Source organism: Theropithecus gelada, chromosome 2, assembly GCF_003255815.1.
Source record: "Theropithecus gelada isolate Dixy chromosome 2, Tgel_1.0, whole genome shotgun sequence".
Lineage (NCBI taxonomy): Eukaryota > Metazoa > Chordata > Mammalia > Primates > Cercopithecidae > Theropithecus > Theropithecus gelada.
In genome coordinates this window covers 191,986,973-192,058,029 of record NC_037669.1, presented here as the reverse complement: position 1 = coordinate 192,058,029, position 71,057 = coordinate 191,986,973, and the positions used below count along the sequence as shown (strand labels likewise).

The 71,057-nt window shown below is 51.1% G+C and overlaps 1 protein-coding gene and 1 pseudogene across 1 annotated transcript; one reads left to right on the top strand and one right to left on the bottom strand.

Moving 5' to 3' along the window:
• Positions 1-20,477: 20,477 nt before the first annotated feature.
• On the bottom strand, positions 20,478-67,843 carry BDH1 (3-hydroxybutyrate dehydrogenase 1). Its single transcript, XM_025375718.1, has 7 exons — positions 67,662-67,843; positions 57,508-57,630; positions 45,413-45,485; positions 44,330-44,440; positions 32,658-32,799; positions 23,150-23,302; positions 20,478-21,259 (listed from the first exon to the last, which is right to left on the bottom strand). Exons 2-7 carry the CDS (start codon positions 57,585-57,587, stop codon positions 20,790-20,792), a joined length of 1,029 nt encoding a protein of 342 aa, XP_025231503.1. The 5' UTR covers positions 57,588-57,630; positions 67,662-67,843; the 3' UTR covers positions 20,478-20,789.
• On the top strand, positions 67,369-68,121 carry LOC112619731 (annotated as a pseudogene).
• Positions 68,122-71,057: the final 2,936 nt, after the last annotated feature.

The following is a 71,057-nucleotide window of genomic DNA, read 5'->3' as shown; positions in this document are numbered from 1 at the left end:
GACCATGCCTGCTGGAATGGGGAGGGAGTCCGTGTGTGCCCTCTCTGCTTCCGATGCAGAACTACAGGGGATACCATATTTCATAATGGCATTACTTTCCAAAGCAAATGGGGACAGTGTGGCGGCCACAGCGAGGTGATGTCACGAGCAGCTCCAGAAGCATTCTGTTTTGCACTCTGGGCAGAGGCTGCATTGCACAGCTAATGTGAGGGCCCCAGGCAGAATCCCAGCTAAGTCCATTTCAGGCTGGCCTTCCTGCCGGCCTGCTAACCTCTTCCAGATGATTCTGGCTGGATTTGAGAGGCTTTACCAGACAGGTTGTCTCCGTGTTAGATGAGTGGAGGAGGATGTCTGCAAAGTGCCTGAAGAGAGGGAAGAAGAGAACTCTGAGATCAGGTGGCTGCTGCGAAGTCTCACAGGACACACGCGGATTGGGGAGAGGAACAAAGAGACGAATAGGGCTAGTGGGTCCTAAGAATCTCTCAGCCAAGAGCACAAAACACAAGTGTGCTGGTGGGGCATGATGGCACGCACCTTATCCCAGCTACTCAGTAGGCTGAGGTGGGGAGGACCGCTATGCTGCCAGCCTGGGCAACACAGGGAAATTCCATCTATAAAAAAAAAAAAAAAAAGCTAAAAAGGCCACAATTGTGCTTCTTACTTTTCACACAAGCGGTCAAAAATCTTCCAGCACATCCTCTCTTTCAGCATAGCATTTAAGAGCAAGAGCTCTGGAATCCTAGATTCGCCTCTCATTAGCTGAGGTCATTTAACTTCTCTGGGCCTTGCTGAGGTCATTTAACCTCTCTGGGCCTCAGTTTCTCCATCTGAAAAGTAGGAATAATAAAAGTGTCTCTCGTAGGGTACTGCAAAGATTACACGTGATCATCTTAGCACAGTACGGGGCGTGTGTTAAGTGCCCGATGATGGTAGTTATTACTGTTAGTATCCCCGAGGATGCAGCCAGGTCACTGACTCTCTGAGGAGACTCCATCTGGCTTGGATTTGTAAGTCCAGGCTGACCTACCAAAGCAAAATTTTAGAAAATTCTTACTTTGATTAGTTAATGCCCCTTTTAATTTTTTAAAAAACGTGTACATGGGCAAATATACTGATTTCATGGGATATTTAAGTCAAAGTTAAGATATCAAAGTGGCCAGAAAAGGCTTCCAAAGTTGAATTCATGGTTATTCTCTCTCAAAGCCTGCTTTTCCTCCCGTGTTCCCTGCCTTAGTAAATAACTCCTCTAGGTGCTGGGAGGGTCTAGAGAAAATGACGCCTTCTTTTCTGTTTCCAGGTCCCGATCAGACTGGCTATGCCACCCTTCGCTGACACTGCCTCCCACATTGCAGGCTTCTCAGGGGGATGGGGTGGATACAGCCGGCCCCACCAAGCTCACTGTGTGGTCCAGAGAGCAGAGAGATCACATCTGTCTGTGGCAAACAGGGGTGATTCGAAAACCCAGAAGGCGCTGAGCCGCCCCAGCCCAGATCCTCCTCCCTAACACACCATCATGTAAGGAGCAAGGGGCTGTTACTCCAACAGAAGACCCTCCATCAGGAAATATGAGGAGCGGGGAATGAGTGTTCCTCTAACACCATCCACCACAAACCTCAGAGTCACCTTGGACACAGTCTCCTTCACCCCTACCTCACTCCATATTCTGCTTATCATCAAGTTCTGTCAATTTCACTTCCGAACTATGTCTTGACTCTGCTCTCTTGGCCCTATTATATAGCCACTAGTCCAAGACAGTATTTATTATCTCTCACCTGGACTCCTCACAGGCCCCCTAATCCACTTTTGCTGTCTCCAATCTGTCCACACTGCAGGCCCCAACTCCTCCTGACATTATTTTTAACAAAGTTCTTTGTTGCTCTTTGGTAAAAACTAAAATCCATCATGTGTGTGCAAGCCTGGACCTCAGGCTTCCTGACACTCACTTTCCTAGGTTGGCCAGGGCTTGGCTGGGGCATGGAGAGTGTCAGTTGCATGATTTTTGTCCGCTCACAGGGCCCCCTCCCTTTCCTTTCTTTTTTTTTATTTTTGAGATGGAGTCTCGCTCTGTCACCCAGGCTGGAGTGCAATGCCCGATGCCCTGCTGGTCTAGCCCCTGCCTACCTCCCCAGCCTGGGGCAGCACCACCATCCCTCTCACCCACAGTGTGAGCTCCAGCCACCCTGCTTTCTTTGATTTCGCAGAGAAGACAGGTCTACTCAGAACCCTTTCCCATACTTTCCCTCTGTGTAGAATGCCCACCCTTCCTTTCTTCCAGCCTTCCTTCCTCCCTTTCCCTTCCTCCCACCGACTCTCATTCATCCTCCACATCTTAACTCAAATGTCACCTTCCCAAGGAAACTTCCCACCGACTCTCATTCATCCTCCACATCTTAACTCAAATGTCACCTTCCCAAGGAAACTTCCCAGACCAGATCAGATCTCCCTACTAAAGATTCAAGGTTTTCGTGATCATTTCTTTCATAGTATTGAGAGTTGATAATAAGATAATTGATTCTTTGATCAATCTCTGTGTCCTCATGATACTCTAAGCTCCATGAAGATAGCGTTTTTTTTCACCCCTCAGCCCTGGCATAGTAACTGGCACATAGCAGGTGCCTGGTAAATATTTGTTGATTGATGGAATTAGAGAGAAAAATTATTATAGAAAAAAAAGTGATCCCAGTGAATGGTTCTGGAGATCAAATGTCCCTTTTCCAGGAAAGTGGGATGGGCTAGGGAGACACGGGATAGGATGTTTGTGTGTGAGTGGTGGAGGCTGCAGCGGAAAAGGGTTTGTCTGGGATCAGAGGCCAGGAGCTGGCAGCTCCACCGGCTGCATGGGAAACATGATTATAGTGTCAGGAGGGATTAATGGAGTGGAGCAAAGGAGGTGGTTCCTGGCAGAGCCCTTCCCAGATCAGATGCATATGGAATTTGAAACCTGGAGGGAGGAACAGGAAAACGCAGTTGTTGGCAACAGCCACAGCAAAAATCACCAACATTTCTCTGGGGTGTAGGCTCCTCCAGGTTGCTGCACCCACATGTGAGAGGCCTTTGCCATTTCATGGGACACACAGCACCTTTTCAGTTTTAGGGAAATTCCCACACCATGTGTCTTTCTGGGAGGCGGCCAGATTTGTCTTTCAAACCTGGTTCTCCAGCCTTCGTGGTGGGTCTCAATGCTACCCAATATCCTTAAATAAATTCCTTTTCCGTTAAGTCAGCCAAAATGAGTTTTTCTTGTTTGCAGCCAAGAACCATAACTGGTTTAGTCTGGGGCCAGCAGGGAAGTGACGTTTGGCTTCTCCACATAGCCAAGCACGTGGGCGCCACGCATGCAGACACTCCAAGAGTGGACAGGGCCGCCTTGGCAGCCTGAAAGTTAGGGGCTCCTTAGGAATGGGGCAGGGGGAAGGTGACCATTGGGAGCCAGGAAGAGTCTTTAGAGGGACTTGGGTGGAGGCCACACCAGAGAAATCATTCTATTGTTGAGACATGTCCGTGGGCGGGACACCTGGTACACCCCAGACTGGGACCTGGGAAGCACCTTTCACTCGGAAGCCCAAGAACCCACAGCTGGCTCACCGCCTTGTGGGAATGTAAACCCCAGCCCTCCCGGGTCTTCTGGTACTTGTCGTGCTTTTCCTGAACAGACTGCACTCTAGTATCTGTTCAAGGTATTTTTCCACTTCCATGACCCTGAGTCCACTACAAAGACGAAAACACGGGAGGAAATCATCAGAGCCAGAGTGCACTCGCCACACTTCCCACACCTCAAACAATCGGACGTCAGAGCAGGGAAGGCCCCTGGGACCATCGGGTCTTGTGGTCTCAGATGTCAGTGGACCTCAGAGTCACCCAGGAAACTACTTCACACCGTGGGTTCCCACGGATTTCCCCAAGCCCAGAGCTGATCCTCTCGGCCTGCTGTGTAACCCCAGGATCTGGGTTTTGTACAAACTTTTCAAGCGATTCTCATGTGAGTTGTTTAAATATAGTGATTTTCATCCTTCATCTCATCTTACAGAAGAAGAAACAGACTCAAAAAGAAATTTCCTCCTGACCAAAGCCCCCCAGAGAATTGATTGCTGAGCTGAACACTGACCTCAGGCTTCCCGACACCCACTTTCCTAGGTTGGCCAGGGCTCGGCTGGGGCACGGAGAGTGTCAGTTGCATGATTTTTGTCCGCTTACAGGGCCCCCTCCCTTTCCTTTTTTTTTTTTTTTTCTGAGACAGAGTCTCGCTCTGTCACCAGGCTGGAGTGCAATGGCACGATCTCAGCTCACTGCAACCTCTGCTTCCCAAGTTCCAATGATTGTCCTGCCTCAGGCTCCTGAGTAGCTGGGAATACAGGTGTGTGCCACCACGTCCGTCTAATTTTTTGACTTTTAGTAGAGACAGGGTTTCACCATGTTGGCCAAGCTGGTCTCAAACTCCTGACCTCATGATCCGCCCGCCCCGGCCTCCCAAAGTGCCGGGATTACAGGTGTGAGCCACCCCCTCCCTTTTCTAAGAGAGGCTGCTTGTCATGGGAAAATGCTGAAAATAGGGATAGATACCCGCTGCTTATCTTGGCCAGAAAGGCTGCTGTGGCCTTAGTGGAGCTGGAAACCCCATAGACAAAGCTAGAAATGGCAACAGCAGGGCCCTCAGCCCAGGTTCCAGTTCTGGGTCTCCAGTGACGTGCTGTGACCTTGGACAAGCTGCCCCTGAGTTTGTTTTGTCCAGTTTATGAGATGGGGATAACCCTGCTCTCTGATGTCTGTCCTGCCTACCTTGCCGGCCTCTGATGTGAATGTACTTTGAAAACTCCCAAGTACTGCCCAAGCAGAAGGGATTGCTGACACTGGAGGTGTGATTAGAATACTAATTTCCACCCAGGGTCCCTTGAGGACATGCTGGGCCCATCTTGGAAACAGTAGAGGAAGCTAAGAAGCTGCCAGCAAAGCTTGGGGGAGACTGTCAGAGCCTTATGGGCTGGCTGGCAGGGAGAGCACTTCTGCTCACACAGCCTGTTTTCTTCATGCTCCTGTGTCCAGGAAGGTGCCAAGGACGAGGACCCTCACAGTGGTGTGTGTGTGTGTGTGTGTCTGTGTGTGTGTACTGGATGAGGGCGGGGTATGAGGAGTCACTGGATCAGGGCCCTCCTGCATCTGGCCTGGTACTGCCAGGACCCTCTACCCATCTCTTACAGTGTCCTGACTCAGGATCCCTGGGAAGTACTCAGAGGACCCCAGGGAACCCCAGGAAGTCACCTCCCACCCTTTCGTGCCTGTTTTGGCTGTTGCAGCAGGTTTGAGAGGGTGGATTAGCTCAGTCACCCTCTTTCCTTCCTACCACATCAGATCCATTTTCCCAGCTGGTGGGAGTCCCTATTCTCCTTACGTTATCAGGATGCCAGGATGCTCACACGATGCTGCCAAACACTTGCTTTGTCACCTGGTCCAAGTCCCTTTATCTCTCTGAGCCTTTTTCTCATCTGTAAAAGAGGGGAGGCCGGGCGCGGTGGCTCATGCCTGCAATCCCAGCACTTAAGGAGGCCGAGGAGGGCAGATCACAAGGTCAGGAATCGAGACCATCCTGGCTAACACAGTGAAACCCCACCTCTACTAAAAATACAAAAAAATTAGCCAGGCGTGGCTACTCAGGAGGCTGAGGCAGGAGAATTGCTTGAACCCAGGAGACGGAGGTTGCAGTGAGCCGAGATTGCGCCACTGCACTCCAGCCTGGTGACAGAGTGAGACTCTGTCTCCAAAAAGAAGGGGTGGGGGGAAGCAATTCCACTATGGGGTTGCTGGGTCAGATGAGAGCAGGTGCAGGTGGGCATTGTTACGCTGGAAGGATTTCCATTCTTCTCTAGAAGTCAGGACAGAGGAGGCCTGGACAGGGGACCTGCGAGAGGGGATGGTAACGGAAAAGTCCTCCACTCCAGGAGGCAGGAAAACTCTGCAGAGTGATTTCACTCTCATCTCTATCTGGGCTGTCCCGGGGCGGCAGGTCCTCTGCCTCATGATGCACCCGGTTCCGCCGTGCTGGGCTCAGCCTAGCGGCTCTGAGAGAAGACGTGTCAGATTCAGCGGCATCACAGTGATGAAACCAGGAGAAAAGTTTTCGGAGCCCTAAGCAGACACATTCTTGGCCCAGGCGTGAAGTCGTCTAGGCCAGTGGGCCTCAAACTTAAACATTTTTAGCAGAACTCTTCTTTGTCAGATACTTTTTCTTTCTTTCTTTCTTCTTTTTTTTTTTTGAGACAAGGTTTCTCTCTGCGGTCCAGGCAGGGTTTCTCTCTGCGGTCCAGGCTGGAGTGCAGTGTGAGATCACAGTTTACTACAGCCTCAAACTCCTGGGCCCACCGCAGCCTCCTCACTAGCTGGACTACAGGTGCCACCATGCCCAGGCTAGATGGCTAGATACCACTGAAGAAACACTGGGATTTTAGGAAGTACCGCTGACACATTACACAGATGGGGAAATGAAGCTCAAAGAGGGGATGGAATGTGACCAAAGGCATGCAAGAAACCAGTGGTTAAAACAAATAAGCAAACCCACTTCAAATGCAGGCCTAACCCTCAGCACCCATGCGGCTTCAGAGAAAAATGGAAAGGTTCCTTCACGGAGGGGTTTCACACAGCCAGAGGATGGAGGCTCACATAGGGTCTGGCGGGTAGGTAAACAGGGACAATTCACTGACACAGTTGCAATAAACAAATCTTTTTTTTTTTTTTTTTTTTTTTTTGAGACGGAGTCTTGCGCTGTGTCACCCAGGCTGGAGTGCAGTGGCGCGATCTCGGCTCACTGCAAGCTCCGCCTCCCAGGTTCAGGCCATTCTCCTGCCTCAGCCTCCGAGTAGCTGGGACTACAGGCGCCCGCCACCACGCCCGGCTAGTTTTTTGTATTTTTAGTAGAGACGGGGTTTCACCATGTTAGCCAGGATGGTCTCGATCTCCTGACCTCGTGATCCGCCCGCCTCGGCCTCCCAAAGTGCTGGGATTACAGGCTTGAGCCACCGCGCCCGGCAATAAACAAATCTTACTGGGCAAGCAGGAAACTCATGGTCTCCTTTGAAAATGGAGGCGTTTGGCAGAGTGTGTCTGAGGCACTGAGCCCCTTTCTGAAATAAAGCGGAAGCAGGTCAAGCAGAACAGGACAAACGGACATTCCTTCCAGCTGCGCCAGCCCTGGCCCCCCTCCAGTCTGCCCAGAGCACTGGTGGCCAGGCTTTGCCAGGGGCCAGCGGAGCGGGAGACTAACCCATCCACACAAAGGGCCCCAGGTGCCTCAGCGGCGGCCACAGGACACCTGAATGAGCCACGAGCCAGAGAGAGTGACTGTTTGGCGTGGCTCTTCTTTCCGCCCACAGCTGAGGGCTGGGCGTCAGACCCCCAGATGCCTCCACCGCGTTCACTCGGGGCAGGTGCATAAACGCAGGCACGATCCGCACAGGCGAGGGAACGACCGATGGGGGCGGCCGGCCGGACGCTGGGGCCACCACTGACCCTCGGCGACCAGGGCCCAGGTCCCTAAGCGCGGAGCTGCGGGAGGGTCGGCCAGCTGCACGGCCGCGGGGGCCGGGAAGGGACAGGGCTGGAGAGAGCCGGGAGGAGGCCCGGGCGGCCGGGGCTTCCAGGGAGCGGCTGAGTGGCGGAGCCGCGCGGAGCGTCTGGGCCTGGGGCGGGTGCCCGGGGAGGGCGGGGTGTGGCCGAGGGGGCCGCACGACCCGCCCGCGATGAGCGCAAGGCCCCAGCTCTCCTGGGTGGGGATTTTCCTCACTTGGAAAACACACAGCTTATGGAGGGGGCGGTGGTTAATCGTTGCGCAGGGAAACTGGCAGACGGGTTCTGATCAAGCCCTTTACCCCAGTCACAGGTGGCAGGTGCCGGGCACCACGACCTCGCTGCGCAGGGCGCACGCTCTCTCCCCGCCCTCCCACACCTCAGCGGCCCCAGGCCCTGAGGATTCTCGGAATGTTCCACGTGGAGCAGCGCTTGGAGAGCCCCTCCCCTAAGGGCGGGTTGGGGGAGGAAGGGCAGGGTTTAGACCCCCACCCCCATTCCACCCAAGCACCCCCACTTTGTCTTTACTGCATTGAGACTTTGCCTGAGAGGTCATTTAACCCAGGGATGTTACTAAACATAGCTGCCACGTCCTCTTTCAAGTCTTATTTTGACTTCATGGTGCACACCTGACCTTGGGCCACTTAGCAACCTCCCTGTCTCAGGTTCCCTACCCCTAATAGTAACAGTACTTCCCTCATAGGGTCCTCGTAAGGATGGGGGAATAAACGCTTGTGAAGTGTTTAGAACACAGTGAGTCTGGATGGCTCAACAGGTTGTTTGCTGGATGAGCTGGGTGTGGTGGCCTAGGCCTGTAGTCCCAGCTACCTTGGGAAGCTGAGGTGGGAGGATCGCTGGAGCCCAGGAGTTCAAGGCCAGTCTAGGCAACATAGCCAGACTCTGTCTGTGAGGAAAAAAAAAAAAATAGCTATTGCTGTTATTGTTATTACTGTTGTTTTCCGATGAGGAGAGTGAGGCCCAGAAAGGATAAGGCATTTGCTGCCTAGACGACGTGACCAGTGGGTAGTAGAAGAGGGAGTAGTAACAAGGTTTCCTGGCTGCCCAGATGGAATCCATTATTTCTTGGACATTTAGAGATTGCTGCTTCATGGATATTTTTGAAGCTAAACAGATTAACAAAAGCCCATTTGGTGGCAGGCCATGCTATGTGAGGGGCCTCTGGTACAACCTCCACGATCCTCAAGAGCAGGAAGAGTGAGGGGAGGAGGAAGAGGAAGAGAGAAAGGAAGGTGGGGATAGAAGGAGGAGGTGGAAGAAAAGGAGTTTTGAGTCTTCTTAGCTCAGCCACTAAACAGGAGGTGGTCTCACTGGGGATGCTTCCGAGAAGACACTTTCATTAAGAAGAACTAAGCCAGGCATGGTGGCTCACACCTGTAATCCCAGCACTTTGGGAGGCCAAGGCAGGTGGATCACCTGAGGTAAGGAGTTCGAGACCAACCTGGCCAACATGGTGAAACACCGTCTCTACTAAAAATACAATAACAACAACAACAACAACAATTAGCCAAGTATGGTGGCACGTGCCTGTAATGCCAGCTGCTCAGGAGGCTGAGGCAGGCGAGTCTCTTGAACCCCGGAGGCAGAGTTTACAGTGAGCTGAGATTGGGCCACTGCACTCTGCCCTGGGTGACAGCGCAAGGCTCCACCTCAAAAATAAAAGAGGAAGGAGAAGGAGGAGAAATCGCCCTCTAAAACATTTCACATTTAAGGATTTTGTTCAGAGAATAAGGATGAGAGTCTGGTTGCCTATTGTCTCGGCCTGTTTTGTGTTCAATTTTGGCTCAGTCCCAACCTCATGAATCTCTCCTTTTAATCGAAGAGGGTTAGGGTAGCCCAGGTGAGGTCAGGGGGGCTGTGGCCAGCACGGCAGGAGCCCTCTTCATTGCCTGAGGAACAGTTAGTGCTTGCACCCAGCAGTTAGAGACAGTCTGGTTCTGAATCCTGTCACTTTCTAACTAGGAAAGACATTTAAAGCTCAGCTTCATTTTAATCATCTATAAAATTGGGATTATAAATCTTGCCTTATAGTATCCCTGGGAGAATCAAATGGGATAATGCATATAACGTGCTTAACCCAAGGCCTGGCGTGTAGGAAGCACTTAATAAATGCTTATTACTTAGGATCAGATGAGGCTTCCTGCCCCCATGTGTATGCGATGGCTTCCTCATCTCCTGTCCAGCTGGGCTAGAGGTTTAGTTAGGATTTGGTTTGCATACGAGGGAAGAATTCCAAAACTGTAATAATGCAGAAGAGATAGAAGTTTGGCCGGGCGCGGTGGCTCACGCCTGTAATCCCAGCACTTTGGGAGGCCGAGACGGGCGGATCACGAGATCAGGAGATCGAGACCATCCTGGCTAACATGGTGAAACCCCGTCTCTACTAAAAAATACAAAAAACTAGCCAGGCAAGGCGGCGGGCGCCTGTAGTCCCAGCTACTCGGGAGGCTGAGGCAGGAGAATGGTGTGAACCTGGGAGGCGGAGCTTGCAGTGAGCTGAGATCCGGCCACTGCACTCCAGCCTGGGCGACAGAGTGAGACTCCGTCTCAAAAAAAAAAAAAAAAAAAAGATAGAAGTTTATTTCTTCTCACATAAAATCTGAATGAGGGGTCAAAGGTGGAATGTGGTTCCTCAGTGTCTGGGATCCAAACACTATCTTGTTGCAATGTCATAAATGTCTTCACTTTATGGCCCAAGAGGGCAGCATCCCAAGTTCCAGGCTGCAAGACGAAGTGCCCAAGGAGCCAAAGGAGATGCATGTAAGCTCCCCTTAACGAAGGTTCCTGGAAGCAGTTGTACCACCATTTCTGCTTACATCCCATTGGCCAGAACCTAGTCACATGACTACCCCCTAGCTGCAAGGGAATCTGGGGAAATGTAGTCTTTATTATGGCAGCCATGTGCTCAGCTGAACATGGGTGGATCTATCCCTATAGAAGGGGAAAATGAGTATCAGGAACATGCAGCAATCTCTGCCCTCAGGTCCCAGCTTGTCTAGGCTAGCTAGGCACCTGGAAGCCACATACCTGAGCACTAGAAAGCAGGGAATGGGGGCATGCTGCTTCTCCTCAGCCACCCCCAGTGGCTCAGTCTGCAACTGAGAACATGGAACTGGAACTGAAACTTAGGCCTCTTGCCATGAGTCTGAGAAAACTCTGCCCTGTTTAACCACCTCCCTGATGCGTCCCAGCCTCAACACCAAAGGCAGGAAGGATACTAGAGAGGCAGCTGACTGCCCCCTCCTGGCCAAGGAGAGGACAGTGAGCAAAGCTGCAGCTCCGAGGGGCAGAGGGCACAGCAATCTAGCAGGTTTGGCACAGCCTGGTGTAGTTGCCCACTGCAGGACACACAACTACAAATTGTGTGGAGGCCAGGCCACCAGCCAGTGCCACAATCCAAGTGCTTAACTGGAAGGATACATCTGCTCTAGGGTCTCCGCCCTTCTTCATCCTGTTAATGAGAACACTCGAGCAGGCCATCTGGCCTTTGCCAGGCTCCCAGCACACCTGACTCCCCTCCCTCCTGGGCTTTCTTTTATCCCAAAAAGGCCTCTGAGAAGGGGAGGAAAACTTGCCTGCATCTCTCCACACTGGCACTTCTGAAACAAGCCCTCAGGCCCTTTCTGCTCCCAGAGTTTCAGTACTAGTAGCCACCAGGGGACAGGCAAAACCACAGCCACGGGTGCTCCAGCTCTCCCTCTCCCAGGCCTAGCCCCAGATCTGTCACTAACTCGGGACGCAGCATCCCCTGTTCTCTGACCGTCCTTTTCCTTGCTGTGCCTTGGAGTCACTTCTTAGATATAAGGTTCCTGGGCTCCACTCAGGACTTACTCGTTCTGTTTTTGAACCAGTTTCCCAGGAGATTCATGTGCGGTGCATTTAGGATCCAAGGGGCTGGATGACTTTTGCTGTCCAACTTAGAGTGATCTGGTTCTGACAGAGTCAGAGCTGTCTGAGCAGCGCCCCATGGGATGGGGACACCTTTTGCCAGCCCTTTCTTCCCAGGGGCTGGAGTTCTTCAAACCTCCCCAAATTATTCACTTTCCTTTCAGAGTCTGTCCTCCTGAGATGCTAAGCCATTCTCATCCTGCTCTGTTGACTGTGAAATGTCCCGTCGGGTGCCCCACCTCCTGTTTCTATCTGTCAGAACCCTCTTCACTTGTGAGGTCTCAGCTGAAACACAACCTCCTTTAGGGAGCATCTGCAACCCACCCAGTGAGAATTTCCTGCTCCCTTCCTGGGCTGCCATGAACTTTGCTCGTACACCCGCTATAGCCCAGGCTGTCCTGAGTGACAGTGAGTTCTCCAGGTTGGTGCATCCTATCTGTTCCACCCCCTCACACCCTCAGCCCCACAAGACTGGGAACTCCTTGAGGCTGGGAATCAAATCTTACCATAGACATCCTGAGCCTGATGATAGATCACTCTTAACCCTTAAAGAGAAAACATAGGAAGCCAGGGCCTGGGCAGGACAAACTGAGTGCTAACAGAAAGAGTCCAGGCCGGGCGCGGTGGCTCACACCTGTAATGCTGGCATTTTGGGAGGCTGAGGTGGGTGGTTCACAAGGCCAGGAGTTCAAGACCAGCCTGACCAAGATGGTGAAACTTCATCTCTACTAAAAACACAAAAAATTAGCCAGGCATGGTGGTGGGTACCTGTAATCCCAGCTACTTGGGAGGCTGAGACAGAGAATTGCTTGAACCCAGGAGGTGGAGGCTGCGGTGAGCCGAGATTGCACCATTGCACTCCAGCCTGGGCAACAAGAGCGAGACTCCGTCTCAAATAAATAAATAAATAGTCCAAACACAGGTAGCCAGGGCAGGAAGAACTGGTCCATTCCCCTCCCCTAAGCTGAATGAATGAATGGGCTGATCCCCCAGATGATTTTGAGGGTTTGTATTCCAGAAAAAAGAAAAACAGAAAACCCCTTCTTTGTCTGGGACAGAGTCTTGTCTAGGCTTTTAGGCTTAAGGCCTTCTGGCTAATCATTTCTTAATCCACTCAGGAAATCTTCAGGGATTTCCCGTGAGGTGGTGTTGCAGGGTTGTGGAGTCTGTTCTGCATTTAGCAGTCAGGAAGGGGGCCTGCAGAAGGCAGTGGCCTCCTCTGCCCTAGGCCTCTAGGATGAGCCGGAAAGTGGGCTCTGGCCACTGTGGTTCAACCTGGAATGTGTCCCCATTTCTGTCTGTGCCTCTAGAACACCCTTGGGCTACAGTGTCTGCATTTCTCAGAAAGGCTGGGGTGGGGACGGGAAAGGATTTTTCAGGCTGTGACTGCACCAGCCGGGGCACCTACTGTGTCCCCCGCTGTGCCAGGCGTTGTGCTGGAGAATTTACCCACTCGCCTGTCTACACAACAACTCTGCAAGGTACAGATGGCTATCCCCATCATAGACATAAAGAAATCGAGGCTTGCAATGCTTGCCGGCTGCAGCCCTAGTGTTAGTGATAGTGACCCTCCTCACCCCGCCCCCAAAAAATAAACGAAGGCTCAGAGAAAGTAGATAACTTGGCAGCATTATGCAGGAAGTTGCAGAGCAGGATCAAAGTTAGGTGCGTCTGGCTCCAAAACTTCTGCTCTTTCTACCTGACCTCACCAGAACACAGTTGCCAGCAAGGCCTGTTTGTCCCATTCCTCTGGCTGCCGGGTCTCTGAGGTCCCTTTCTTCTCTAACAGGGCATCGCCTGTGGGGTCTCTTTCCCAGGGACCACCTAGGTACAATCCACACAGGCAAGGAGAGGACCAGCAGGCACTAAAGCCAGACACACAGCTCTGTCACTAACCCTCAGTGACCAGAGCCCCACTGTCACTAAGCACACAGCAGCAGGAGGCCTTTGCCAGCTGCAAGGCCCGGGGAGGCCAGGAAGGGGAGGGAATTGGAGGGCCTCAGGGGGTGAGGGGAGGAGAAGCACAGACCCTCCAGATGTGCCCCATCTTTCTCTGCTGCAGAAAACCAAGAGTCTATCTATCTCTTTTTAATGCTCTGCTGTTTTCTTTTGTTGTACACTTAACCGCACGGAAAATAAGTCCTAAGGCTGAAAACTCCCATTTGTCGTGGGGCCGGCAGTGCTGTGCGTTTTTCCACATCTGGGTGCCGCCTGAGCCTCTTGTCTGATTCTGCCCTCAGCCTCCACACCACGTGCCCAGTCCCACATATCCAGAGCCCCCCGCCTGGTTACTCTCCAAGCAGTCCCAGCACTGTTTGCTTGGCAGCCTCAGGTTGTTGGCGTCTGGGTTTCCAGGGGCCCTCATAGTTTATTATTCCTTTGACAAAGTCATGGGACTCTGTAAGTAAGCAGAGATCCCTGCCCACGCACGCCTCTCGCATCAGCTGTCCATGAAGGGCTCCTCGGCTGTGCGGGGAAGAAGACAGACTGTGTGTAGATTGAAAACCACTATTTGTATTTACATGTGACAGAATCGAGCCTCTCACTTCCTGGCCCAAGTCATGGCCACGGTTCCCCTGGGTCACCCTGGGCTAGACTGTGAGCTCTGAGAGGGCAGTCAGCTGCCTGCTGTTGGACGCCTGTGCCTAGACAGGGCCTGGCACAAAGAGATGCAAGTAATAAAGGGGCAGAGGGAGAGGTAGCAGCTGCTGTCCAACACAGGGCCACACCTCAGAATGTGACACTAATCCGGCACTGGGACCAACGGCAGCTCCTCCACCCTGCCCATCACAGCCCCGGGAGTCCCACTGTACCTCCATTGGAACGACAGCCTGTCAGTCCCGCCGGCCTGCAGGGAAGAGTCTGATGCCCCTCGTGATGCCCCCGAGCTCTCCCCACTCCCTAGTGGCCTGCTGTTCTTGGTCCCCCTTCCTGAGGGTGCCCCGAGCCTCCATAAAGCACAGGTTTCTCACCCCGCGCCACGCTCCCTCTGTTTCTTACGGCAGGTCCCACGCCGCTTTGTCCACCTCTGGTCGGACACTGTGACCCAAAACTTTTGTCCAGAACACAATGTAGGCAGGAGAAAAAGAGGCTGCAGCAGAGTAAATGACCCAGTCACAGAACACGTGGCCAGATGGCCCCGCAGAGTACTCACTGGCTGAGAGTGGCCGGAGGGTGGTGGCCGGTACAGCAGTGTACCCAGTGCAGCCCACCACACCCACTCTTGTCTGGCAGCAGAGCTGAGTGGCACTCCCAGGCCCCAGGAACCCGGGCACTTCCTCCTGACACTGGGGTGGCTACAGCTGAAGCTGAGAAGAGCAGCCCCGCCTGCCGCCATTTCTGAAGGAGCCCAGTGTGGTTACTCAGTGCACTGTAATTAAACTCATCTGTAATTTGATAAGTGGGAGTAGCCTCACATTTTATAGAGTAATTAAGTCTCACCAAAGGAGCAGCACATGGCGCTTCTGGGACCCAGCGTCTCCCGAGGTTGGCCCCATTCACTCTCCCCGTCTACACATCTCCACAGCTGCTGAGGCCAGGGTGGGCCGCAGCCACAGCCCCGGAAATGCTTCGCACCCCTGCTCTCTCCACTCTCAGGCCTTCCATCGACGTCCAGGCCCCTAGGAGACGGCACAGACACTGCAGACGCACGTGCAACAAGACAGGGAAGCCTGGGCCTCCCTTTCCAGGCTGTTATGCAAAACTGTGGACTAGGAGGAAGCTGGCGGTACTCCTCCCCACCTGCCGGCCGCTCCTTCACCACACACAGGGCCAGGTTCTGACTGTGCTCAGTCCGGCCCAGCTCTGGGCCCCAATGTGAGACTGAGGCAGCCTGAGGGTAAAGGAAGGGGCTGCGGGTATAGAAGTCAGATGGGGCCAGGCGCAGTGGCTCATGCCTGTAATCCCAGCACTCTGAGAGGTCGAGGCGGGTGGATCACCTGAGATCAGGAGTTCGAGACCAGCCTGGCCAACATGGAGAAATCCCATCTCTACTAAAAATACAACAACAAAAAAAAATTAGCCAGTCATGGTGGTGCACACCTGTGATCCCAGCTACTCGAGCGGCTGAGGCAGGAGAATCATTTGAACTTGGGAGGCAGAGGTTGCAGTGAGCTGAGATCGCACCACTGCGCTCCAGCCTGAGTGACAGATCAAGACTCTATCTCAAAAAAAAAAAAAAAAAAAAAAAAAAGAGAGAGAAGCCAGATGGCCGGGGTCTGGATCTTGTGGGGTCTGGATCTTGCAGGGTCTGAATCTTGGCTCCCTCGTTTCCTGGCTCTGTGATTTTGGGCAAATTGCTTCACCTCCCTGAGGCTCAGTTTCCTTATTTGTAAAATGCAGACAACGGTACTGCCTTACATATAAGCTGTTTATGAGGACCAGGTGAGAGATTTGCCGTGAACTCACTTGGGTAGTTGGGAGGGGCACGTGCATGTGAGGAGCGTCAGCATCTCACCAAAGGTAGTAAACCTGTTTCAAAGCGCTTGGCTGCTTGAGGAGGACTCTAATGACCATTCAGCCCGGTGTGTGTCATCAAGAATGAGGGATTAGATAACCACAGCTGAAACCTTCTGTTCTGATAGCGAGGAGATGGAAATCTTGTCAAATGGGAGACCTGCGCTCTTAAACCTGACTTGGCCTTTCCAAATATCTGAAAGTCTATATCAGAAGGGTTAAATTATTCTGTGCAGGTCTGGGTCATAACCAGGTGCCAAAAATGTTAAGTGAGGTGGTAGATTTCAGCTCAGTCTTCGGATAAATGATTCTGAACCAAGGAAATGGCCTCTTAGGAAGTAATGCACTCCCTGTCACTGGAGGGCTTCAAGCCCTGGCTAGCAGGTGCCTCATGCGGGAGCCTGGGAGTCAGGCACGATGATGGCTGAGTGGCCTTTCTCCCCTGGGGTTGTGGGGGTCCTGGCAGCCTGTCCCAGCCCTGGCCCCTTGCCCAACAGCTGCCCACCCTGTGCCTCTGAACGCGCCACTCACAGGTCACCCTTCCTTAGTGCCCGCAAACACCACAGAGACCTCATGCTGTGGGATTGCTTCATCTCCCCCAGAGCACCAGAGCCCTCAGCCCTCTTGCTCTGTCTCTTTGAGCAGAAATCATCACTCACTTCTCAAGCGCTGCGCTCATATAACCTTCGAGCCCTTTGAGGGCAGCTCCAGAATCCGGCTCTGCCTGCTTGGTCTCTGCATTTCTAGAGCCTGCCCTCGGCCTTGGGCCTTGATGGAGCAGACTTCCCGCCGGAAGGATACTGGGGCTCCTCCAGCACATTCTCTTGCAGGGGGCAGTGCTCAGAGCCCAAAAAGGAAGGGAAGGAGGGGCTGGCTCGAGTGGCAGGACCCTGTGGCTGCCGCTGTGCGTAGGCTGAGAGTCTCCTCGCTGTTACGTAACTGAGGTCTTTTTCCCTCCCTATTTTAGATCCTGGTGCCATCTGCCCTGATTTTCCACATCACCAGCTCTGGGCTGGAGGTTAGATCTGGCTTGACACCCAGCTCTCCCCGTTACTTGGTGACAGACTTGGGGAAGCCTGTTTCCGTAAAATAAGATAACCCCACCCTGCCCGCCTGCCAGGGTTGCTGTGAGAATCAGGTGAGAGGCAGCAGCAGTGCTGGGTAGCAGGACCTGCACTGGGTACCCGTGCCTGGCTGCTGTCTGACCAACCCTGCCTGGGGCTGCCTGAGCCAGGGGAGCCTCTGCTCACTCATGTCGGCTCCTGTATCAAAATGGTTCGCACAGGTTTGCAGAGCCAGGCCCTGTTCGAAATACAGGCAGTGAACAGACCTCACAAGTGGGGAGTCTTTGTCAGACCTCCTGTCATGGGTGGCAAGGGGGCAGCCCTAGCAGCTTGTGACAGGCGGGGCCAGCCACCTGTGTGGGGACAGCCTGTGTGGCTGTCACCTGCTCACACAGCCTCTTGGCCCCAGGTGGAATGCTAGGCACAGCAGGTGCTCTGTAACAACACGACATTGTCAGGAGCATCTCACAAAAGCCCTTGCCCAGGCTCCAACCATCAAGGGAAGGGTTTGTGCTGGCTGGAGTCACCAGACCATGGTCCACACAGGCAAAGGCCTCCTCCCTACCCCTTACTCTGACGAGAAGGAGCGGCTCTTTGCCAGCAGACAAACAGTGAGGGTCTAGGTGCCTGGTGACCCCAACTGGCTTCGCTTCCAGGGCTGTTGCGAGCCACAGTGTAACGTGATAGTGAAGAGTGCCATTCAGGAGACTTTTGTTCTGCCCTGGATTTACTGTGACACTGAGTGAGTCACTTCCCCTCTTTGGGCCTCAGTTATGTCATCTATAAAATGGGAATATGCACCTCTGTTTTGTCCTCCTATCTTTTTTTTTCTTTTTTTTTTTTTTTTTTGAGACAGTCTCACTCTGTCGCCCAGGCTGGAGTGCAGTGGCATGATCTTGGCTCACTGCAACCTCCACCTCCGGGTTCAGTCGATTCTCCTGCCTCAGCCTCCCGAGTAGCTGGGATTACAGGCGCACACCACCACACCTGGCTAATTTTTGTACTTTTAGTAGAGACAGGGTTTCACCATGTTGGCCAGCCTGGTCTTGAACTCCTGCCCTCAGGCGATCCACTCGCCTCGGCCTCCCAAAGTGCTGGGATTACAGGCGTGAGCCACCGCGCCCGGCCACCCACTCTGGTAAAGATGAAAACTAGGTCCTGTGCCCCAGCAGGTTCTAAGCTGCCAGGAAGCGAATGGTAAATATGAGGTTTGAGTTAGCGCTGCAGTTATTTGGAGGGATAGTAGTCTGGGCTTTTCAATCTCTGGAAATGATTAAAAACCAGAACAGCCTATATAGGCTGGCTCAGCAGTTCTGGCTTACTCAGAAGATTCCAATAGACACATATGCATATGCAGCTTCTCTGACGTTCGGGTCTGTTGATCTGGACCCAGAGTATGTGGCCCCCCTTCCTCTAGTTCCCAGGCAGGGATGCACACGTGCAACTCCAAGGCTCCATCTGTTTTCCTTCAATCAACTTCAGCACGAAAACAAATTCGCCCAACATGTAAAAATGCAATTCCGAAAGGGTCCTGCTAGAACAAGGTCCACGGTACAAAAGCATCCCATTGTTATGTAAACGCAATGGCCACCAAGCGTCCCCCTCCGGGCTCTGGATCCCTGCCTGCCTCCCCTCCCTCCTCCTAGGGGAGCTGGGACAGGGGACCCCTGTCTGAAGACAGCGGGGACAAAGGCCCAAGAGGCAAGCTGAATTTGCCCATTGTGTGAGCGCCTGAACCCCACAGCCCACTCCAGCTGCCCGGGTTCTTCTGCCTTCTCCTGGCACCAGACCCCAGGTTCGGGCCAGGCAGCTGCTGGAAGAGCGAGAACACTGTTTCTAAAGGGGTGCTGCTTGCTGCTTTGTTCCCAGTTTCCGAGGTGAGAATCCCGAACGCCGTGAGAAACCTCAGGCTCGGGGGCCGCTCGGGAGTCTGGGGCGTTGGAGGCCGGCGCCGGCTGCGGAGGACGCGGGCGCCCTCTACCGGCAGGCCCAGCCCGCCCGGGGAGAGGCGGAAATGTCAGTCATGGTCGGATTTGTAAGGCTGGCGCTTGGGACCCTGCCCTAGGCCTAAAGCCACCTGGAGGACAGTGGTGTTTGGTTTTGGTCCAAACATACAGGCCCTGGGCAGTTGCAGGGATGGCAGCTTTCAAACTCAAACCGCAGAAGTGATCATGCAGACTCTGCCTAAAGTGGCATCACTTCTTAACTGAAAATAAGGCCGAGGCGGGAATGAAGGCCAGGCTGAAGCCCTGCAGACCTGTGTGTGTGTGTGTGTGTGTGTGTGTGTGTGTGTGTGTGTGTGTGTACGGGCACATATGTGTAAGCACCGTGTGTGTGTGTGTGTGTGTGTGTACGGGCGCATATGTGTAAGCACCGTGTGTGTGTGTGTGTGTGTGCGCACACACCCGCGCATATGTGTAAGCACCATGTGAGGCAAGCAGGGACCCCAAATCCACTGCTAGGGGAGAAGATGCCACAGTGCCCTGCCATGGCACCACTGCTCCTGCCAAGCCTGCCCCATTGACACTGGCCCCAGCCAAGGCAAAACCAAGCAGACCCAAACCAGTAACAACCTATCCTGTCAGCCAGAGAGCACCTCCACACAACCTATCCTGTCAGCCAGAGAGCACCTCCACACAAGTCTATCCTGTCAGCCAGCGAGCACCTCCACACAACCTATCCTGTCAGCCAGAGAGCACCTCCACACAAGTCTATCCTGAGTCCTAAAAGAGGATGTTAAAATCTCAAGTAAAAATCTCCAGGGCCAGAAGTGGTGGCTCACACCTGTAATCCCAGCACTTTGGGAGGCCAAGGCAGGCGGATCACTTGAAGTCAGGAGTTCAACACCAGCCTACCCAACATGGTGAAACCCCGTTTCTACTAAAAATATAAAAATTAGACAGGTGTGGTGGTGGGTGCCTATAACCACAGCTACTCGGGAGGCTGAGGCAGGAGAATTGCTTGAACTGGGGAGGCGGAGGCTGCAGTGAGCCGAGATGGTGCCATTGCACTCCAGCCTGGGAGACTAAGCAAGAGTCTGAAAAAAAAAAATAATAATAATAATAAACAAATAAAAAATCTCCATAAACATTCCCACCCCCTCCATACAGCCAGCTCTGAGTCACTGGCTGCTGGCTGGCCAGTCACACAGCACCATGGACATGCAGAGGTACCAGTGGGCACTTGGTATGTGTGGCTCAGATGAGGACACAGAGTTAGTCAGAAGATTCTTGGGCAAATGTATCCAAAACAGTCCTGGAATGCAAAATGTGAAGTGTTTCCACAGCAGTGGCAGGAACACATGACTGGCACTATTTATAAGCGATAAAAGGGTTATTTCATGCATCCTCTTTAAGCTGCAAATGCTTCATGTACAAAAGAAAAAAATCTGTCCTTTTTATTCATGAGACTGGCTTAAGGATCAAATGAGATAGTTTTTTAAAGTGATAATTTGGCTTGACGATATAAAGGAGTTTTGATTCCATTCTATAATAAATCTGTTTTTAATATAAAGATCTTTTCTCAAAATCGCTGTATGAAATGATCTCCAGAGAGACAGATTCACCGTGTTTGCCCTGAGATTGAGAGGCCCCTGCCTGCCACTCCACACCCTGCTTGTGAAGGCCCAAGTCACTCACTATGCAAACAAGTCAGGTTGGGTTATTCCCTTTGGTTAATGTTAAAACCAGTCATGGGTCTTCCTGGAATGGTGGATAATCCACACGTAGATAATCAAGAGTTGACTATATGGGTTCCTCCCTCCCCTCCCCTTCCACCAGGGATCCCCGACAGAGGCCACAGAGAGACCCTTCAGCGGATGTAGATCATGTCGGAGATGGCTCCAGGCAAGTGGGTAATGATCTGCATTCGCAGCCACCAGTAGTAGTCCATGGGGTGGTAGCGGGTGTAGGGGGTGGTGGCGGTCAGGGCGTGTGTGACAGCATCGATGACAGGGGACGTGTCTGTGGAGCCACTGCTGCAGTAGGTCTCCATCTTGGCGATCTTTTCATCAAAGTACTTCTTGCCGTAGTCCTTGCGCACAACCTCAGGCAGCTCGTCCCACATCTTCTTGGCGATGGCCTGAATGCTCTCGGGGCTGTAGAGGCTGGTGGCAGCGATGAAGTTGCCGGGCTCCACCACACTGACCTTCACGCCCAGGGAGTGCATCTCATAGCGCAGGCAGTCTGAGAAAGCCTCTACCCCAAACTTGGTGATGCAGTACGGCGAGCGGGCCGGGTTGGCCATGCGGCCCAGCATGCTGCTGATATTGACCACGCGGCCTACAGAGGGAGACAGAGATACCTGCTAAGGCGGCACTGCCCTATGACATGGAGGGCAGGAGTCAGGCGTGTCTCCAGAGGCTTGGCTGGAACCACTTCTGACCCACCCAGGAGCCTTCTCATTCAGGAGGCAAGGCCAGCTCAGACCCACGCATCAGCATCGGCACCTCTGATCTTCCCTGGGAACCTGGCTGTGCCAGGCCGGACAGGGGAGGACAAGTGAGTGAGAAGCAGGAGGGCACTCCTGTGATGGGCAACACATAACTGTGTACCAGGAGGGCACAGTGTGATGGGCAACACACAACTGACTCAAAAACCAGATCAAGCCCAATGTGGCGATAATTTGGGTTGAAAACACAAGGGGAGAAGTGGGAAGCGAGACAGCTGTCTGTGTGGATCTGAGCTTTCACTATAGGCAAGGTCTGGTGCTGGTTAGGGAGAAATACAGCCTAAAAGCTTCCCCTTCCCCTTATGGAGCTTAAAATCCAGCTCCAGTAGTATGATGTGCCAAGTGTCTATCCACTGATCGCAACACTGGCGATAGGGGTTGGAGCGCAGAGGAGGAAGTACCTGGGGCTGCAGCTGGGAGGGAGCCCTCAGATGGCCCTGAAAGAGGACAGGGCCTGTGCTGTTAGAATCAACTCCCAACTCCATTCCACCCAGGTAGGGTGGAGCCTGGGTGGAGCCCAGGACAGCCTGGAAAACAGAGCAGCAGGCAGGGGCAGGGGCAGGGTTTCTGAACCTGACTTCAGGGCTAGGACATGAGGAGAGAGTCCTGGGCATTGGGAGAGTGTGGTGACCCCCCTACTCCTCTTCCTCCAAAGACCCTCAGCCACAGGCCCAACCTGGGGACATCAGGGGCCTCCTGCAGCTCCTCCTGGCCCTGGGAACAGAGGGGTTGGAAGTGGATAGCATTTGGCCCAGCTGGGGAAGCCCAGGCAGATCTGGGACCAGTTTTCCCTATAGGTGTGTACCCGGGAAGGAACTCGGCCCATCTAGGTGTGTACCGGGAAGGAACTCACCCCATCCAGGTGTGTACCCGGGAAGGAACTCGGCCCACCTAGGTGTGTACCCGGGAAGGAACTCGGCCCATCCAGGTGTGTACCGGGAAGGAACTCGGCCCACCTAGGTGTGTACCTGGGAAGGAACTTGGCCCATCCAGGTGTGTACCCGGGAAGGAACTCAGCCCATCTTGGGTGGAGGCACGTTTCAGAAAACTCTTTGAAGTCACTGAAGGGTTGGGGTTTTCATCTAAAATCCTATAGCTGCCCTCCATGTTCATGCCGGCTGTTGCTAGGACTTCACCATAGATATATGGATCTTACCCTTTTTGCCACAGTTGTTTGCCATGTCAGGGAAAAAATCCAAGTCAATGACTTCTGAAGAGGTTTTTGCTCACATTTGGCCACCCACATGGTTTGGGTGTTTTCTTGGTTTTCCAAATTTCTAATCTTGATTATTACTATTGTTTCCTAATAGCACAATGATCTCATTTTTTTAACTACAGTATAAATAACCATAGAATGAATATGCCAAATTTTACTTAACCACACCCGATTGATACAAAGATGTATACACACAGCTTTGTGCAAAGGGTGATTTTCTCTATAGATTAGGTTCCCAGAGTGGGTGGCTGCTAAAATCTTGAAGCTTTTGCTGCATAGACCACTGACCTCTTACCTGCTCTACTTCCTGAAAGCCACACACCTCTCTCCCCCTACCTGGCCACAGCCCCTCTGCCCACCACCACCCCAGGCCCAGCACAGCCCCTGGGGCCACCCTTGCTGTGTTGTGGACGTTGGAGCTGCTGGGACAGGTATGTCCATTCTGAGCAAAGATGAACATGTGGGGCCGATTCAGGGGCAGGAGGGAGCTCCCTTTCCCACTCACCTTTGGCCCTTCGGATGAGGGGGAGAAAGGACTTCGTCGTCCGCACTGTGCCCCAAAGGTTCACTTCTGCCACCTCCTTGTAGGTCTCCATGCTGGTGAACTCCACCTCCCCGAACGTGGAGATGCCGGCGTTGTTAACGAGGCCCCACATCCCTGGACAGGGGAGGGATAGGTGTGCGGTGACCACAGGGGCTTGGCCCCAGGCATTGCCCATCAGCCTGCAGGCCAGCCTCCTTTCCACTCCTTTCCTGTGACTTCCCAGCCTCTTGCTCAGTGCTCTCCAGAAGCTTTCTAGAGTCACTCAGGAGTGACAGGAGGTAAAGAGGCCTAACGTGCTAACTGCCACCCTCCCTTACGTCTAGAATGTCCAGTGCTCATGTCACATCTGCCTGGCTCGATTCTCTGGGCCCACCATGACCCAGCCTGCCATGTCCCCCAGCCTTGAATCTCACCTCACCTCAAATTCCCACTGCCACTCCACTCCACCCCATCCTATCCCCACAGCCTGAGTTTCACACCCCATTCCTGTTTACTCATCTCTGCCTCTGAGCTTTCGCTCACATCTTCTCTTCTCTTGCCAGAAGCCAGGGAAATCACAGGGGAGGCGGGCACGCGGAGGCAGCTGTGTTTTGCAGGGACCTCTCTGAGTTCAGTTTTTTGGGGGGCAAAGGCTGAATGGGTCAGAGCCTCAGGACAGAGCTGGGCCCTGCCTCTTTGTTGTGGAAACCCTCAGGGTTCAGTCTCCCGTGGCCAAAGCCCCGTGCTCCTTCCCAAGGCGCAGCCTCAGAGCAGAGCTCCTGTCCTGGGACCATCCCTGCTTGTGGGAACTCGGTGCTGCTTCATTTTCCAAGTTAATCATGGAAATGAGTTTGTGTAAATGACAGAGTAATTGGTCTCTAGCTGCTTTCCTTCCGTGTTACCCAAATTAAAGCTTCATTCACTGCCCTCTGGTGCCTTCTCCTTCAATTACGGAGAATTAAGGGCATTTATTAGAGAAAGGAAATTGCTGGTTAACACAGTGTCCATGAAGAGCTCACACTCCCACTCTCCACCAAACCCTGTGGGTGTCTCCCTGCTCTAGGTCTCACCTGTGACCTCACTCAGATGCTAATGACAGGATCAGCGTCATCCACAACGACCCCAGAGCTCCCACTGTCTCCCTGCAGACGTGCCCTGAGTCTTCACCCTCTTCTCTTCCCAGGAGGAGCAGCTGGCCGCTCCCCACCTCTCATGGCTGACACTTCCACATCGTCTTCGAGACCACAGACACCGATCCTTCCCTCTCTTTTACGCAGCTTCAGCTTTTCCACTGCCCATGACTCCAGCCCTTCAGTTCGATACACACAAATGTGTGTTAGATTAGTGTCTACAAATGCCACATTTCCATATCCCGAAGATCCTTCTGTCACTGTGCCACCTGCTCTCCCTCCCTCCACGCCAGGCTTCCAAGAACACACTCTATCCTGTAATACAAAGATTAGCCGGGCATGGTGGCGGGCGCCTGTAATCCCAGCTACTCTGGAGGCTGAGGCAGGAGAATCGCTTGAACCAGGGAGACAGAGGTTGCAACGAGCCGGGATCATGCCACGGCACTCCAGCCTGGGTGACAGAGCAAGACTCCATCACACACACACACACACACACACACACACACACACACACACTATCCTCTCCATCTCCCTTCCATACCACACTGGGTCCCAGCCCTCAGCTGTCCTCACTCTGTACTCTCCACAGTCTCCAGGGTGGCACACCAAGACCTCACCCCCAGTCTTCACTCTCCTCAGGCTCGCTACAGTATCAGTACTGCCAGGACTCCTCGAGGCTCACTTCCCCCTCGGCATTAGTGATCCCCAGGCATCTCCTGCATCCGCCCTGACACCTTTCTTTCACCTGCCCCCAGATACAAGTGGCTCCCAATGTCCTGGCCTAATCCTGTTCCTCTCAAAGTTGACGCAACTCTTAGGTGTCCTCATCTTCTTCATGTTTGTGAATTTTCCAGCTGTTTCATGTTTGATTCATAAGGGACAATATCCCATGACTTAAAATGCAGACAGCCCTTTTTCTACCTAAAAATAAAACAATGCCATTTGACACTACTATCCAAAAAAGTTTAATGAAACATGACCCGTGAAGGCACACAGTCCCTGAATTACAGCTTTGATGAGTGTTGAGAGGTGGTGGACCTAGGTGCCACCTGGAGTCCTCAGCCAGTGTTCTGAATAAACTCACGGAGGCATTCCCGCTGGTTGGGCAACAGCAATTTTCCTGCAACAACCCCAAGATGGCCTCCACACCAGTGGCCTCCCAGTTCTCCTCGGGAGTCACAGCTCTCTCCTCGTCCCATCTCCTGTCTCACTTCCACCTGAATGTCCCACAGGTCCCTGACTCACCCTAACCACCACCCTCACATCAAGTTTCCAAGCTGCCCAAGCCTGCTCCTCCTCTTCGTTAATGATTTTACTTTCGTCTGAGTCCTCCAGCTCCTCCACCCCTCCCCCATCGAATGAGTCATCAGGTACTGCTAATATTACAGATCAAAATCAACATGACAGCTGGCAGGCCCCTAATTAAGCCCTTTACATTCATTAACTTCCCTGATCCTCACCACCAGCCTGTAAAATAGATCCTAAATTGTCTCATATCCAGTCGAGGCAAGTGAAGCTCAGAGCGGTTAAGTACTTTGGTCAGTGTCACCCAGCTAACAGGTGGGGAGGGTGGGATTTGGACCCAGATCTCTCTGAGGACAAAGCCCCCACGCCCCAGGCTGTTGCTGGTTTCCTCTGCTGGGTCGGTTATTCCTTCCTGTTTCCACTGGCATTCGCTTGGGTCCTCTCTCCTGCGCTGCTTGAGAAGCCTCCTCCTGGGTCTCCTTGTCTCACTCACTCCTCCACCTCCATCTTCACCCCACCCCTCAGGCAGACCCCACCATCAGTCACTTCCTGCTCTATGGTCTCCATCCCCCCTCAGGCCAACCCCCTCATCAGTCACTTCCTGCTCTATGGTCTCCATCCCCCCTCAGGCCAACCCCCTCATCAGTCACTTCCTGCTCTATGGTCTCCATCCCCTCCTCAGGCCAACCCCCCATCAGTCACTTCCTGCTCTATGGTCTCCATCCCCTCCTCAGGCCGACCTCCCCCATCAGTCACTTCCTGCTCTATGGTCTCCATCCCCCCTCAGGCCGACCCCCTCATCAGTCACTTCCTGCTCTATGGTCTCCATCCCCTCCTCAGGCCAACCCCCCATCAGTCACTTCCTGCTCTATGGTCTCCATCCCCTCCTCAGGCCGACCTCCCCCATCAGTCACTTCCTGCTCTATGGTCTCCATCCCCCCTCAGGCCGACCCCCTCATCAGTCACTTCCTGCTCTATGGTCTCCATCCCCCCTCAGGCCGACCCCCTCATCAGTCACTTCCTGCTCTATGGTCTCCATCCCCCCTCAGGCCGACCCCCTCATCAGTCACTTCCTGCTCTATGGTCTCCATCCCCCCTCAGGCCGACCCCCTCATCAGTCACTTCCTGCTCTATGGTCTCCATCCCCCCTCAGGCCGACCCCCTCATCAGTCACTTCCTGCTCTATGGTCTCCATCCCCCCTCAGGCCGACCCCCTCATCAGTCACTTCCTGCTCTATGGTCTCCATCCCCCCTCAGGCCGACCCCCTCATCAGTCACTTCCTGCTCTATGGTCTCCATCCCCCCTCAGGCCGACCCCCTCATCAGTCACTTCCTGCTCTATGGTCTCCATCCCCCCTCAGGCCGACCCCCTCATCAGTCACTTCCTGCTCTATGGTCTCCATCCCCCCTCAGGCCGACCCCCCCACCAGTCACTTCCTGCTCTATGGTCTCCATCCCCTCCTCAGGCCGACCCCCTCATCAGTCACTTCCTGCTCTATGGTCTCCATCCCCCCTCAGGCCGACCCCCCCATCAGTCACTTCCTGCTCTATGGTCTCCACCCCCTCCTCAGGCCGACCCCCTCATCAGTCACTTCCTGCTCTATGGTCTCCATCCCCCCTCAGGCCGACCCCCCCATCAGTCACTTCCTGCTCTATGGTCTCCATCCCCTCTCAGGCCGACCTCCCCCATCAGTCACTTCCTGCTCTATGGTCTCCATTCCCCCTCAGGCCGACCCCCTCATCAGTCACTTCCTGCTCTATGGTCTCCATCCCCCCTCAGGCCGACCCCCCCATCAGTCACTTCCTGCTCTATGGTCTCCATCCCCCCTCAGGCCGACCCCCTCATCAGTCACTTCCTGCTCTATGGTCTCCATCCCCCCTCAGGCCGACCCCCCCATCAGTCACTTCCTGCTCTATGGTCTCCATCCCCCCTCAGGCCGACCCCCTCATCAGTCACTTCCTGCTCTATGGTCTCCATCCCCCCTCAGGCCGACCCCCCCCATCAGTCACTTCCTGCTCTATGGTCTCCATTCCCCCTCAGGCCGACCCCCTCATCAGTCACTTCCTGCTCTATGGTCTCCATCCCCCCTCAGGCCGACCCCCCCATCAGTCACTTCCTGCTCTATGGTCTCCATCCCCTCTCAGGCCGACCTCCCCCATCAGTCACTTCCTGCTCTATGGTCTCCATTCCCCCTCAGGCCGACCCCCTCATCAGTCACTTCCTGCTCTATGGTCTCCATCCCCCCTCAGGCCGACCCCCCCATCAGTCACTTCCTGCTCTATGGTCTCCATCCCCCCTCAGGCCGACCCCCTCATCAGTCACTTCCTGCTCTATGGTCTCCATCCCCCCTCAGGCCGACCCCCTCATCAGTCACTTCCTGCTCTATGGTCTCCATCCCCCCTCAGGCCGACCCCCTCATCAGTCACTTCCTGCTCTATGGTCTCCATCCCCCCTCAGGCCGACCCCCTCATCAGTCACTTCCTGCTCTATGGTCTCCATCCCCCCTCAGGCCGACCCCCTCATCAGTCACTTCCTGCTCTATGGTCTCCATCCCCCCTCAGGCCGACCCCCTCATCAGTCACTTCCTGCTCTATGGTCTCCATCCCCCCTCAGGCCGACCCCCTCATCAGTCACTTCCTGCTCTATGGTCTCCATCCCCCCTCAGGCCGACCCCCTCATCAGTCACTTCCTGCTCTATGGTCTCCATCCCCCCTCAGGCCGACCCCCTCATCAGTCACTTCCTGCTCTATGGTCTCCATCCCCCCTCAGGCCGACCCCCTCATCAGTCACTTCCTGCTCTATGGTCTCCATCCCCCCTCAGGCCGACCCCCTCATCAGTCACTTCCTGCTCTATGGTCTCCATCCCCCCTCAGGCCGACCCCCTCATCAGTCACTTCCTGCTCTATGGTCTCCATCCCCCCTCAGGCCGACCCCCTCATCAGTCACTTCCTGCTCTATGGTCTCCATCCCCCCTCAGGCCGACCCCCTCATCAGTCACTTCCTGCTCTATGGTCTCCATCCCCCCTCAGGCCGACCCCCTCATCAGTCACTTCCTGCTCTATGGTCTCCATCCCCCCTCAGGCCGACCCCCTCATCAGTCACTTCCTGCTCTATGGTCTCCATCCCCCCTCAGGCCGCCCTCCCCCATCAGTCACTTCCTGCTCTATGGTCTCCATCCCCCCTCAGGCCAACCCCCCATCAGTCACTTCCTGCTCTATGGTCTCCATCCCCCCTCAGGCTGACCCCCTCATCAGTCACTTCCTGCTCTATGGTCTCTATCCCGAAGCATGGTAGGCCAGGCCTTTCCCAGGCTTCTCCCTTACTCCCCTGCGTGTGTTTTGCTGCCCCGTCAGCCTGACAGCAACTTGTGTTGAAATTCTTCCCATGTTCTTATAGTGGTCTGATCCAGGCATGAGTGCTGGACAGCTCTCAGATCACTCTCCCACTTCACAGATGAGCAAGCTGAGGCCCACACAGGGGGCAGGTGCAAGCCCAAGGTCACATTTCTAATAAGAAGTGAAGCCCAGGTCTGGCATGGTGGCTCACGCCTGTAATCCCAGCACTTTGGGAGGCCAAGGCAGGTGGATCACCTGAGGTCAGGAGTTTGAGACCAGCCTGGCCAACCTCGTGAAACCCCTTCTCTACTTAAAAAAAAAAAAAAAGTAGCTGTGTGTGGTGACAGGCGCCTGTAATCCCAGCTCCTTGAGAGGCTGAGGCAGGAGAATCGCTTGAACCTGGGATGCAGAAGTTGCAGTGAGCCGAGATCGCGCCATTGCACTCCAGCCTGGGCGGCAGAGCAAGACTCTGTCTCAAAAACATAAACTAATTAATTAACTAAACAAATGTTGACTGACTGGTAAGTGATGTGCTAAGATCAGGCCGTGCCCACAGCCAGCTCTCGGGCCCACTGGCTCGGTGTCCCCTGGGGTGGGGACAGGGAGGGCTGGTCCCAGGCTCCAGATGTCCCGTCCCTCAGCGTCCTGCGGGCATGGGGACCGGTGGCAGATGGCTCTGCGGCTCTCACCAGACAATCTTCTTCATCTCGCCCCCCACCGTGGCCGGCTCCCTGGGCTTTGGCAGCAACTGTTCCACAGAGCCAGGCTGCAGGGCATCAAACTCGCCATTCAAATGTGCCCCCTCGGCGGGGCAAGGGGGAGAGGGTCCTTCTGACATGTCCTGCGTGGGGTGTGGGTCGGTGGCGGCCACAGCGGGTGGGAACGCTCCGGGAGGGCGCCACCTGGAGTTCACAGCCGGCATTGCCTGAGGGGGGATTGCAGAGGCGAGGCCAGGAAACAGCAGAGTGCAGAGGGGAAGCAGGGAGAGGGAGGAGAGGGAGAGGGAGGAGAGGGAGACGGGGAAGAAAGAGAGAGCGGGAGATGGGGGACACACCACCGCATATCTGACAGATGTGCTGTTTTTTCAGACCTAAACGTCTTCAAATCATTTTCCCAAAAAAATGCAGTATTGGTTAAGGAAGTTCATGGTGAGTGGTTTACTCACCCTCCGGAATGCACCGCGTGGAGAAAGCAGCAGGGGAAGGTCTGTGCATCAGGCTGGGGCTGGGGCTTGAGCTCAGATCCCCGGGCAGGGGGTGAACGCCTCCCCTCTGTGTGGGCCGGGCCCGCCCTGCCTTGCAGGTTCGGCTACCTGGCCAGTCCAGTACAGAGAGCGGAAGTGGTTCTGCCCCAGAGGCAGGGGGCAGGGGGTAGGGGACAAGGACCGCCAGCCTGAGCAGCCCCGCCTGGTGCGTTCTCTGCTCGGGTCTCCGGTGATGATGCCTTTCCCTGGGCATTTTAAATCACCACAAAACCCACACTATAATCAATGGCTTTGTGACGCTGATGCAGCTGTTTTCCTGCCCAGTAGTTTATGAAGGCAATACAGCAGCTGCCCAGGGAAGGTGGGAGGGAGAATTTACCGCCAGGGAGGGGCGAAGCAGGCTGCAGGTTCTGAGCTGGTAATCATCCCAGCGGGACCCATCCTGCCTTTTCTTAACGGGACAGGAGCGCTGGCTCTGCCTGTTAATTCTTAAACAGATGTTTCGTGAGAACAGAGAGGGGCCTGTGAATGGCCTGTTGGGAGGATGGGAGGGACGGTGGGCTGATGAGGCGGCACATCACTGACAGGCAGAGCAGCAGCGTCACCGATAGCCACACGCGTAGCCTCTGAGGCAGCTGCTCTGAGAGACAGCACATCCGTCTGGCTGATACAGGCTCAGCAGAGCTCCCAGCATGGGGTCTGGTCACTCCTGCCCTTTCCTCCTCCTTCCTCAGCTCCTGAGAGCTGCCCCATCCCATTCTGAGGGAAAGCAGAGGCCTGAATGAGGCATCCCTTTTCTGCCTGGGCTGTCAGGGAGCTCAAAGGTAAACGTCATAGATTCGCTTCTCCAGATGCTGCTAGGCAGCCAGCTCCAGGGAGCTCCATCCCCCATTGCTGTATTCTAGGTGAATGGCACTCCCGAGGTTGGAGGCAGAGCTCCTCCCACGAAGGCCCTCCACTGGCTGAACTGGAAGGATATTTAGTCCTTATGCCACTGAAACTTTCTGTAGCTTTTGACCCTGTTGGCTACTGGTACTGCCCCCTCCCCCAAACTTTCTGTTGTTTAGCTCTGGAGCACTGTATCCAACCTCTCTGACAGCTGTCTCTCCCCGTCCTCTAATCCCCAAACACTCACATTCCCAGGGGTCCCTCTGCGCATCTGCCCGACTCCCAGTGTCACCTCCTGCCGTGGGCACCGGCTCTTCCAGCCGGGACATTCCCTGAGGGTGGGCGCTTCGGTATCTCCCCATCTCCCAACCTGCTCCTGCCGTGCGGGGCACCAGGTGTCCAGGACAGAGACTTCACGTCTCACCTCATCCCCACATCCAAGTCACCAAGTCCGGCCAGCTTCGCCTTCTCAATACTCCTCACACCTGACCCTTCCTGTTTCCCATCACCTAGCACCCTAGCTCCGGACCCTCGAACCCACGCTTAACTCCCCCTTTCAATCCAGCTGCACATTGCCACTGCCGTCCTCAGAGGGAGCCTCACAAGTCTCACAACGACCAGGCCACTCCCTCAGGACGACCCCTTCAGTGGCTCCCCAGTGCTGTCGCGAGACCGGCCAAGCCCCCTCGCCTGGGATCCAAGACCTCCCTCCCCACCCTCCTTTGCCGCCACCCCCTCCAGGTGACCTGACCCATGGCTCATATTGAGGGGCTGGGCTAATACCACTGCCTGACAAACAGCCCCCACTACCCTCCCTGTGCTGCTCCCAGCTGTGGTTCCTGCTCTCCCCTCCTCTTGGAACGACCATCTCTGCTCTCTGCCACAATCTGCCTTAGCCGGCCTGTTTCCGCTGCACCCCCACGGCTGGACAGACCCCTCTTTCCTCTGCTGCTCTGCCTCTCTCAATGCATGGCTCCCTGATTTTGAACTCAGTCCCTCGGCTGAACTATGAGGTCCTGGGGACATACCGTGCCTTGACCAGCTTTGTGTCCCCGGCACCCAACCCAGCTCCTGGGCCAGAGAGGGCATCACTGGGCGTTGGCTGAACTGACCTGAATCACTGCGTAGCCACCTAGCACTCCATGAACTCTGAAATCACCTCCTGCTTGTATTTTTCCATTGCCCTATTGCACGGGTGTGTTTAGTGTCATCCCCTTCCTCCTATCATGCAGGAGGAAGATTCTAAACAATAAGGAGCCGGGCGCGGTGGCTCAAGCCTGTAATCCCAGCACTTTGGGAGGCCGAGACGGGCGGATCACGAGGTCAGGAGATCAAGACCATCCTGGCTAACACGGTGGAACCCCGTCTCTACTAAAAATACAAAAAACTAGCCGGGCGAGGTGGCAGGCGCCTGTAGTCCCAGCTACTCGGGAGGCTGAGGCAGGAGAATGGCGTAAACCCAGGAGGCGGAGCTTGCAGTGAGCTGAGATCTGGCCACTGCACTCCAGCCTGGGCGACAGAGTGAGACTCCGCCTCAAAAAAAAAACAAAAAAACAAAAAAACAAAAAAAAAAACAATAAGGAAAGGAGTGCGGTGGCAGGGTGCCAGCCAATAGAAGGTGGTGTTTAGCAAGCGCCCCTTGGAATGGCCGCATACACAACCCCTGCCGCCCGAAGGGGCGCCCGACCTTTCTCAGGGTCCTTCAGGCTCGAGCGGACGATCTCCACCACTTTCTCCACCTCTTCACTGCTGCAGACGTTGAGCTGGACGGTTCTCAATCGGTCACTGTTTAGGCTGTCCAGCTCCTTGACCCCATCATGGCCTTTGTCCTGGGGAGGAGAGAAGAGCTGTTTCTACCTCCTTCCTTCCCACCCTGAGGCAGACCCTGAGGACCCCTGCCAAGGCAGGAGCTGGCCTCAAGTCCCGGCCAACGCCTCAGGCATGTTGGCAACTGCCCACGGGATTCTCTGGAGGCCTGGCCAGGCCTAGCCAGGCCTGGCCCACCAGCGTGCGGTCCTTTTTAATCTGAGCACTGATGACCTATCAAGCACCGAGCTATATGCCACAGACACACCATGAACAGGATGGAGAGCCGGCCCCCAAGGCCTCACGACAGGATTCTTTCTCCAAGCAGGGGTTGCAAACTTATGTGGGGCAGGTGGGGGCCCTGGCGAGTACAGGACATGTCAGGAGTTACCCATGTGGGGATGCAAGCCCAGGGTTGCCAGATGCTTACATTTTTAAGCTAGTAATTGGAAAATCTCTTAATTCTTTTAAGTGTTGGCAACTTACGCACATTAAAAACAAAAACAAAAACAAAACAAAACACTGTGTGGGCCAAAGCACGTCCACAGGCCACATAGGACCAGCAGGCTGCCAGTTTGCCACCTCTGTTCTAAGCCAAGGGCCCATCAACTCCAAACTGGTAAGAGGCCAGAGCCAGCCTCTAATCCCAGCTCAGTCACTGAGCAGGCTCTGTGCACTCAGGGGTGTCCCCTAACAGGTGTCCTTTTTTTCTGGCTGTAAAACAGGAACATCACCACCTGTCCTGACCTGCTCAGACTAATGGAGTAAGGAAATGGATTTGTAAGAAGCCTGTCAGAGTCTAAAGCACCACACAAATTCAGGTACTGCTAAACACGAGAAAGGCGTCACTCACTCGGCAAACATTTCTTGGGCCTCTATCGTGCTCCGGCACCGTGCTAGGAACTGGAGGTCAAGATCGATAATTCAGCCCGTTCCCAGAGTCATGTTCTAGGGAAGGAGACAGGTGAAGAGTACATAAGCAACACGGTGACTGTGTGCTGTATGGAAACTTGCGGGAGGTGGGAGGGACACGGGAGGGATGGGCAGGGGAGAACTTCCAAAGGCAGTGACAGCTGAGGACATTCGCAAGAGGGGGCCGATGGGGATGGGGCACTGGGGGAAGAGATGAGAGGATACCACCATAAGCCATCGGTAGCAGGCAGTGCAGACACATAAGGAAGTGGTGGACACAGGGCTGGAGAGGTAAGGTGGGCAGGGGTCTGCCTGTGAGCATTGCCGAGCTGCCAGGGGGCTTCCATCTAAGCAGACGGCATTTCCTGAGTGTCCACTGTCCTGAGCACGGTGCTAAGTACGAGGCAGGTTGTATTGTCATATTTCATCCTATTTGATGTAACACGGTTTCTTTCACGATAGGCATGAGCTACACTCGATGTGAAAATTAAACAGAGTTGGTCATCAGTGACTTAATTGGCAGTGATTTTCCTGAGTGGTGCATGGCATTAGTGATGCCTCTTGTAAGAGGACTGGACTAGCTGCCAAGAATAAAGAGGTAGAGAAATGCCCACTCTCCAGCCAAGGGCTTGCCCATGGCACACACAGCTGCTACCGAAGCAAACATCCCAGGCGCAGGCAAGGATGGAAAGCCCAGGACGGTCAGCGCATGTCAGGGCTGAGTCTTCTGAATGCTTTCAACCAGAAGAACCCTAACCCCAGGACAGGAGAAATCGCATCATGCAATTTCAGAGGGCAGAGGAGGAAACGGTGAAGGGACTGCCCAGTGGGGCCGGAGGTGCTGGACATAGTCACCCCGGAGAGAAGACTTGAGTGGAACATGACTGAGGGAGCCAACTTGTTCCATGCAGCCACGGAGAACAGAGCCAGGACCAAGAAGTCAAGTTCAGCTCAAAATGAGGTGTGATCTTCAGTCTGGAGATGGCATGGGCTGCCTGGAGGTGTTTAGGCAATGAGTGTGGGTGGGGGGTTGTTGGGGGGTAGGAGGGATGTTTGGGGGTTGGGGGCATGCTTGCGGATGGGGTGTGGGAAATGTGGTACAGAGACAATCCAGGCACTGGACAGGAGGTCGCGCTGATCTCCCCTAACACCCCTTCCTTTCCTCGACTGTCATCTGCACAGCCTGGTTTTCCATTGAAAGGAGCCTCCCCAGTGGCCCTTCGAAAAAGCAATGTGACATGACCCACGGAGTCTCTGCAGGGGCCTGGCACCAGGGAGGCCTTCGGACAGGGCAGCCAGGCTGGAGGCTCGGCGGGTCTAAAGTTTGGCTCTGAAAGCCCCTAGATGTGCCGAGCTTCCCAAACAAGACACAGGCATGAGACGCACAGGACAGATGGGCCTGGAGCTCATGCTGTCATTCCCACAGAGGACTCCACCGAGAAAGAACTAATGCCATCTTCAAGTCTAGGGTGCCACGATGTGGTGCCTGCAGACCCCTCTCTTCCACAGGTGGCACACAGGTGCCAGGAAAACACGTGTCTTGCTTTAATACAGTCTTCCATCTGGTGGCTCTTCAAGTGCCCCTTGGAGTGGAGCTCACGTGGTCTGAACCTCGGAGAGGGGGATTCTAGCTGAAATGCACAAGAGGCGTCTAAATGTCCTTCCTCTTGGGACTTGGTTAACCCCGTTGCTATCATTCAGCTCTTCTCAGACCCCTATACAAGACCTCTCCAGTGCCCCAGACAGCATCACAAGGTCCCTGCAGTCCTCAGGGGAACCCCCCCCCCGACTCCAAGTCAGGTTGCCCATGTAAACTCTTAATTTGGCGGTTTGACAGTGAAGAGTCTTCTTTCAGAGGAAACTAGGGGATTACTCCCACTGCCCATGGCTTCAGGCTTTAGCGTTCAGGCTCCGCAGGAGAGCAACGCCACCCTCCTGTCTTCACCTGACAGGCCCCCAGGAACCCTCATTTGCCTTTGGGCAGCCTCCACACCCCGCTCCTGACAACCACACCAACAGGGAGAGAAACTACCAGTGTGTCCCCAGTTATTCAGGGAAACCTTCCCAACCACCCTCAGCCTGCTGGCTGCAGACTCTGTTGACCCGTCGCCTTCAGGGTCTACCTGTCCTCAGACCAAGACTGCCCCTTGGGCCACACCACCTCCCTGGCCCCAGAGTTTCTGTGCTCCCTCTGCAGGTCTCTGGAGTCTCTGTCCACCTCTGTCCGGCTGCTCAAGGACAAGCTTTTGTTTCCGCTGTGTTGGTGCCTGTGCAACCGGCTTATTGATAAACCCACTTCTTTACTCTTACTGTCCCTTTCAACCTCACCTGTAAGCTATTTTTTTCCAGCCCTGGATGAAATTTCAGGCAAGTCTTACAGCTTTTCCACTCATTCTCAGACAGTGGACAGACAGCCTCTTTGTTTTGGCATGAAGAATCCTGTTCAGTGTCTTAAGCAAATAATTCCAGCCCAGCCAGGTTTGAAAACCCAAACTCCCAAACTTGTATGCAAGGTAAAGCTTTCCCCTGCCCAGCCCTGAGGGCTGTGGGAAGTAGGTGCTGGTGGAGGTTGTCTTTCTCACCGTTTTCTAGCTCCTCCTCCCCTCCTGTTCTTAATTTCTGATCCTTCCAAGGTTGGATCCAGGGGCAGCAAATTAGGGGCAAGACTGTAGTCATCTGAGGCTCGCTGTTGTCTGTTGCTGCTGCCCCAAGACGGCAGGTGCACAAACGCCAGCTATTCCTTCTTGGGGTGCTTCTGCAGAGTCCACAAATATTCTGCACTGGAGACCTCCAACCGCCGCTCCAGAGGCAGGGCAGTGTGCGTCCCCGAGCCGGGCATCTGCTCCCTCAGCCCCTGGCCTCCGCGATATACCTGCTTCTGGCTGGGGCCACGTGGATCCTCCTAGCCAGCTCACTGGATGGTTGCCCTTAAGGTGACTCCAAGCAGCTCTCTCTATTGTCCACACAGGGCCAGGCAACTGTTACCTGCCCGGGTAGAAGGACAGCCCTCTCCCCACCAGCTCTCTGTGCTCTGCTCCCAGACCAGCCACTCCTACCTCAACCTCGGGCCTTTAGACTTCTTCTGGTAGACATTAGCATCACATTCTGTGGCCTCCAGACTCCAGGGCACACGTGGTAAGCCAAGAAGCTCTCCGGGGAGTTCCAGAACTTGCAGAAGTCCAGAAGCTCTCCAAGGCATTCATATGAAGCCCACCTCGTTTTACTCGCCATCAGAGGGAAAATATCAGCACACTAACAACTCTTTCCAGGCACTCAACCTCTTCTACCTCCATTTCTTATAATACTGAGGCAGCCAATGAGCTGATTCTGGCAAAAAGGTTTTAGTCTCTAGCATACATGTTAAGGTGGTTTAGCACCTCAGGGAAGAACATGAGAACGCTCGACCCACGTTATATGTCAGCATCTTATCACACGTGTTAGAAACACTTCAGAGGGGAGCGAGCCTGGGCACCGTAATGTTCACAGGATGGGCAGGAGGAGGAGCTAGCAAGCAGACGGGAAGAACCCTGAGAGCATGGAGTCAAGAAACAAAGTGTTACGGGCAAGGGTGGTTTATTTGGTCAAAAGCTGCTGCTGGGTGGAGCACAATGTGGTCTGGGAAGTGGCCAATGGATTTGGGAAAATGGGGGCTATTGGTATCCTTGACAAAAGCTAGGTCAGAGGCACTCAGGGACCTTCCTGGTCTGGTCCTGCCTTCTTTTCCCAGCTCAACAGGGCACTGGGCTTTGGCCACCTCAAACTACTGGCAGTGCCTCATATGCCACCTGCCCGTTTCACAGGGAGCTCCCGTTCATCCTTCCAGATGGTGGTGAGACGCCACCCCTCATTAAGCCTTCCCTGTGCTGATACAAGATCTGCTCCCGCGCCCCTCACTTCACGCTACTCCCCGCTCATTCTGCTTCAGCCACAGGCGTTTTGTGCTGTTTCTCAGGCACACCCTGCACACTCCCTCCTGGGGCTTTGTACTGGGCTGTCCCTCTTCCCCTGGATTTCTGTGACACTCGCTCCCACACCTCCTTTGGATGAGGGAGCTCCAATTTTTACCTTCTTGGTGTGATCTTTCCTCCCTCTTGAAAATCTGACACCCCATCCACCACATTCATGCTGTATCTTCTTTTCCTGCTTTATTTTTCTCTACTGCTTTTACCACCCCTCAGAGAAGCAATTTACTTATCTTATTCCTTGTCTATCATCCCCCCTTGGAATGTAAGCTCCACAAGGGCAGGAACTTTTCACTGAGTTGTTATATGCTGTATCTCCAACAGGGAACACTGGCAGCTTATCGTAGGTGTTCAGTAAACATCTGCTGAATAAATAAGTACATAAACAGCGTGATGGGGCAAAGCCTGATCCAGGTGTGTTGTACCCCCTCCGGGGGTGCTTTTCTGCAACAAGGAGCAGAGATGTGGGGAGGTAATGCGCACAGGATATGGTGGTGTAGGTCTGTGTGTATGAGTGAGTGTGTGTGTGTGCGCGCGTATGTGCTGAAATGACCCAGGAGAGAGCGTGGAGCCAGTGACGTAGGAGGTGGCAGACATCTGCTGGAGCTAAGTCCTTGAGTTGGCCCAAGGCAATGAGATATGAGACAGAAGAGGAACACTAATTCTGAACAAGAGCAGACTGACTGTTTAGGTACAGGTGTGGCCAGAATCTGTCGTGGGGCTAACACTACAGAATCAGGCTAGAAACAAATTCCCCCTTTCAACCCCCATGGTGCCTTATCCAAAGTCTCTGGTGGTGCTAACTGCTTTCTGACTTGCCTGACTGGTCTGAGATAGCAGATGGAATAGGTCAAGAGGTAGATACCAACAGACATAACCTGCCAATGAGCTTGTCTGGTACTTTCTTCAAAATACCAGTCAACCAATTCTAGAATCACTGTTGCAGGAGTGGAAGGACCTAAGACCACCAGTCCAATCCTATTGGTGTAAGTAAGAGGAAACCGAGGCCCAGGGAGGAGACATGTTTGCCCCCTTCCGGGGTTAGTGGTTAATCAGGGACGAGAACCCAAGGCCCTTTTGAAGAGTCTTCTGCAGCACTGAGCAGCCTCTGCCCTGTGCTGTGGAATGTGAGTAGCTCCCTGTGTCACTGGCCAAGCCAGCACAATGGCACAGAAGCCTAACATCAGACAAGGGACTTTAAAACATTTTTATGGCATCATGGTTCTTGCTGGGACCTGCTGTAGCAGGTCCACATTCTGCAGAAGAACCCAGCACCAGGGATGCCACACCCATTCCCCAGAACCCTCCCCAGACGGGTTCTCTCAAGCACTGTTAGGAGTGCGACAGCCTTTCAGGGGAGCGGTTTGGGGATCTGAACAAAACCTAAAACCTGCACGCCTTTGCAACTTGCATTTTCACATCTACACAGTGTTCCCAAGAACCGCCAGTGGAAGGAGGCAAAGACGTACGTGCAACGTGACTCACCAAGGCTTTGTTAATACAGGTTGAGCATCTCTAATCCAATAATCCCAAATCTGAAATGTTCTAAAATCTGAAACTTTTTGAGTGCTGACATGATGCTCCAGGGAAATACTCATTGGAGCACTTTGGATTTTGGATTTTCAGATCACAGATGCTGAGCGAGTATAATGCAAATATTCCGAAATCTGGAAAAATCCAAAATCCAAAACACATCTGGTCCCAAGCATTTCAGATAAGAGATACTCAACCTGTAATAGCGAAAGTCACAAATAATGTACACACCTGCGTTTAAGCTGCCTTGGAACAAGAGACTGGGAAGACTTTACTTTGTTACATAACGTACTTCTGTATTATTTGGAGTTACTATGAATATGTTTTACCGCTTTCACAATTCAAAAGAAGTAAAGACGAAAAGGACAAAAAAACCTGCTCTGATCCAGATGGAAGGATGTTCAGAGCGTGTCAATATAAATGATTTCTTGTACTTGTTTATATTATTGAAATTTTACATTGAACAGGTATCAAATATTACAAAGATATCAAACATCGTATGGAAAATTCCTCCCCTGGGTTCCTACGGCCTTGAAATAAAGACAAACGTCTCAGCCACTGAACAGAGAAAGCAAGTTGTCCTGAATGCCCACACTTCCCTTCGTCCTTCTTCTGCAGCAGTGGAACGCCTGACGTTTTAGGCCAGGTACATATTGTCTCAGAATACTCACTACATTTTCCAGCCTTCCTTGCAGCCAGGTAAGGCCATGTGACTAAGTTCTGGCCCAGAGAATGAGAGCACAGCTGATATCTGGGAAGCTTCTGGGTCATGTCCTTAAAGAACAGGGGTACGCGCTCGGAAGAGAAATACAATAAAAACAACACTGAGGTACATTTCCTACCTATCAGAGCGGCAAAAACCAACAGCTTGATGCATACTCTGTTGGTGAAATTGTGTGGAAATAGGCACTCAAACACTCCGGGAGGGAATGTAAAATTACATGACCCCTATGATGGAAAATTTGGGAACATCTTTAAAATGACAATATATTTTATTTACCCTCTGATAAGAGCAATCTCACTCCCAGGAATTTACTCTAAAGGTCGCCCCCCAATGGCTGGACGCAATGGTTCACGCCTGTAATCCCAGCACTCTGGGGGGCCGAGGCGGGCGGATTGCCTGAAGTCAGGAGTTCGAGACCAGCCTGACCAACATGGTGAAGCCCCCTCTCTACTAAAAATACAAGAATTAGCCAGGGGTGGTGGTGGACACCTGTAATCCCAGCTACTTGGGAGGCTAAGACAGGAGAATTGCTTGAACCCGGGAGGTGGAGGTTGCAGTGAGCCCACACTGGGCCATTGCACTCTAGCCTGGGCAACAAGAGCGAAACTCCATCTCAAAAAAAAAGAAAAAAAAGGGATAACCCCCCAATAATAATGAAACTACAAGGTTATTCATTGTGGCATTATTTGTAATTGCAAAATATTGAAAGCACCTAAATGCTTATCTACAGGAGATTTTGGTGAAGTAAATTATGACCCACCCACTCAGTAGGGTGCTTCAAAGCTGTTAACAAAGTGAGAAAGATCTCTGTGGGGTCATACGGACTCCGCGGGGCCACCCGGACTCCACGAAGCCACCCGGACTCCGCGGGGTCATACGGACTCTGTGAGGTCATACAAACTGATTTCCAAGATACATTGTTAATGTTTTAAAAAACCAAAGAGTGCATGCAATGTGCAAACACTTGTGTAACATGAGGGAAAATGAAAGAATGGAGTGGAACAGATAGGAGGTGAAGGAATCACGCTACTTTGATTTTACCTATTTGTATAATTTTTGACTTTACAGGCTTGTTAATGGTTTACATATTCAGAAATTAAATTATATCAACAAGAATCAACAACAAGGAAAATAGATCACAAATAAATGGCATTATATTTCAAATAAATAATATAGTGATAAAGAAAAAACAAAAATTGATACAAGTAACTTTTAAAAATAGTGCTTTGGGCCAGGAGTGGTGGCTCATGCCTGTAATCCCAGCACTTCAGGCGGCCAAGGTGAGTGGATCTCCTGAGGACAGGAGTTTGAGACCAGCCTGGCCAACATGGTGAAACCCTGTCTCTATTAAAAATACAAAAATTAGCCGGGCGTGATGGTGGGCACCTGTAATCCCAGCTACTCGGGAGGCTGAGACAAGAGAATTGCTTGAGCCCGGGAGGCAGAGGTTGCAGTGAGCCGAGATAGTACCACTACACTCCAGCTCCTGCTGGGCGACAGAGCAAGACTCCGTCTTAGAAAAAGTAATAATAATGCTTTGTATACCTTCAGTCATACCTTTAAAGTCAAAAAACACTTTAACGAAATCCTAAATAAGCTCTACTGTGGCAACCACGGAGGTGCCCCACTGCGACCTCCCTTCAGGGAAGTCCGCTGCAGGAACAGCTGACAGCTACACCATCGCAACCCCTGCAACTTCACAGCCATGGCGTGAAGGCCGCGACCACACGTGCCTGGCCTGCCCTCAGCCAATGGCCACACACGGAGGGATCGCAGGACCATTCCTGGCCAACACTGGTCTCCTCTAACAAACAACCTTTTCTTGGGGCTTCCCCAGGGTCCCAGCCAAGACTCTCAGACGACAGACACGGCAGTCTGAAGCTCTGCCTCCCTAATCTTCCTTCCTTGCGATTTCTTTTTTTTTTTTTTTTTTTGAGACGGAGTCTCGCTCTGTCGCCCAGGCTGGAGTACAGTGGCCGGATCTCAGCTCACTGCAAGCTCTGCCTCCCGGGTTCCCGCCATTCTCCTGCCTCAGCCTCCCGAGTAGCTGGGACCACAGGCGCCTGCAACCGTGCCCGGCCTCCTTGCGATTTCTTACCACACTCTGTATTGCAATCAAAAGCTTTCCCCGCCTTTTTCTGCCCCTTCCCCCTTGAAACATTCTAGGCATTTCCCTGATCAATCTCTTGCACATCTACCCCTATTTTGGCATTGACTTCTAGGAGGATCCAAGCCCACACATCTACTTAGTAAGTTGTGCCGTCTGTAATGGTATGAATGTAGCGATTCTGAAACTACGTTGTGTGTATTGTAGGACTAATCAATTGAGTAAATATATTGAGATAGGAATTAGGGTCTAACTGCAGGAGAAGGAGGAAACAAATATGGAATGAGATAAGCAAGGAAGAATGCTTTGTGTTGAATTGGAGTAGATCAACATAACCTCATGATTTTATGAATAAATAAATAAAATCACAAGGTTACACTGACTTTATATGTATGCCATAGATAGAGTGTGTGCATGTGTGTGCTTCTGTGTGATGATATGATATATACATCTTGTAGCTCTGTCCACTGACAGGGGCAGGATGAACAATGCCCCGAGCCCCACTGGCGATGAGCCCACCTGATGCCCAGATCTTGGCTTCTAAATTTCATTAAAAGGAGCTAGGTAGAAAACACACATCTACAGAGAGACCTGTGTGTGAAAGTTCATAGCGTCATTATTCACAATCACCCAAAATCCAAACATTTTTATCCAGACATCCATCAACTAGTGAATGGATGTTTTAAAAATATAGTATAGCTGGGCACGGTGGCTCACGCCTGTGATCCCAGCACTTTGGGAGGCCGAGATGGGCGGATCACCAGGTCAGGAGATCGAGACCATCCTGGCTAACATGGTGAAACCCCGTCTCTACTAAAAATACAAAAAATTAGCCGGGCGTGTGTTGGTGGGCACCTGTAGTCCCAGCTACTTGGGAGGCTGAGGCAGGAAAATGGCGGGAACCCGGAAGGCGGAGCTTGCAGTGAGCCGAGATCACTCCACTCCACTCCAGCCTGGGCAACAGAGCGAGACTCTGTCTCAAAAATATATATATATATGTGTGTGTGTGTGTGTGTGTGTGTGTCTGTGTGTGTGTGTATATATATAGTATAGTACAGGTGGCTGGGTGCAGTGGCTCACGCCTGAAACCCCAGCACTTTGGGAGGCTGAGGCAGGTGGATCACCTGATGTCAGGAGTTTGAGATCAGCCTGGCCAAGATGGTGAAACCCCGTCTCTAATAAAAATACAAAAATTAGGTGAGCCTGGTGGCTCATGCCTGTAGTCCCAGCTACTCGGGAGGCTGAGGCTGGGGAATCACTTGAACCTGGGAGGCAGAGGTTGCAGTGAGCCGAGATTGCACCCACTGCACTCCAGACTGGGTGACAAAGTGAAACTCTGTCTCAAAAAAAAAAAATTAAATTAAAAAAAAAAATATATATATATAGTATAGGCACACAATAGAATACCATTCAGCAATACAAAGGAATGAACTACTTATGCATTCTGCAACATGGATGACTCTCAAAAACATTACACTAAGTGTTCAAGAAGCCTGGCACAAAAGGCCACGGATTGTATGATTCCATGTAGATGAGAAGTCCAGGAAACGCAAACCTACAGAAATAGAAATCAGTGGCCGCTCGGGGCTAGAGGTGTTCGTGGAGACTAACTCCCAGTGGTGGAGAGAGAATTCCGAGTGACGGAGTATTCTGAAAGTGGACGGTGGTGGTGGGCGCACAACTGTCTAACTGGAGACCTGCCCACTGTTTGTTTCTGCAGTCTCAGGTCCCAGTGCTTCCCTTCATGCCCCTTAAATTCTCCTCAATGTGTCCCAAAGGAGCCTCATGCTTTCAAGCCTCTGCTCAGGATAGTCCTCCTGTCCAGCAGGTAACTCCTCCCAGTCCCCACCTATGGCAGCGTTACTTACTTGCCATGGCCCAGAACAAATGTCACTTCCTCTGGCCTGCCATCGTCTATCCCTTCCTTCTATACAGTCTCACCAAACATTCTCGCACACCCCTGAGAATCTTCTTCACTCTAATTCTTCGGCTGTGTCTACGCATGGCTGTCTCCTCACCACTTGACAGGGAGCAACTTCAGGGCAGGGACAAGATCTCATTCTTCTACGTACCTAGCAAAGTGTCAGGTACATCAGAACATTTGACAAATGATGGATGGATGAGAGGATGGATGGATGGATGCATGGATGATGGATGGACAAAGCTATGAAGAACAAGTGGGACTGAAGCCAGTGGAAAACGGACAGGCTGGTTTAAGCAAAGGTGAGTCAGTCGTTCGGAAAGGAATTTTTAAAAGACTATAAAACAATGACTTTGTGTAAAAGACCATGGTGAAGAAGATAACTGTCTCTTACCTTCATCAAGCAGCCAGCAAACACAAGGAAGCCTTTTGAATGTAGATGCTTGGCCAACGAGAACCCAAATCCAGAGTCACAGCCTGTGACCAGGACAGCTTTGCTGCCAACCTGTTTTACAAGGTCAGATTCCATGTTAGGAACCAGGGGTACAGGGGCAAAGTGACCAGGCCTCTCCACCCTCTGTGCAGTGAGAGCTAGTGCTTCCTGAGTGGCCCCAGCCTGGCCCTCCCTACCTTGTTCTTGCTGTCTGGAGAAGCACCAAGGTATAGTGGAAAGGCCAGGTTCTAACCCAGACTCTGCCACCAACCAGCAATGTTGCTTGGGAAAATTACTTCTGCCTTTAGAATCTCATCTACAACCCCCCATACTACATGTGAGAAACAGTGGTCTTTGTTTAAATGGTCAATGTAGTTAGTGATAGAGCTGGAACTGAAACCAGGGCTAAGAGATTCCAGAGTCTAAACTCTTCTTTTTTTTTTTTGACATGGAGTTTGGCTGTTGTTGCCCAGGCTGGAGTACAGCGGCGCGATCTCAGCTCACCACAAAACCTCCACCTCCCGGGTTCAGGTGATTCTCCTACCTCAGCCTCCCGGGTAGCTGGGATTACAGGTATGCACCACCACGCCTGGCTAATTTTGTGTTTTTAGTAGAGATGGGGTTTCTCCATGTTGGCCAGGCTGGTCTCAAACTCCCTACCTCAGATGATCCACGCACCTCAACTTCCCAAAGTGCTGGGATTACAGGCGTGAGCCACTGCGCCAGACCTCCAGAGTCTAAACTCTTAACCCCTAACTTGCTGGGTGGGGCTGGGAGTTCTGGCTCCACACTAGGCCTCCACCGATACCTTCCTGGCTGGGAGGGGCTGGAGTGCCTCATTACTGCTTCCTTCCCACATGGAAGGATGGGGGTATGTGAGCTCATTACTGATGAGGGGCTTTGGGGGAGGTTTAAGTGAGAAAGTGGCTCCGAGTGTCCTGGAAACACTAAAGCCCCACTGTGAGGGTAGCTCAGGGCCCAGGGGCCCAGAGGCAAGGGTTCTGACCATCCAACTGGCTCCCAGGTAGCTGGGCTTCCACTCACCGGCTCCACTGCACCGGCATAAGTCCGACCGCCAGTCGGGATAAAGGAAGTAGAACCAAGCAATAGTGGGCGTCTGCAAGAGAAAAGGAAGCCGTGAGTACAAGGACTGACCTTGTTCCTGGGCAGAAGCAGCTAGACAGACCCTCAGCCACACAGGCTGTCTCTGCAGCCCCGGCTCCTGGAGACAGCTTGCTGTACAACTGAGTAAGAGGCCCTCTTCCACCAGGGCTGCTGGCTGACAGAAAGTGAGCCAGCATTTGCTATGGCTATGTTTGCCACTGTCCAGGAAGAGCCTTCCTGAGAATAAAGTCAATTTCGAAGCTATTTTTGTTGGGCAGGCTCTGCCAAACCCTGGCCATCCAGTGTCCACTCCAACGAAGGTCCATTTTCTGCTTTCTAAGGTGACATAGATAGGTAATGTTTCAAGCTAATTCAAGTGTGAACTATCCTTGCAGTAGTATAGCTTTGCTAAAGCCTTCTGCAATTTCGATGCCTTAATCCCCAGTAGGCTAAGCTTCCTGATAGTTATTTCAATCATACTTTTTATTTTAAAATAATTGTAGATTCGCATGCAATTATGAAATAATACAGAGAGATGCCAGATCTTACCTAATTTCCTCTAAGGGTAGCATCTTGCAAAACTGTATTACCATATCATAACCAGGATATTGACACGGATACAATAAAAATACAGAAATTTCCATCACCATGAGAATCCTTCATGGTGCCCTTTTATAGCCACACCTACTTTCTTCCCACCCCACACCATCTTTACCACCACAAATCTGTTCCCCATCTCTATAATTTTAGCATTTCAAGAATGTTATGTAAATGGAATCATACAGTATGTATCCTTCAGGGACTGACTTTTTTCATTCAACATAATCCTCTGGAGATTCACCCAGATTGTTATGTATCAATAATTTGCTCCTTTTTCATTGCTAGGTAGTGTTCCATGACACAGGGGTATCACAATTTTCTTAACTATTTACCCACTGAAGGACGGCTGAGTTGTTTCCCATTTGGGCATATTATGAATAAAGCTGATTGAACGTTCCTACACAGGTTTTTGCGCAAACATTAAGTTTTCATTTCTCTTGGATAGATGATCGGGGTGCAATTGCTGGGTCATATGGTAGTTGCACGTTAGTTTTTAAAGAAACTGACAAACTGTTTATGAAAGTGGCTGTAGCATTCTACACTCCCAGTAGCAATGTCTGAGCGACCCAGTTTCCCCATATCCTTGCCGGCATTTGGTGGTGTCACTATTTTCTAGTTTAGCCACGCTGAAAACTGTATCATGATATTTCGCTGTGGTTTCAATCAGCATTTCCCTAAAGGCTAATAGTGTTGAACATCTTTTCATGTTTATGTGTCACCTGTCTTAGTCTGTCTGGGCTGCTATAACAAAATACCATAGACTGGGTGGCTTATAAACAACAGAATTGTGTTCCTTACAGTTCTGGAAGCCGGGGAGTTGAAGAGCTAAGTGCCAGCAGACTGTATTTGGTGAAGGCCCACTTTCTTCATAGACAGATGTTTTCTCACTGTAACCTCACACATGGCAAAGGTCTCTTTTATAAAGACACTAATCCCATTTATGAGGGCTCCACCTTCACGACCTAATCACGTCCCAGAGCCCCTACCTCCTAGTACCAATACCTTGGGGATTAGGACTTCAACACAGGAATTTGAGAACACAAATATTCAGATCATAGCACCATATGTTTGGTAAAATGCCTCTTCATGTCTTTTGCCCATATTCTATTGAATTGTTTGTTCTTCTACCCCGTTGAACGTTGAGAGTTCTTCAGCTGTCCTACCTGTTAGTCCTTTGTTACATATGTGGTAGGCAAAATTTTTCTCCTAGTCTATAACGTGCCGTTTCATCCTCTGTAACAGGGTGGACTGCAGGGGAAAGTGTCTCACCTGGACTCGGAATCAGGAGACCAGGGGTTGTAACCCAGACTCTGCCACCAACCAACTACTTCTGCCTCCAGGATGTGTGTCCTCATCTACAATCACCCATGCACCACGTGGGACAACAGAGGAGTTTTAAATGCCCAAGTAGTTAGTGATAGAGCTAACTAGTAAAACCAGGGCTGAGAGAGTCCAGAGTCTAAACTCTTAACCCCTAAATAAAATCTAATTTTTCCTTTTATGGGGCACACTTTTGGTATCAAGTCTCAGAGCTCCTTGCCCCCAGAACACAAAGATTTTCTTCTATGTTCTTTTCTAAAAGTTTTATAGTTTTGGCTGGGTGCGGTGGCTCACGCCTGTAATCCCAGCGCTTTGGGAGGCTGATGTGGGCATATTGCTTGAGCTCAGGAGTTCGAGAACAGCCTGGGCAACGTGGCGAAGCCCCATCTCTACAAAAAATACGAAAATTAGTCAGGCCTGGTGGCTCACACCTGTAAGTCCCAGCTACTTGGAAGGCTGAGACTGCAGCATCAACTGAGCCCAGGAGGCGAAGGTTGCAATGAGCTGAGATCGCGCCACTGCACTCCAGGCCTGGGGGACAGAGGGAGACCCTGTCTCAAAACAAAACAAAACAAAACAAAAAAAGTGTTATAGTTTTATGTTTTACGTCTTAAGTCTATGATCCATTAATTTTTGTATAAGATGTCAGACCTAGGTCTAAGTTTTGTGTCCATTTGCTCCAGTGCCATTTTTTGAAAACGTTATCTTTCCACCATTGAATTGCTTTTGCACTTTTGTCAAAAACTGGTTGGGCATATTTGGGTGGGCCTATTTCTGGATTTTCTATTCTAATTCATTGATATATGTGCTGCTACTTTATTTTTCTTCTTCAAAATTCTTTTAGCTATTCTATTTCCTTTGCCTTTCCATATAAATTTTAGAGTAATCTTGTCTTTATCTATAAAAAATATGACTGGGATTTTTATAGAAAGTGTGCTAAACCTGTGTGTCAATTTGGGGAAAGTTAGCATCTTTACTTTGTTGAGTCTTCCAATTCCTGAGTACAGTATGGGGTTTCCATTTATATAGATCTTTGATTTCTTTCATCAGTGTTGTGTAGTTCTCAGCATTTAAATCTGATACAAGCAGCCGGGAATGGTGGGTCATGCCTGTAATCCCAGAACTTTGGGAGGCCGAGGTGGGTGGATCACCTGAGGTCAGGAGTTCGAGACCAGCCTGGCCAACATGGTGAAACCCTGACTCTACTAAAAATACAAAAACCCAGCCGGGCATGGTGGTGGTGGGGGGTGCCTGTAATCCCAGTTCCTCGGGAGGCTGAGGCAGGAGAATCGCTTGAACCCAGAAGGCGGAGGTCAAAGTGAGCCGAAATCACACCATTGCACTACAGCCTGGGCAACAAGAGCGAAACTCTGTCTCAAAAAAAGCCAACCAAACAAAAACAAAACAAAAAACAAATCCTATACATGCTTTGTTACGTGTAACATGTTTGTTACACCTATTTCTCTCTTTTTTTTGAGCAACTACGAATGGTATTGTTTTGTTTTATTTTATTTTATTTTATTTTTTGAGACAGGGTCTCACTCTGTTGCCTAGGCTGGAGTGCAGTAGCGTGATCTCAGCTCACTGCAACCTCTGCCTGCCACACTCAAGCAATCTTCCCACCCCAGCCTCCCCAGTAGCTGGGACCACAGGCATGCACCACCATGCTCAGCTAATTTTTGTATTTTTTGCAGAGACAGGGTCTCACCATGTTGCCCAGGTTGATCTTGAACTCCTGGACTCAAGTGATCCTCCCATCTCATCCTCCCAAAGTGCTGGGATTATAGGCAGGAACTTCCACATCCGGCCGAAATGGTATTATTTTAAAATTTGATATCCATATGTTCATTGCCAGTATACAGAAATGCAATTGATTTTTGTGTGTTATCTTGTATCCTGTAACCCTGCTAAACTTACTTATTAGTTCTGAGAGAGTTTTTTGTGGGTGTCTCGGGATCTTCTATGTACACGATCATGTAATCTGCAAATAGTGACTCTTATTCCTTCTTTTCCAATCTATATGACTTTTATTTCCATTTCTTACCTTATTGCACTGGCTAGAAATTACAGCATTATGTTGGATAAGTGGTGAGACTAATATCCTTGGTTTGTTTCCCATCTTAGGGGCAAAGCATTCAGTCTCACCCTTAAGTATGTTAGCTGAGGGCTTATGGTGTATACCCTGTATCAAGTTCAGGAAATTTCCCCTCTACGTCTATTTTTCCTGAGATTTTAAAAATCATAAATGTGTGCTAAATTTTGCATTTTCTGCATTGATAGAGAGCATCATGTAAGTTTTCTTCTTTTAGTTCATTAATTTGGTGAATGAGATTAATTTTCAAATAACGAACCATCCTTATATCCCTGGAACAAACCCACGTGTTCTGTCTTACTAGGCTGGTCATTTGGCTAGAGAGAGCAAATTTTTGGGGGGGCTTTTTGCATCTGAGTTTACCAGCATTTCTGGGTTGCCGGCTTCTTCAACTCCAAATCTGGGACATAAGAAACAAAAAGAAAACCTAGAGAACTCATCACTGTGTTGTTTCTTGGGTCCTGAGATCCTTAGCTGGTCTGCCTTCTTCTCTCTGCCTTTTAAGAGGCGTTTTATATATTACATATTTACTAAATTATTTATAGTTTATGTAATATCCAGGGTTTTTAGTTGTACTTAACAGAAAGAATAGAGAAAAGTACATCTACTCCATCTTCCCAGAAGCAGAGGTCCTGTTAGTTTTTAAACGAATATTAACCCAGTAATGACAAGTGGAGGAGGGAGTGGTGAATGAGCAGGTGGCAATGGGGGAAAAGAGATGGGAGATAGACTTACCGTTTCTGTATACCATTTTACGGCAGTCAAATTTTGTTTTTTGTTTTGTTTTGCTTTGTTTTTGAGACAGAGTTTCACTCTTGTTGCCTAGGCTGGAGTGCAGTGGCACGATCTTAGCTCACTGCAACTCTGCCTCCCAGGTTCAAGCAATTCTCCTGCCTCAGCCTCTTGAGTATCTGGGACTACAGGCTTGAGCCACCACGCCCGGCCAATTTTTGTATTTTCAGTAGAGACAGGGTTTCATCATATTGGCCAGGCTGGTCTCGAACTCCTGACCTCAAGTGATTCGTCTGCCTCGGTCTCCCAAAGTGCGGGATTACAGGCGTGAGCTCCCCGCACCCGGCCTGCCATTCAAATTTTGTACCATGTGAATATATTACCTATTCAACATATTAAGCTTTTAAAAAAATTATTAAAATATGTTCTTAAAGAACGTTAAATTCACTAGACTGAAATGAGGGTTCTCTAGGAAAACCCGCCAAGGTAACCCCCTGTCCTTTTGCTCTGCCACAGAGGAGTCTCTTTGGAGTTTAAGTCTGAGTGTGGATGGCCTTGAGTGAGCAGGATAGTGTGGTCAGTACACCTGACGCTCGTGAATGACTCCATCCAAAGAGCATCACTGCTTTCCCACGACCCCCAGTGTGGCTCTGCAGAAAGAATGAGAAGCTGTCATTGAAACCGCCATTGCAAAAAACTGAGACAGTGAAAGAGAGCGGACCTAACCAGCTCCATCTTACTTCTAACCTCCAAGCTGTCCTTGTTCATTCCAAGCTAGCTGTGGGCTGAGCTAGCTTTGGGAGGAACTTAGTTTATAGTTTATAGTTTTATTTTTTTGAGATGGAGTTTCACTCTTGTCACCCAGGATAGAGTGCAGTAGTACGATCTTGGCTCGCTGCAACCTCCATCTCCTGGGTTCAAGCGATTCTCCTGCTTCAGCTTCCCAAGTAGTTGGGATTACAGGCACTTGCCACCACGCCCAGCTAATTTTTGTATTTTCAGTAGAGACGGGGTTTTGCCATGTTGGCCAGGCTGGTCTCGAATTCCTGACCTCAGGTGATCTGCCCACCTCAGCCTTCCAAAGTGTTGAGATTACAGGCGTGAGCCACTGCGCCCAGCCTATAGTTTACAGTTTAAAACAAAGATGGCAGCCCTTTCCCAAAACAAACCTCCTTCTTGCCTGGGGATTAGACTGTTTTTGTAGGACTAACAAATTAGGCACAAGATTAGAAATTATAAACTATAATTTACAGTCATGCAGCTGGAAGCTACAAGATTCTGACCCTCCCTAAACTGCTCCTAAGGTCAGTGCTTGAGATATTTTGCAGACCCTGCCCTTGATGGGTCAGCTGGCACCACCCGGATGGATAAACTGGCTCATCTGATCTTATGGCCCCGACCCAGGAACTGACTCAGCGCAAGAGGACAGCTCCAATTTCCCATGATTGCGTCTCCAGCCCAACCAATCAACTCTCTCTTGCTGGCCTTCTCCCACCCACCAAATTATCCTTAAAAACTCTCGATTTCTGAATGCTTGGAGAGACTGAGATGAGTAATAATAAAACTCTGGTCTCTTGCACAGCCGCCTCTGCGTGAATTACTCTTCGTCTATTGCAATTCCTCTGTCTTGATAAACCAGTTCTGTCTAGGCAGCGAGCAAGGTGAACCCATTGGGCAGTTACATCCCTAGTGGAACTAGATGATTTATTCCTGTCTCCTTAGGCCACCCCCTTAGAACTTTTTCTTTCTTTCTTTTTTTTTTTTTTAAGACAGTGTCTCATTCTTTCACCCAGACTGGAGGGCTGTGGTGCAACCTCAGTTCACTGCAACCTCCGCCTCCCGGGTTCAGTCGATTCTCGTGCCTCTGGCTCCCAAGTAGCTGGGATTATAGGCATGTGCCACCATGCCCTGTTAATATTTGTGTTTTTAGTAGAGACAGGGTTTCACCATGTTGGCCAGGCTGGTCTTGAACTCTTGGCCTCAAGTGATCCACCTGCCTTGGCCTCTCAAAGTGCTGGGATTACAGGTGTGAGCCACCATGCCCAACCCACCTGACATTTTTTAAAGTAACAAAAAGGTCGTGGCCGGGAGCAGTGGCTCACGGCCTGTTAAAAAGCAAACTCCCAGGCCCCTCCCATTGACACTCTGATTGTAGGAAGGGGCAGCCCCAGAAATCTGTGTGTGTCATTCACCTCAGGGGATTCCAGTACAAAAGGTCCTGGGTGAAGAAGTGGTTCATCTAGGTTCAGAGCAGTTGTTCTCTGGGCCCCTGTTTATCAGAATCACTTGGAAATGTGATCATGGTTGTGTGGTTATATTAATAAAACGAGCTCTTATCATTTAGAGATAAATACTAAAATATTTGCAAATGAAATACCGCGTCCAGGAATTGCTTCGAAAAAAATCTAGTATGGGGAGGGGGAGGAAAATGGAGACGCAGCTGAAACAAGATTGGTCATGTGCTGATAATTATGGAAACCCAGGTGATAGGTACTCCAGGGATTAATATACCGCTTTCCACTTTTGCATTTGTTTGAGATTCTCCATAGAATGATTTTTTTTTAATCACAGGGAAGTTCTTTAAAGTATTCTTTTGCCCAGCGTCACTCCTGACCCAGGGATGAGGCACAGATACTTTTCCCTCACTGTTCTCTAGGTGAGTCTAACCCACAACCAAAGTTCAATACCACTGCCCTACAGAAAAAGAAAAAAAAATAGGCCTATCCCCAGACGGTTCCCCTTTGAGCCTCTTGACTGCCAAAGCCCCAATATCCCTATGTGAACAGCTGGAGGCCACAGCCCAGCTGAGCTGTGACAGACACTGCTCTTTGCCTGCCAGCATCCATTCTTCTCATCTGCCTCACTAACCAACATTTGGATTCTGTCCGGGACAGCAGCGTGCCCAACTCTTTCCAGACCACCACCCACTTGGTGGTCACGTGACCTGCCTCTGGCCAATAGCGTGCAAGCAGAGGTCGACCATGATTGCTGAGTTTTGCTTTCCCGATGCAGGTGCGTTGCTTCTTCCTGCCTGGACTGAGGCTGGAGGTGGAGGACTATCACAGTATCCTGGGATCCTGAGCTGCCTTCAGAATAACACAGCAGAAAAAAACGAGGAGCCTGGGCTCCCCAAGGCCACAATGGCCCTGGACTTCTAGGGGTTCCTGCTACTCCTAGTGTGAAGCAATCCCACCAGATACACTGGTCTCCCAGGGCTAAGAATGCCCATGAGGCGTTAGGCCCAAAACCAGCACATAAAATACTGTGTATTTCCCTGGAGGGTCTCCTCTGCCCAGGAGGGTCCTGCAGTGACAGCAAGCTGCTGGCCAACCAAGCCACTAACACCAACAGTTACGCCGGTCTCGGTCTCCCGGGAGGCACAAGTTAAGCTCAAGATGGTCAGCACACTTTCTTTCTTTCTCTTTTTTTTTGGGACGGAGTTTTGCCCTTGTTGCCCAGGCTGGAGTATGATGGTGCGATCTCGGCTCACTGCAACCTCTTCCTCCCGGGTTCAGGCGATTCTCCTGCCTCAGCCTCCCGAGTAGCTGGGATTACAGGCATGTACAACCACACCCGGCTAATTCTGTATTTTTATTAGAGACGGGGTTTCTCTATATTTAACAGGTTGGTCTCGAATTCCCGACCTCAGGTGATTCACCTGCCTCAGCCTCCCAAAGTGCTGGGATTACAGGCGTGAGCCACCGTACCCTGCCAGTCAACACGCTTTCTGAAGGGAGAACCCAAAGGGGTGGCTGTGAGATTCAAAAGATGAGAGCTTCCTGATTTTTGCCCTAACCCAGGAACAGAATTAGAGAGGGAGGAAGAGGTGCAGTCTGGCACCTCCCCAAGGCCCTGTGGAAGAGCCTGCTGTCCCTCAGAGCCCTGGCCGTCCAGGCTGCATTTGAGAGTGCTCCCTATGCTGGCCAAGGCTTTCATTCTGGCTTCTCTATCTTACCAGTGTGTGTGCCTATACCTTTTATTGTCCCCATCAGGAATCAGCAACAATAACCAGTAACCCAGCTTTCCGCTGAGAGGAGCCATGAGTCCATTCGAATCTAACAAGACGGGGCTTAGGAGGAACACAGGTCAGTGGCACAGGTGCAGCTCGGGAGAAATATGGCCTCGCAGCAGCATCTGTGAAAAAAATTTAGCCTGTTTGACCATGAATCACACATGTGATGTGGCAGCCAAAAGAAGCCATGTGAGCCTGGGCTGGACAGGAAAGAAACAGGATAGGGGAGGCAAGAGCCCTTCTCTCCTCTGCCCGGGTCAGGCCACCCTGGGAGCATCATGCGCTGCACCTGGCCTGGGAGCTGAGCACTGGTGACCAAAGTCCAGGAGGCAGGTCCCAGATGTGAGGGTAAGGCACCTGCCCCAGGGATGCCAGAGTCTTCTGGCAAAGCTGGAAATCTGAGAAATCTGAAATCGGAGGGCCATGGGGAGCCAGTAAGCACAGCGGGTTGTCAGGTGTTGGGGTTGGGGGCCTTACCCAGCCACTCCTGGGAAGGTTTTCATCTGGACGGAGCCATGTGTACTGGGTGACGCCTACTCTGGGCATGTCAACAGTGGTGGTGTTTTGTTCAGGCACCACATCTTAAGAAGCAGCACAGGCAAAGTGCAGATCATTCAGGAGGCAGTCCTGGATGATAGTGGGCAAACCATGAGAGATAAACAAGGAAAAACCACATAGGGGGAAAAAGAGTAGGTGAGTGGGTGGGTACTGAGGGGGCACAGTGCCCTGGGGAGAAGGGAATAACTCGCTCAGTGTGAATGCAGGGGCAGACCCGAGAACAAGGAGTGGCATTAACAGGAGAAAAGATTTCTGCTCAATAAGGACTGCATGAAAGAGATGTCCAAACATAGGAGGCCTGCTGTGAGAGGTACTAACCTCTCCATCACTGGACATATTCAAACAGAGGCTATAAGGTCACTTGTTAAGGATGCTATCAGCAAGATTCACTCACAGGTGGAGACGAGTATGAGGCCCTTTCCAACTGAGATTCAAGCAAAATGATCAGGCCAAAGGTTTTCCCCACCACTGAGACGTCCTGTGGGATCCTAGGCATGGTAATTACCCACCATGCCAGCCTCCTTTTGCACCTGGGTCCCCCTCCACGCTGCCCACGCCTTCACCCTGTGACATTGACTCTACTCTGACTCAGCTCTGCGGCTGTCCACCCACCGCCCAGGCCAACCTAACCTAACCCCTCAACCTAACCAAGTTACTTCTCAGTCCATCCACAAGATTCCGAATTCCCTTTGACAACCTTTCTTTCCCCTCAAGTGAGCCAGGAGCTTGACTAATGCCTCACTTTCCTTAAATTTGAGAACAAAACCTTTGTAAAAGTATTTTAACTTCCTGTGGGATTATTTTCTCCTCTGTAAAAAACACACCAGAAATCTCTAAAAGCCATCATGGAGACAGATCTTGCCATTTTTATTAATCACTCACTGAAAAAACAATTGCAGCAAGTCACCTTCTTTCAAAAGCCCTTCAACAAAGCCAAGCTCCTTCCCTGCTCTGATGGCAGGGGCCTCCTGCCACCTGTGCCAGCGGAGTATTCTAAACTCTTCTCACGTGGGGTCCTCAGGTAGGTGGAGCCCCAACTCCAAGCCATGCCTCTGTATCTCTCAGAAATAAATTCAAGCAAATGCTGCTAAAAGCCGGGCCGGGCGCAGTGAATCCCAGCACTTTGGGAGGCCGAGGCAGGAGGATCACTTGAAGTCAGGAGTTCGAGACCAGCCTGGCCAATATGGCAAAACCCCGTCTCTACTAAAAATGCAAAAAATTATCTGGGCATGATGGCATATGCCTGTAGTCCCAGCTACTCGGGAGGCTGAGGCGGGAGAATTGCTTGAACCCGGAAGGGAGAGGTTGCTCTGAGCCAAGAGGTTGCCACATTTCCTGGGCAACAGAGGCTCAGTCTAAATGCATGTTCTTCTAAACATATTATTGGCCTAGAAAATATCAATGTTCTAGCTCCTGGGACTTTGAATTTAACCTAACCTTCAATTTCACTCCCCTCAAATATAACAGAAAGAAAAAGGCATTTCTTGTTTTTTCCTTGCTCAGACTGCAAAAGAGTCAACTGTGGCAGCAGAGCCCACTGAATGCCCTGGGAAAAGGCAATTCCAGAAGCTCTCAAAGAAGAACAGCTGCTTGTCTAATTTGTACTTACATAAAGCTGCCTCAAAATCACACACATGATTCAGTGAAGTCTTGGGACATTTCAGTTAACTGATTTCATGCATAAATTTTTAAAAGAACAGTTATCCAGGTGGCTAAAGTGATGAGCCACATAAAATAATGTACCTCCTGGCACGATGGGCTGAGAAAAGCACCACTTCACTGCCGCGGGCTTCTTGCCACACGAACCCAAACTGAGAGACATTGTACAACATAACCAGCCAGAGTGTCAAGGTCTTGAGCGAAAAAGACTGAGGACCTGTCCCCGGTAGGAAGAAACTAAAAACACATAACACTTCCGTGCCATGTGAGACGCGGGATTCGATCCTGGACCAGAAAAAGGTCCGTCAGCCGCTGTTTGGCGACACTGGAATGAGGTCTGCAGACTAGTTAATAGTATTCTATCAATGGTAATTTCCTGATTTTGATCATTGCAGTATGGTTTTGTAAGATGTTAACATTTAGGGAAGTTAGCTGAAGGGGATCCAGAAACCCTTTCCAACAATTTTTGCAACTTTTGTGTAAGTCTAAAGTTATTTCAAAATAAAAAGAGTTTTAAGAAATGGTTATGGCCGGGCACGGTGGCTCATGCCTGGAATCCTAGCACTTTGGGAGGCCGAGATGGGTGGATAGGAGGCCGAGGCGGGTGGATCACCTGAGGTCAGGAGTTCAAGACCAGCCTGGCCAACCTGATGAAACCCCATCTCTACTAAAAATATAAAAATTAGCTGGGCGTGGTGGCGGGCACCTGTAATCCCAGCTACTCAGGAGAATGAGTTGGGAGAATCACTTGAACCCAGGAGGCGGAGGTTGCAGTGAGCCAAGATAGCGCCATTACACTCCAGCCTGGCAACACAGTGAGACTCCGTCAAAAAAAAAAAAAAAAAAAAAAAAAAGCGGTTATGAAAGATATTCCTCTTTGCCCTGTGTGCCCTGGGAATATGTCTTCCTAGGACACCTCTGAGTTTCCTCTGCTGGGAGACATAGGTATTGAGAGACATCTTTGAGAATCAGGCCTCATTACTGCCTATGCCGTCCATGTGTGAAAAGCTCTGCTTGCCCAGAAAGTCACCCTCAAAGCCACCACCACTTCTAGTTGCTTACCTTGCTCCATTTTCTCTATCACAGGCACTTAGGGTTCCTGGGAGCCGTGACAGGGGTCTGGAGAGGCGGGTGGCCAGCATGGTAGCGACAGGTAGTAGAATGGCCCAGTTCCTCCCAGTGGTTCTGAAACACAAACGCACCCTCAGCGTTACTTTGTTGCCTTCGGGGCTTTAATCAGGAGTAGTCATGTTTCTTTCAGGTTGTGAAAGTCAAACTGGGCTGCATCTGTTCCACCCAGCTCCAGTCCTGGTACCAGGCAGTCTGCTCTGGGTCCTCTCTCAAGCTGCAGCCCCATGATAGAAAGAGTCAGGAGCCAGGGTGCCTGGAAGCCTGGGTTCTGGCTCTAGCTGTGCCACCAAACGCATTGGGCAACCCTGGGCAAGTCATCACCCATTCATAACGTGAGCAGGGTGGCCCCATCAGTGATCCTCAAACTCCCAACCGCTGGGAGACTCGGGGACCCAACCCCTCAGGGATTCTGACAACCGCTGGGAGACTCGGGGACCCACCCCCCAGGGATTCTGACTCAGTAAATCCTATTCCTCTAACCTGCTGAAACACCCACCTGTGGTGCCCACCTGCCCCTGCAGGCAGCTTGGCCCCATGCCACATAGCATCTGACTCAGCTGTCCACCTCTTTCCCCCATCCCAACAAACAAGGGGGCTCTGGCTCTGAGGCTGAATTAATCAGTAATTCATTATAGCACGGAGTTTGGAGCTGCCAAATAAGAGACTCTTGTAATTGACAGACACACACACACACACACACCCTCCGCGTCCCTCCCCATTTGAGGTTAAAGCAACCTTATTGCAACAAGAATCTCTTAGTAACACCTTAAGGCTACTGGGCGCCAGGACTCTTCAGCGTTATTGACTGCTGATCAGCACGGGCGTGCGTTGCCCTCTGATTCTGTTAACAGTGATTCCTCCAGGCCTAAGGGAAGGCAGGCGGCCTGCTGAATGGGTTCTAGCCTCTCCTCTGCCTACCTGGCTATAATCTGTCATACAGTTCCCGGGAACAAGGTACTGCCTGGGAGGCTCCTCCCCTGCCTGTTGACTGCTACCCCAAACCTGACTGACAGCCAGCCCCCTGGGCCCAGAGGTCAGCAGTGTTGACTAAGCAACCACTGCCATGCGCCCTGTTGGAGGGAGGTTTAATTTGTTTAATCCTCAGGAAAGGAAAGCAGGCAGGAATCTCTCTGGTGTTATCTTTCCAAAACTACAGTAAACTCTCGCTTGTACTCCTGCCCCTATTTGCCACACCCCATTCTCAGCACAGCAGCCCAGAAACCTATTTAACTCTAGTCAAGCTATGCGACTTACGTGTTTAAAGAACTTTCCATGCCCACTGGGGCTGGCCTCTCCCTCCCTGGAGGCCCCTAGCTCACCGGGCCACCCTCCTCTTTGTTCACTGTGCTGTAGCCAGCACTGACTCCGAGAGCTCCTCGCCTACGCTAGAGTGTTCCTGCCTCAGAGTCCTGGGTCCTCCTCTGCCCTCATCCTGGATGCTGAGTCCTCTGACTCCCTCACTAAAGTGGCTCCCATTCAACACACAGGTTGCTCTCTGTAAAATCACTCTCATAGCAGCTACCTTAATCCAAAATTACCTTGTTTATTTACTTTATCTTCCTCTACCAGATCATAAGTTCAGTGACACCAGGAACCCTGTCCACCTGGTTCACCACCAAATCCTCAGTGCCTAGAACAAGCTTGACGCAGAGGAGGCACTCTGAGGCCCTGGGGAGTGGATGGGAGCTGAGTGAGTTCCCGCAGGGCAGTCTGGGGGTGGAAAGTTGGCCTGTGGCCACAAAAGAAGTTTCCATGGAAAGTTCCTTGCAGAGAACAGCAGAATGGAGCCCAGACTGACTTTTTATAGTTTTATGGAAGGCACAGGCCCGTGCTGGCTAAAACTTTTTAATGAGGAAACCCCTCCTGCCATCAAAGTACTGACAGGCTGGCTGAGCACACACATCTCTACCTCCTCCCTCCAAGACCCAGGACCAGAGTCTGAGGTCACCATCACTGGAAGACTTCCCATCCAGTCATCTATAATTAAAGTCCTTTCCACCCCTTAGCTCAATGCCTGTGGCAGAAAATGCTTTAATATGATCTCCAAATAGACAGCTGCTTTCCATTTTGTTTTCCTTGAAGTCAGCAATATCTAAAAGTACTAAAGTCAAAATAGTTAAAAGTGCATAAAAGCTGAGTCCCTTGGACAATGCACTGTTCTCGATGTGGTCTGCTGCGTGCGTATTTCTGAAACATGCAGCTATTTCCACTGCAGGGCTCCCAGGACTGCAGGGTTGCTGTCTGCCACCTTCATGTTTTGTGCCAGGCCTTATTCTCTGTAAATAATAAGTTCTCCAACTTCACACACCATTCTCTTGCCTTTTAGTTTGGGAACAGAAATGGCTGTGGGAGGCGGATGCTCAGTCTCCTCAGCCTTGAAAGTCAGGTAATTAGTTGCCCGGAGGTGACTGAGCACAGGGGGCTTGACTCCCAGGCACCAAACTCATAAGATACTGTCACAAAATCAAAATGCTCACATAGCAACCTGGAATCTTGGAGACATTTTTCTATTGCTAGAAGCACTTGGGCCTTCTCTCAAGGGCCCTCTCCACTGTCAAGGTATAACTCATGGAAAGCACTCCTACTCCAGAAAAGAAGAAAACAGTGCGTGCGTCCTTGCCTCACTGCTGGGCTTGCTGTGCTCCATTCTGACATGACTATCTTGCAGAGGTCATGGCTGGGGCTTTCCTGTGAGGCAGCAGCAGGGGCTCCCCTCAAAGGGGCAGGCACTCCCAGTGCTAACATTCTCAACAGAGGCAGGGCGTCCGCAGCAAACAGGGTCACAGGAGGCAGGAAAGAGAACTCAGGTGTTTCTGGACATGAGGCCTACATGGGCCCTTGGCACTCCCAAGTGGGAGGGGAAGGTCCTGCCCCTGAGGAGGGCAAGCTGGGTTGAGGCAGGGTTTAGGCTCCAATGCAGAGAACCCACACTGAAGAGCTTCAGACCAGCCAGTTTCTGTGTCAGGTTCCCAAATCCTACAACTGGCAGCCTACCTAAACATGTTCTACTTGGCTGATTTGTTTGGCCAGCCTGATGTTTTAAAAAACAGTGTAACTAGGCAGCTAAGCTATGCTTGAACTCAATACAAATAGTTTGTACTTACTACGTTAAAACTATCCATGTCATCTTTGTTAATTGCCTGGACACTATGGGCATTTGAGTTTTGAGATTCCTGACCATATATATATATATATATATATATATATATATATATATATATATGCACTATAATCAAAGAATTGTATTTTTATATATATATGTATTTATATGATATATAAATATATATGTTTGGCCATTCCTCTTCTGAACAGTTCGTAGAGTCTTGCTTGAAAGTTCCAGCCCAGCTCAGCTATATGTGGGAGCTTCCTTGAGGTCATGCCAAAGGGAAACCTGACAAGTTTTCAAGCCCTCATTCAAAAAGACACCTAAGACTCCTCAGAGAAGCACCATTCTGAAACAAAAGTCAGAAATAATTACACAGGAACTCAAGTGATATAGTAGACAATGTTCTCACCACCACTGTATCATACACGCAGACGTGACACTCACATAGCTTGTTTCACAGGGGCCTTCAATAAAAGCCAAGGGTCTAACATTAGGCACACCCACTGCAGACACCTTGACTGTCCTGAGAGACATTCCAGGCACCAGATTAGGCTTGTTCTCCTCCGATAACACACCACAAATACAGTCTCTGCAGTGACTACCTTTCCAGGGTCTGTCCTGCTCACCTGATGCCCCTCCTCTCAGACCTGCCCCTCCCCCATAGGATTTGGCCTCTGCAGCTGCAGAGACCGCGCTTTGGTCATGGAGGACTGAGCCAGGAAGAGACATCAGACCTAAGGTGAACACATTGTTCTGTCCCCTGGCACCGTGAGAGAATGTGAACCATGCTCTGCGGTGCAGGGCCATGCCATGGGGTTGCTGGAGGATGGCAGCTATACTCCACTGGGCCCTGAAGCCACAAAGAGAGGGAGAAAGCCAATCCGCAGGGGGTGGGGGGGTAAGAGCCTCATGCAGAAGGCAGCAGGGGCGGAGGTGGAGGGAGGGAGAAAAGCAACAGCAGCAGCCGCCGCTGCCCTCCTGCCCCCCAGCTCTGGAAGCCGGGCTGTGCCTTTACAGTCTCTGTGTAATGTAAGTCAGCTGAAGGTTTCTGCTACTTGCCACCAAATCAATAGCAGCTAAAACACACTGAAGGCAGAACATTATTATCTGTAACTTTTTATTTTTGTGGGTACATCGTAGTTGCATATATTTATGGGCTACATGAGCTATTTTGATACAGGCATACAATCGCCTCAGGGAAAACGGGGTATCCACCCCCTCAAGCATTTATCCTTTGCGTTACAAACAATCCAATTATACTCTTTTAGTTATTTTTATATGTGTAATTAAATTAGTATTGACTGTAGTCACTCTGTTATGCTCACAAATACTAGTTCTTATTCATGCTTTTTAACTTTTTTGTACCCATTGACCATCTCATCTTCTCACAGACCCTCACTACCCGTCCTAGCCTCTGGTAACCATCATTCTACTATATCGCCATGAGTTTAACTGTTTTAATTTTTAGCTCCTACAAATAAGTGAGAACATGCAAAGCTTGTCTTTCTGTGCCTGGCTTATTTCACTTAACATAATGACCTCCAGTTCCATCCATATTGTTGTAAATGACAGGATCTCATTCTTTTTTGCTGGCTGAATAGTACTCCATTGTGTATAGGCACCACATTTGCTTTATCCATTTATCTGTTGATGGACAGTTAGGCTGCTTCCAAATCTTAGCTATTGTCAAAAGTGCTGGAACCAACATGGGAGTGCAGATATCTCTTCCATATACTGATTTCCTTCCTTTTGGGTATATACCTAGCAGTGGTACTGCTGGATCGTATAGTAGCTCTATTTTTCATTTTTGGAGGAACCTCCAAACTATTCTCTGTTGTGGTTGTACTAATTTACATTCCCACCAACAGCGTATGAGGTGTATTCATTTTGAGTTTGGACCTCTATTCTGAGAATGCCTCATTTATAATGACCTTATAATGACAACAGGAACATGTGCTTCCCCCATTCCACTCCTCTTCTGTCCTTCCCCAAGACATAGTGTTACCCGAGCTGTCAAAACTGCCATAATTACAACTGCCAGGTCAAGCGGGCACTCTATCGCTAGGAGAACAGGGCTTGCCTACCAAGTTAAAGGCTGGCCACCAAACGACAGAGTCTCGGACTCTGTTCTTGGTCTGTTCTCAGCACCATGACGAGCACTGATAGCTTTAAATACGATTCGCATGCCGCCAACTCCCAAAGGTTGACCTCCAACCCAACCTTCTCCCCTGAATTCAGACAACTGTGCATCCAACATCTCCACCTGAACGTTTACTAGGCATCTCAAAGGTAACCTGTCCAAAACTGGGCCTGTGCTATTATCCCGCAGACCTGTTCCTCTACATCTTCCAAAACTGGGCCTGTGCTATTATCCCGCAGACCTGTTCCTCTACATCTTCCTCATTCTTGACTCCTCTTTCCTGCACACTCCACAGCCCGGAGCTCAGCAAATCCTATCAATGCCACCTTCACAATATATCTAGGATCCTCCACTACCAGCCTAGTCTAAGCCTTCATCCCTTCTTGCCTGGATTATTGCAATAGGCTCCCAACTAGACGCCTGCTTCCACTGTAGTTCCTCCAGATTCCGCTCAACACAGCCTGCAGGATCGTGCAGAAACATAAATCCGATCATGTCACGCCTCACCAAACTCCTGCCAGAGCAAAAGCCAAAATCTAGAGTTCGCCTACAAGGCCCTCCATGTTCTGGGTCTCCATTGTCTCTCTGGCCTCATTCCTACCTTGTTCACTGTACTTTGGTCACAGTGGCTTTCTTGCTGTCTTTGGAATATGGCAAGCCAGCTCCTGCTTTAGGGCCTTTGTCCTTACTGTTCCCTTTACCCAGAACCCTCTTGCCCCAATATCCACAGTCCTTTACTAAAATGTTTACTAAGACATTCTCTGGCCACCCCGTCTATCTCACCCCAACCCTGACTATCTATCTGCCTTCTCTGCTTCCATTTTTTCCTCCTCCTTGGCACTTTATTACATTATAGCATTCTATATGTTATACATATTTATCTTGTTTGCTGTCATTCAGTCTCATTAGAATATAAGCTCTTTGAGAACAGGAATTTTGGTCTGTTTTGTTCACCATTGTACAACATGTACAACAGTGCCCTGCACACAACAGACACAACAGACAATATTTATTTATTGAGATGGAATCTTGTTCTGTCACCCAGGCTGGAGTGCAGGGCCACAATCTTGGCTCACTACAACCTCCACCTCTCGGGTTCAAGTGATCCTCCTGCCTCATCCTCCTGAGTAGCTGGGGTTACAAGCATGCACCACCATGCCTGGCTAATTTTTGTATTTTTAGTAGAGATGGAGTTTCACCATGTTGGCCAGGCTGGTCTCAAACTCCTAACCTCAAATGATCTGCCCACCTCAGCCTCCCAAAGTGCTGACATTACAGGTGTAAGCCACTATGTCTGGCCGGTACGTAATTAAATGAATTAAGAGAGTTTTGGCCGGGTGTGGTGGCTCACGCCTGTAATCCCAGCACTTTGGGAGGCCGGGGGGTGGGCGGAACACTAGGTCAAGAGATCAAGACCATCCTTGCCAACATAGTAAAACCCTGTCTCTATTAAAAATACAAAAATTAGCTGGGCGTGGTGGTGCGCACCTGTAGTCCCAGCTACTCAGGAGGCTGAGGCAAGAGAATTGCTTGAACCTGGGAGGCAGAGGTTGCAGTGAGCCGAGATCACGCCACTGCACTACAGCCTGTCAACAGAGTGAGACTGTGTCTCAAAAAAAAAAAAAAAAAAAAGTTTTAAGAAGAGGAGTGCCATTATCAGACTTACATTTTTAAAAAGATAACTCTCATTGGGTTAATAAGTTGAAAATGGACTAGAGCAGAAGCAGGGAGACCAGTTAGGATCTGTGGCAGTAATCCAGGGCCACCATGTATAGTCATGCAGGTTGTATATTGCACAACTCCAGTGAGATGTGAAAACGTGTTCCTTAGAAATGTACAAAAAGGCTGCCAGCCCCGGTGAAAACCATGGAAGTGATTAGAATTGGTAAGTCTGGTTTTATATTGAAGGTAGAGTCCACTACCATTTACCAACAGATTGAGGGCAGGATATGAAAGAAGGAAGAATCAAAGCCATTTCCAAGATATTTGGTGTAGGTGTAAAAAATGACAGTAGTGCAAGTGATTAAGGAGGCTTTCTATTCACAAGTGCTTACTGCATTTCAAACCCGAGTACACAAGCTGAGCCCCGGAGTCCTCACCTGGCTCCTCCAAACCATATCTCCAACTATACTTTCCTCCTGTACTCATTAAACCATTTGCTACACCATCCCTCAACAAGCCCTGTACTTTCCAATTTCCGGGCCTTGCTCATCTGACCAAGTCCCAGCTGGTTCAAATAACTCTCCCAAGCTACCTTTCCTAATCCCCTAATTCAAAAATCTTTCGCCCAATCTCCTCCCTTCTGTGCCTTGTAACAGCACCTACCTAGCCAGGGTCGTATTCGAGGGATTTCTGTTTATAAACATTCACAAGCCCCCATCCTACCACCAATCCCCACGGGGACTGTGAGCGCCCTACAGACAGGACCCGCATGATGAATCACTCTCTCCTTGCTCATCCGAATATCTACTGTGTGGTCCCTAACAGGAAGCAGAGGCTCTGTAAATGTGTATTGGGTGAATACGAAAGCTTCACAAATTTCAAGGGTCAGCTTCCTTGCCGGCCAGGGATATATACGCCCTCTGCAGAGCCCGGCTCCAACGCCTCTTGTAGAAAGAAGGACATTCACCAGGACATCTGCAGCGTCACAAAGGATCCTGGCAGCGCGAGGCCTGCAGGCGGCCCTCCATAAAGAAATATGTGCTTCTCAGCAAAAGAAACTACCATCAGAGTGAACAGGCAACCTACAGAATGGAAGAAAATTTTTGCCATCTACTCATCTGACAAAGGGCTAATATCCAGAACCTACAAAGAACTCAAACAAATTTACAAGAAAAAAACAAACAACCCCATCAAAAAGTGGGCAAAGGATATGAACAGACATTTCTCAAAAGAAGACATTCATACAGCCAACAGACACATGAAAAAATGCTCATCATCACTGGCCATCAGAGAAATGCAAATCAAAACCACAATGAGATACCATCTCACACCAGTTAGAATGGCAATCATTAAAAAGTCAGGAAACAACAGGTGCTGGAGAGGATGTGGAGAAATAGGAACGCTTTTACACTGTTGGTGGGATTGTAAACTAGTTCAACCATTATGGAAAACAGTATGGCGATTCCTCAAGGATCTAGAACTAGATGTACCATATGACCCAGCCGTCCCATTACTGGGGATATACCCAAAGGATTATAAATTATGCTGCTATAAAGACACATGCACACGTATGTTTATTGCAGCACTATTCACAATAGCAAAGACTTGGAATCAACCCAAATGTCCATCAGTGACAGATTGGATTAAGAAAATGTGGCACATATACACCATGGAATACTATGCAGCCATAAAAAAGGATGAGTTCGTGTCCTTTGTAGGGACATGGATGCAGCTGGAAACCATCATTCTTAGCAAACTATCACAAGAACTGAAAACCAAACACTTCATGTTCTCACTCATAGGTGGGAACTGAACAATGAGATCACTTGGACTCAGGAAGGGGAACATCACACACCGGGGCCTATCATGGGGAGCGGGGAGGGGGGAGGGATTGCATTGGGAGTTATACCTGATGTAAATGACGAGTTGATGGGTGCAGCACACCAACATGGCACAAGTATACATATGTAACAAACCTGCACGTTATGCACATGTACCCTACAACTTAAAGTATAATAATAATAAATAAATTTAAAAAAAAAAAAAAGAAGAAATATGTGCTTCTGCAACTCCTCAAAGTAGGAACTGCAGGGTGACTCTGCATCAGCTGACTACAGGCAGATTTCCAGGCTGGCTGGCTGGGGAAAAAAACCGCGGAGTTCGTCGCTGCGCGCAGCACCAAACCCTTCCCCAGAAGGGCGCAGCCTGGAGGCCGCAGGACGCACGCCCAAGGCGCCGGGGCCGCTCGGGACCGATTCGAGCGCTCACACCCACAGAGTATCTATCCGGCGCGCTCCAGCACGGAAGCAGAGCGCGAGAACGCTCGAGACCGCGGCGCAGCCAATCCCAGAGCCGCGCTCCCCAACGCCCGGCCGGAGGGCGGAGAGCGAGGGGGCTCGGCCAGGGCCGCGCTTCCCATTGGTTGAGGCGGCACCGCCCAGACAAAGCCCCCTAGTCCTCGTGCGACAGGCCAGCCTGGGCTCCTGCCCTGGCCAGTCCCGTGCCCACCACCACTCTGGCATCCCCAGCCTGCCCCCGCGGCTCCTCCTCCTTCCCGGCCCCGTGGCCTGCCTGCTGTCCAGCAATCTTCCCAAGGGCGCTGTGGCGCGGAGGGAGCACTCCCCGAACCCCGGGAACAGAGCCTCGCGGAGGACGCAGGAGGAGGAGGAGGGACGCGGACAGGACCTGGAGATTCGGTCCGGAAGGAGACAGGGCCTAGAGCCCGGGCTAGAAGGCAGGACACCTGGCTTCGGTCTGGCCTCGGCCTTGGACTACGACGTGACCTTGAGAGGACGGTTCCTTCCCTTCGTGAGGCCTGGGTCCCCTTCAGTAAGATGCGCCGGCAGGAAACTCTGAGTCATTTCACCTGGGAGCTGCAGGGCCGCGTGTTTGAACCAGGGCCTCCTCCTGCCTGGCACATTATTCCGAATAATAAATGCCAGATCATACTGCTGGAACCGCCGACCGAGAAGCCGAGAGGGAGGCGAGTGAGGACACCCTGAGGTCTGGGCGAGATCGGTCCGTCCTTCTCTTACCCCGCTGCGGCCGCAGGGCTCGCCCCTTCCCCACCCGTACCCCGGCTTCCGGGCTAAAGGAACACGTGAGGCCGAACCAAACCGAGTAGAGGGCGCCAGGGCATCCCGCCCGAGCTGCGGAGACGCGGACCCCTCCTCTTACCCAAAACCAAATGGGCAGGGGGCTCCGCTGCAGAGGGCTCGCCGAGGCGCTCGCCTTCACCCGGCGCCGCGCAGGTGCCCGCGCTCCTGCCGGGAGAGCAGAGTGGGGGCGCTGCCGCAGGCTCTCTCTGGAAGCCCCTCCACCAGCACTGCTGTGGCCTGCGGCCTCCGCCACCGGGACGCGCCTACACGCTAAGCGCGCGCTGGGGCTACGCTGGGCGGGGCCCACGGCGGCGTGGCTGGGGGGGGCCGCCGAGCCTCCTCCTCCGCCCTGGGCGCCGGGCGTGGCCTTCCTCACGCCCAAGGTGCCAGGCGCCCGGTGCGGCCGTCTCGCCCCTAAGCCGGGCGCCAGATCCCCCGCCGCCTTCTCGCTCCCCGACAGCCGGGCCGGGGCAGGGGTCAGGGAGGTGGAGCCAGGTGCGGAAAGGGTTTCAGCCTCGGGAGCTGAGGCCGGGAGGTGAAGGCGTCGCTCCCCGAAGTGAGGAAAACGCCAGTGAGGAAGAGGCTCTTTCCAGGTCCTGTGCGTGTTTCTGTCTTTAGAGCTCACTAGGGTTGGTTGGTTTTTAAATTTCTTTTGATCAGATGAAGTTTATTTAAAGGCTGGGGGCGGTGGCTCACGCCTGTAATCCTAGCACTTTGGGAGGCCGAGGCAGGTGGATCACTTGAGGTCAGGAGTTCGAGACCAGCCTGGCCAACATGGTGGAACCCCGTCTCTACTAAAAATACAAAAAAATTAGCTGGATGTTTTGGCGGGCACCTGGTTTTCTGTGCCCATTTCACAGATAGACTCAAGCTTGGATTTGCTCCAGTGACGGCGTTTCAGAACATTAGGCATACAGTACCACAGGGTTAAAAATAAATCACTATACTGAAATTACAGCTTGAGGAATATGCTTTGCTAGAAAAGCAGTTAAATGAAGAATTCATCTTTCCCCCAAGAAAAAAAAAACATAGATCCTGACTCTGAGAATTAAACTGAATTGTAGTCCTATTTGCATAAGACAGAAAAGGACATTTGACCTTTCTAAGGTTGTATTACACACCTCCAGTGTCTGGCCTTGCATCTTCCCAGCCCAACTTTGCTGTGAACAGGTGTAACCTGAGAGCACCTTGCCTCAGCTGCACCTGGTATTCCCCTGCGTCTCTGGGACTGCAACCTGGGACCCTTGCAGGAATCCACTGCCCACTCTGACACATGAGTAAACTTGGAAGTACAAAGGAACACCTCAAGGGACAAACTTTGACCAAAGGGCAGGCAGGAACTGCTGGAAAAATACTCTGCTCTTCCAGTCTTGCAGTGGGCAATTCTGGGATATGTTCTATGCAGCTCCTAAAATGATAGCCTTCTGTTTGCCCATAGTAGTGACCAACTTGATCAACTCACGAATACACCCTTGGATGCCGTTCTCTTTCCCTCCTTCCCTATTTAACTCTTCCCAGCCCTCCCCTCCAATTCCTTGGGATTTGATTATGTAGCTTTAAATGACTCCAAACACTTTCACTTTGTTGTGAGAGTGACATTGTTTTACTGTAATTAGAACATGGAGTGAACTCTCCCTGCTCAAGGGAATGGTATGTCACTCCTTATCAGACCCCACATGTGAGCTACTGACACCAACCACTGGACTCCAAAACACATAGAAAGCCAAGATTTTGACAGACACTTGGAGAGCTTAGGACGTGGCCGGACCACTCTCTGGAGGCCCTGAAGCTATTTTTGAAGCCTCGTCTCACAACACTGGTACTGCTCTCTAGCATCAAGGGACCTCATGTATCTTCATGAATCTCCACTGTATTAGTCAAGCTGTCTCTCCCGAGAACCTCTCCTAGAAAGTTGTGCCTCAAACTCTGATTGGACTTTGCATCCACAAAAGCCTGCTTTCCATCTTAAGTGGGCAGTTGAACTTGTTTTTTTTTTTTTTTTTTTTTTGAGATGGAGTCTCACTCTTGTCGCCCAGGCTGGAGTGCAATGGCGTGATCTCAGCTCACTGCAACCTCCACCTCCCGGGTTCAAGCGATTCTCCTGCCCCAGCCTCCCGAGTAGCTGGGACAGGTGCCCACCACCACGCCCAGCTAATTTTTGTATTTTTAGTAGAGATGGGGTTTCACCACGTTGGCCAGGCTGATCTTGAACTCCTGACCTCAGATGATCCACCCGCCTCGGCCTCCCAAAGTTCTGGGATTACAGGCATGAGCCACCATGCTCAGCCTCAATTGAGCTTTAATAACTGGATTCTAAATGAAACTGGAGCTCACTCGTTATGTGATTAATATACCTTGTCTGTTGAGTGTATCCCTTGTGAGATTTGTTCTCATTATTCTCCCCCATTTTAAGAATTCTGAAAAAGAAAGACCTCTTTGTATGGCAATAAACTGTGTGATTCATGAAATCATACTTTGATCTTCTCTTATTTTAACCATACAAAACGGATTCATTCCCCAAATAAACTACCTGTACACCAGTCCTTGCTCAGGCTCTGCTATTTGGGGGAACCCAGATTAAGCCAATGGTTAACCCAGAAGAGACATCTCAGCTTATCTTTCCCAACCCTGCTAAGGAAGAATTTATTTGTTTGGTTTGCACTTTTTCTCCTTTATTTCCCAAAGGCCCTGCCCCTTAGGGCATCAGTAGTAAACTCTGACACAGATAGTAGCAAGAGACTCTCAGGAGAAAGGGCCAGCTGAGGAGTTGGGACTTGGTTAAGGGGTCAGACAAAGCCATTCTCAGCCCCACCTTCAACCTTTCCCCTCCTTCTGCCATTCTGGTTGTTGACTTTGGAACTGGAGAAACATTCAGCTGTGAGGTTGAACACACACAGTCTGTGGAAATCAGGTCACTCCCAACACAGCAGGCACCAAGATTCTGTCTCCCTCACCCTACTATAAAACCAACTCCTCTCTGTTCAGGTACAAGGCGTAAGACCAGGGTCTTCAGCACTTAGCACACTCACCGCAACCCAGGGGGGTACTGTTGCAAACTAGCAAGCTAGTTTTGGGAGGGAAACAGTCCTTAGCCCCTGCTTTCAAGGAGGTGTGAAAAGTAAAGTAGAGGTTCCTCTTCAAGGACTTTTCTCCCCGTCTAATTAGGAATAAATAGTAACTTCTCTTAGAAGCAAAATTTATTCAAAGACCTGTGCTGACATTCTTAAATATCTTCTTGCTGTAATGAAGAAATCATATGTTCTTAGCTCCCACAATTTAGCCTAAATATTTGCCCTGGCGTGCTTATACTGGTCCAAGCAAGCATTAGGTCATAGCCTCTTCCTCTTCCTTATTTGAAGGTGTTTTTGCCTTTCCCAGCATTTAATTAATTCCTCCTTCCTTTGTTCTCCTCTGCCTTTGCATCTTTTGAAAAGTTCTAAGTTACTAGCCAATTGGGACAAATACAGAATGTGTC

Coding starts and splice junctions, on each gene's coding strand:
- BDH1 (XM_025375718.1), bottom strand. CDS start 57,587: ATGCTGGCCACCCGCCTCTCCAGACCCCTGTCACGGCTCCCAGGAACC. Junction 45,486..57,507: donor GATAGAGAAAATGGAGCAAG/GTAAGCAACTAG, acceptor TTTCTCTTGCAG/ACGCCCACTATTGCTTGGTT. Junction 32,800..44,329: donor TTGCTGGCTGCTTGATGAAG/GTAAGAGACAGT, acceptor TCTCCTCCCCAG/GACAAAGGCCATGATGGGGT.